The sequence below is a fragment of the Falco biarmicus genome, chromosome 9 (genome assembly GCF_023638135.1).
Source record: "Falco biarmicus isolate bFalBia1 chromosome 9, bFalBia1.pri, whole genome shotgun sequence".
NCBI lineage: Eukaryota > Metazoa > Chordata > Aves > Falconiformes > Falconidae > Falco > Falco biarmicus.
In genome coordinates, this window is record NC_079296.1 from 22357899 (window position 1) to 22423779 (window position 65881).

The 65881-nt window shown below is 42.5% G+C and overlaps 2 protein-coding genes across 4 annotated transcripts in view; both read right to left on the reverse strand.

Annotated features, from left to right (window-relative positions):
• ACSL5 (acyl-CoA synthetase long chain family member 5) overlaps nucleotides 1-14657 on the reverse strand; it is a 21525-nt gene extending 6868 nt beyond the window's left edge. The window contains exons 1-10 of one of the 2 annotated variants that reach the window (XM_056350997.1): nucleotides 14447-14657; nucleotides 5127-5312; nucleotides 4473-4581; nucleotides 3756-3820; nucleotides 3576-3677; nucleotides 3146-3245; nucleotides 1722-1900; nucleotides 979-1011; nucleotides 707-758; nucleotides 62-135 (exon numbers count right to left, since the gene is read on the reverse strand). In XM_056350997.1, the coding sequence (XP_056206972.1) occupies nucleotides 62-135; nucleotides 707-758; nucleotides 979-1011; nucleotides 1722-1900; nucleotides 3146-3245; nucleotides 3576-3677; nucleotides 3756-3820; nucleotides 4473-4581; nucleotides 5127-5282 (870 nt within the window). In that variant the 5' untranslated portion in view covers nucleotides 5283-5312; nucleotides 14447-14657. Of the gene's footprint in view, nucleotides 1-61; nucleotides 136-706; nucleotides 759-978; nucleotides 1012-1721; nucleotides 1901-3145; nucleotides 3246-3575; nucleotides 3678-3755; nucleotides 3821-4472; nucleotides 4582-5126; nucleotides 5313-11101; nucleotides 11317-14446 lie in introns of those variants that run through there. The other variant, XM_056350999.1, reaches the window with a different exon arrangement.
• Nucleotides 14658-42403: 27746 nt separating this feature from the next.
• TECTB (tectorin beta) lies at nucleotides 42404-53051 on the reverse strand. Of its 2 annotated transcripts, none has more exons than XM_056351000.1 (11): nucleotides 52960-53051; nucleotides 51977-52065; nucleotides 49981-50171; nucleotides 49417-49559; nucleotides 49266-49338; nucleotides 46650-46753; nucleotides 46487-46570; nucleotides 46129-46291; nucleotides 44041-44110; nucleotides 43090-43122; nucleotides 42404-42607 (listed from the first exon to the last, which is right to left on the reverse strand). In XM_056351000.1, exons 2-11 carry the CDS (start codon nucleotides 52050-52052, stop codon nucleotides 42555-42557), a joined length of 990 nt encoding a protein of 329 aa, XP_056206975.1. In that variant the 5' UTR covers nucleotides 52053-52065; nucleotides 52960-53051; the 3' UTR covers nucleotides 42404-42554. The 2 variants fall into 2 exon arrangements, with proteins under 2 accessions (XP_056206975.1, XP_056206976.1); XM_056351001.1 differs by having other exon boundaries at nucleotides 51977-52087; nucleotides 52960-53023.
• Nucleotides 53052-65881: the final 12830 nt, after the last annotated feature.

Consider the following 65881-nt stretch of genomic DNA (forward strand, 5'->3'; position numbering starts at 1 on the left):
ATTAAAGGTAGTTTCATGACTGAGCGACGTAGCCTAGAGAACACCATTAGCAGTAGCTTACCTCTGTGCTTCTAAGGAAGGCAGCAGCGTTTGCAACAACATTTTGATGTGTCAGCATGGCTCCTTTAGGGTTACCTTTGGAGAGATCAAGCAAAGTCAGCTGTAGCTCTGACTGCTTCTGCTGTCAGTTTCCCATGTCTTGTTTGGCTCAGTTTGAACCATCTTGGTATTAGGCTCAGTCATAGCATGCATTGTCTTAAGAGATCACAAATACACTTCATCTTGAGCGCTTTCAGCTATGGATATAACATAAAGGAAATGTCTACTGAAACAGCATTAGGAGTAGCATAGAGAATGCTGAAACAAGTTGTTTCTCTAGCCCCTGTGGATCAGAATACAGACACAGTTAAACAACAAATCTCTTTTAACATTAAGACTCTGTATTTTTCATAGGCTAAGACAACATGAATTTGGCTATTCTTCCCCCCAGCTCTAAGAAGCTTTGCCTTAGTGTACTTGACTTATGGTAACAGTGTCCCAAGTAAAACTGCAGTGGTGGCTTGGCACTGTTCTAATTTACTGTATTAATTCTGTGTCATTAGCAGTTTCTTTTTTGGGCTGGAAAGTTGTTTTGGTGCTTTTGGGTTTTTTTTTACAGCACAGGGAGAATGTTTTAATGGGGAAGCATCACTATATATTCTCTTACCTGTGGTTCCACTGGTAAAACACACAATGCAAAGATCTTCAGGTTTAGGAGGCTAGAGGGAAAAAGTCATGTAAGGTCAACAGAGTAAGGATTATATTGCTTGTCAGCATCTACATACACTTCCTAAATTGGGATAAACCAGGAATTCTGTTTGGAAACAGCAAGACAAGATAGAAAAAGAATCCTGCCAGCCTCCTCTACTAGCAGCATGGCAAGAGGTCTTTTCAGAGTGTAGTTTTGCAAAATTATAACTGTTCCACAGAGATACTTACAACTGGTTCTCTGATGTTGTTTCTTCCCAGCTCCTGTGTTAAAGAGAAAATGCAGCTTAACAATTGCAACAGAAAGACATGCAACAATAGTAGATGAATAATTTCATGTCAAATGCAACACTTGTTTTTACTTTGCCTCTTGATAATGTTTCTAATTCAGAGAGAGATGCTGGGCTTCCTGAATTTAATACACACAACTTGGAAAAGCTGATGCCTGGGGTTGTGGAAAGCATAAATCTTGAGTGTGTAGAAAGTGATCAGAACTACTTCAGGAATTTGGAAATCCTGAGTGGAGATACTTCGTTTTGTTTGATGTAAGCCACATGCCTTTACATCTTTTTATACATTTATGCATCATATCTGGAAGATTAAGCCTAGTATTGGGATGTCAAAGCAGCCAGTAATTTGCACTTAGAGTTTTCAATTATACTCAATTGCCAACTTAGAAGCCTGATAAATCCTGTTAAAACTTCACCATGAATTAAGCTAAGGAAGTCTTCAGTTTAATGCATACTGACTGTCCACAATACACGGACCCAACTTTTGTCAATGGCTTGAACTCTGCAAGTCCACTTGGCTAAATATACCAAGTTTCAAAATGACTGCTCATCAAGGTCTCAGTTACAGGATGTGACAACTGGATAATGCTTACATTAAAGTGTCATTGTTGCCAGGGAAGGTCCAGATGTCTAGCTGGCAAGGTATTCCTCTGCAAGATCTAGCAGAAGCCTTTAGCCACCTACCTCAACTTCCTGCAGTGCTAGAATTTCGATTCCCACTTTAGCTCCTCTGTCCTTGAGCTCTTTATCAAATAGATCCATGAGAATGATAGTCTTCAGATATGGGGTCTTTTCTTGCTCACAGTTCTCAAGCAAGATCTGTGCCTTCTCGGGCTTGTCACAGATCACTATGTTTATGTCAGCTGTAGAAACGAAATTACATTTCAGAAGTCTGTTTAGAAGACATGAGGCTAGAGAGTGGCAGCTTAGTAGTGCATACATTTAGAACATAGCATTGGTTTGTTCTAAATCCATTTGCATTTGTTCACGTGGATTCAGTGGCTGGCTTACAGTGCTAAGAAGGTTCCTTCTACCATGGCCAACTGATGGGGCAAACTTGAGATTTCAGCTATACAAAGTGAGGGCAACTGCTGAGGAACTGAAGACAAGTATCTTCAGTCACAGTCAAGATAGGCATTTGAACTTTTGGTATTGCCATAAAAGCTCAGAATTGTTCTCACTGATTGTTTAGGTTTAGCCCTCTTCCTTAAATCTAAAGGAATTTAGACCCTGCTTGAAAGAGGTAGCTAAAATTCTTGAGTTGATGCCTCAGGTTCCCTGGATGTGCAAGAGAGTTTTATGCAATTACAGAAGCATTTCCCATTAAGCTGGCAGATGAATTGGATTTGCCTGAACATGCTGGTTCCCCATTAGCCTAGTAAGTCACAGCTGCATAGTCAAGGCAAGACCTGTTTGCAGTGTTCACCAGCATAACTGTCAAAGTGATTTTGTTGGCAAATCCTGTTTATGGGTTGGATCCCAGATCGTTGTGACAGCAGTGGATATCTCCCTGCCACCCAATTTCTCCTCTAAAACTAGGGGAAGAATGTTTGAAGGTTTATTCAAGCTTCCTCATCAGTTTCTTTCATGATGGCACGCTAGTTGTTGCTTCTGTAGAACAACAGGCCCTAACCAAATGGATAAAACAAATTTAGGCATGTCTTTACCCTCCCCTCCTCCACTCTTTATATCCTACAACTTCAAATAACAGACACACATCTAGTCTTAATTTGCATGCAAGTTTTCTTTGTCTTGTTTTGTCTGCATTGTCTGACTGATTTGGCAGTGTGGGAGTTCAAGATTGCAAAACCTCAACTAGCAAATGGTTGAGCGCTCTGACTGCAGGATGGTCCACAGGATTTAGCAGGTCTTTAGTGGACTTGCACTGAAAATGCCAGGAGACATAGGAAACCCACTGGCTTCTTCTAGGCATTGAACCATGTTCTTCGCAAAGCAGCTTTGTTTACAGAATTAAGTGTCTATAAAAGTAAAAGAGCAGTAAGGTTAAAGCTACTCTGATTTTTGCATCAAATTCCCTTGAACTTCCACCTTCTCCAAACAAAAGTTCTTAGAGAAATCATTATGAAACAGTGGAACTGCATATTTACCTTTGTTAACAATATATACAATGGCCTCTGGCCCCAGAGTGTCATACAGTGGAACAGCAACCATTGAGTAAGTGTAGCAGGCGTACTCTGAAATGATCCACTGAAGAGAGAAAACAATACAGCTAAAGAAAACTAGCAGCTCACAAAACAGGATTACCTACAGATTTCATACAGCTTGACTAGCCCATGCACACATTAGTAGTGGGGTTGTGTAAGGAGCATGTCCATGAGATTCTCTGAGTAGTGAGGGTTCAAGATCGTTGTATTGTATGGCTGGCATGGTATGTGCTCTGCAGTAATAAGGGAACTGGGGAAGCAAAAGCCAGTTGTGATTGTTCCTCATGTGGCCTGAGGTGATTTAAATATAGACCCTTTTCTCTCCCCAAGGTGTCAGAATATTCTGGGAAAGAATATTCAATTTCTTGCTTACCTCTGGCCTGTTCTGAGCAAAAATGCCAATAAACTGGTTTGATGATGGTTTGCATCCTTTTTGCAGAAGCCCTGATCCCAGGTATTGAGCTCTGTCCAAAACCTGTAAGATAGTTTTCCCCCACTTTAGTGTTACAAGACAGCATCCCAAATTAAATCATCTGTCATGTGCAATACTCACCTGTCTATATGTCAGCCACTGATAAGGTTGGTTGGGTTTTCTGTAGCCTAAACAGCTTCCATTTCCTAATAGAAGAGTTCAGGAAAGCAATTGTAAAGCTAAGTACTGAAATTGCATAGCACTGCAGCACAACACTTTATGTGAAGTATTTTTAGTCAGACATCCAGGTAACTGCATGGACCGTGGAAGTGCAGTGTCCTTAGTTAAGCACTCTGCCCAAGCCAAGACAGTAAGACTGTTAGCTTCATCCTTACAAGCAATACTTCCAAGATCTGGTGATAATTTCCATTTCACAGTCCACATGAGATTGAAACGGCTTGTGAGCTATCACATATTCCCATGCATGGGACCCCTGAAGTTGCATATGCAGAAATGCACACCTGTTGTAATTATGCAGTAATTTCACACTGAAACCCGTATCATAAGACAAAGCAGAGGTGTTTCCTCCCAGTTCCTTCTGATGCTGAGTGTCTGCTGACTTCACTGAACTCTAACATCTTAAGCTTCTGATATTTGTTCCTGCCCAGCCTGCCAACTAAGACTACTTTTAAATGGAGGGGAGTGGAATACGGTCAAGTGTCACTCCACCTCACAGAAGGCTAGGAAAGCTTTTGCTAGCCTGTATTATTACAACAGACAAGAGGCAAGGCAAAAGAGCTTGGAATAATTTTATTTACTTGCAATAGGCAAGTACTAACTGGCAGATGCAAAACTTACCAGAAGCATGCAGTCCTCTCTGGAAAACTTCATACAAGGTTTTAGCATCTTCAAAGTAATAAGAAAGCAGGTTATTATCTGTCAAGAGTGCACCTCTTCTGGCTCCCCCCTGGGAACAGAGCATAGTTATGAATCGGTGCAGAACAGATGCAATGTAATTTGTTCCTCAGCCATTCTCCCAGCAATCCCCTTTAAAGCATTTCAGTACCATTGCATTGTTAGGGAAGTCTCGTTTTCCTTCCTGATTTTGATCTACTCGGTCATCAGTCATATGCTGAGGAATTTTCTAGTTGGCCTAGATTAATATTCAATTACAGGTCATTAGAGAGAGCTTAACTAAGACTGGGTGCTACCACTTGCCTAGTTAAATGAAGTCTAGCACCAGCCTCAAAGCCAATGCAAAGCATTTGAAAAAGTCAGTGACAAGGCCATCCGGTAAAAAGCCCACCTAACCCTGCTGGCAAGAGCTGCTGTTTCTTACTCTCACTGTCTTAAGACTTCCCTTCTCCCCACCATACTGTTGAGTTGTACACCTGGGAGGAGAGGCTGTGCGTATCAGACAGGAGAGTTTCCACTGATAACCAGAGGCAGAATGGATCAGTATTCACATTAAGCTCAAAAATAGTCCACGCCCACAAGCAGAGTAAGTATTACCTCAATTCCTATTGACTGCTTGTTCAAATCAACAGGAGGCAAAACAGGTTTTGGCCTGCTTATCACCCACAGGAAGATGACAGCTCCAAATACTATAAGACTAATCAATGCTGGTGTTGGGAGCGGTGAGAACAAGACTTGAAGTATCCAGATCATTGTGCTGGATCAGTGAAGCCAGAGTTGAACCTGAAACAAACAGGAGGTTTAATAGACATGAGTTAGAAACACTCACTACCTATGACCACGGTTACTTAAGTAGTTTGTTAAGCAATACTACAAATCATTTCAGCCGTTTGCCCCTAAAGAGTCCTGGTACAATAATGAAGCATACTTATGTAATGCTTTAAGCCTCTTAAGAGATCTCAGGTCACCTGTCCCCATAATTCTTAATCCATGCTGCATCCACCTCCATAAAAAGCTGAAGCCTGATGAAGTCAGACAAGGAACAGATGTCAATTCTATCTATTTAAGAGTAAAAATATGCCTGGGGGAAAAATAGTATTTAATTTCTCAGATTTTAACTATAACCAAAAAATGCCTACACTTGAGTGGTGTGAGTAATGGAAGTAAGAAAACTCGTCACTATTACAGCTGTCGCGTAGGATGGGGTATTGCTAAATTACATGTTACACCTACATATCTAAGTGTGCAAGACAAGCAGCGTCTTCACTGTCAGCTGCTCTTACTGGAAAGCAGGGTTTATGCTGGACAAGTATTTCAAATAGTGAAAGCATGTTCAGCATGAGATGCAGCACAAGTCAAAGCTCTGAAAGTTAGTTTCCACTAAGGAGTGGTGACCTGGAAGTCGGAGTGTGCAATGGAAGTCTAGCTAGGAAATACAGCAGCAGTTCTGCCGCTTGGATCCTCCAGAGTCTTTTCCTTCAAGGGCATGGAAACAAAAACTGAGCATCCAAGATTTCTTATAAGAAACAAAGAGACATCTAGCTCAGCCTCCTCCCTTAGAAACAAGTACTTTAATCTCTAAAATGTTCTGGTATGTTTAAGATTGAATGGCCAAGACAGATCTAGCACAGGCGACTGCTTTTTTCTGAATCAACTCAGATCTCACCAACTTAACTTTGCTAGTATCTAGCTATGCAGCACATGACACGTCACACTTTGCAAGATGAATAACCACACCCTTCCAAAGTCCTTCATATAGAATCAAGGGAACCCAGTCAGTAGATGGTATAGCAGCTAGCAACTAACTAAATCCCTCTACAAGAAGAATACCAGGCTTTCCAGAGCAATGGGCTCCAGTTACCCTTTAATCATAATTCCAAGAAAGCTGAAGTTATTTGCCAGGCAGTCAGTAAATTCAGTCAAGCCCCTAAGTCAGAATTTGGGTCTCTAAGCTCAGACTAACCAGAGTTAGATCACCCATATCTGGTTTATGGTTTTGTTGTTTCCAGTTTCCAGTGGCTGCATTCACCAGCAACCCTCATGTGTTCTGTGGTGACAGAAGGCATGTTTTGCCCACTCAGCAGCTGGGTAAGGAAAGGTACCTCAGAGGCTTGTCATCAAGTCCAAGCTGCCAAAAGCATGTCACCTGCATATCTGAAAAGAACCAACTCCCTAGACCTCTTTTCTACTCTAAGCCTTAGTTACAATGTGCCCTTCAAGCTCCTGACCTTGGTTTCAGGTATTGAGTAAAAAAAAAAGCCTGTGCTCCAGCAAGAAAGGCAGGCACTGCCCTTGGCACTCTGCACTGCCTGTTCCAGTCACTGGGCATATCAAACAAGCAAGCAGAAACCTGCTCTTTCTGCAGCGCAGGGTATCACCCCTCTCCACACCATTCTTTTGGTCCTTTCTCAATTGAGCCTGGAGAAAAAAAAATCCCCTAAAGCCAGGTCTGCTGATCAAGTTTACATTCAGGGCAAAGCCACTTAACAGTAGCACTGCTCCCTTCGGAAGACTGAAGATTATTAATTAAGTGAATTTGCCAATCGGCTGTTTTTCGTCATTTATACATTTGGCATTGTAACCCATTACTGGAGCAGTTAGTAAACAGCTTTCTGCAGGTGATTAAACCATATCTGGTTTATGGTGCCACTTCCTCTTTTGTTAACATGAACAAGTCACTTTTCTGTAGCATGAACACCAAGGCAGCTCGGTAGAGGCATCTCCACTCCAGTATGAAGAAAAGTTAGATATACAAACTTTATTCCTTTAACTCAGAGCCCACTACTAGATCCAAGTGACAGGGCAAATCACATTTGCACCATTTGTATGTTGAAAGCTTGTTAGAAGTTGGAAAAACTAGACCTTGGCACATCTATTCTCACATCTTTTTAGAGGGATAGCAGAACACTCATAATCAAAATTCAGGGGAACTGAACAACAGCAATCAGCTTGGGCTATTTTCCAGTGTTTTTCCATCCCCAGATGGGCCAGAAGGAGGTTGAACTCAGTGCATTTCAGATGAGACTTCCCAAATGTCAAAAATGGACATGACATTTTTCAATCAGTAAGAGAAAAGAGCTGTATGCAGGCAACTGAAGAGACCACATGCCTGTCCAGCTGTATTAGTTTTAAGGGCTCTCGTACTCATTTTAATAGTAATTTTAAGACAACTTCCTAGAAACCAGGAAGGATTGGTTGCCTTTAGAGTATCATGCTAGAGGTAATAGACAGAACTGGGGATCATGTCTATCACACCAAGTCCTCTACTGTAACTTATTAACACTGCTTAGCATTAACGCTGCCTGATCAGACACATCAGCGCAGTTGTCACAAATAGCTACTGTCTGTTACATGGACTTCTTTGACAGAAAATTAACGGAGTACACTTGTCTGACCTTTTTGTGGTAAGGATCCGAGAATCCACTAACCCCGAATGCTCCATGCAGCAGTAGATGAGTCACCGAAAATCTTACCGCCACAGTATTTTCATCTCCTCACTGACTCACATGCAAGGCAGTTTGTACCAAGACATGTAGGATGACTGAAGATCAGGCCCTGAAGGATAATGATGCTTGGAGTAGAGAACCCAAAGTCCAGAGAGAACACCTGATCAAGTTGAGAAAAGCCTGAGGATGATTAAATGCAGCAAAGCTTTTGCCTTCGGATTCTGAATTGATTCCACAAGCCTCTCACATAGAGAGAAATGGAAACCAGACAGTAGTCTAATCCCAGTGTAACCTAACCAGCATCCCTATAGCCAGTCAAGGATGATTTTTAGTTATAAGCCAAATGGATTTTTATTTTAAAGAAAGATCTGTTGCCAAGTTTATCTCTAAAGCCTGGGAAGTATTAATGCTCATTTGCTTCTACGTTGGTTGGGTTTTTTTTAGTAACTATCTTCATTAGCCCATTTACAGCATTGTATGAGACTATAAGTGCAAGAGTCAATACCTACCATACTTTAAAGCTACAGGAGTTAGTGTTGTGTCAAAAAAAAAGCGCAGATACCTAGATACCTAGCAATACATGAAAAAATGCTTTTCATATCTGAAGGACTATTTTCAATTCCTCTACTGCATGAATAGAATAGTGACAGCATTTTGCTTTTACTTTCCAACCACGTTTCCTCAGCTGGGCTTTAGTCACTCCTGTTGAAGTACGTACCGTGTGTTACGCAGGCTGTGGCAGACACTGTCAGCAGATTTGTCTCGGTTCCCAGCATTAGAACAGCTCTGTGCTTAGAGCTTCAGCTGTAACTACTTGTCAAATCCAAGTCACTGCTAATTAATCACCTCAAGTATCCTCCTGCTGCTTAATCCTGCTGTCCTCAGAGCGGGAGAGCGAGCAGAGAAGACACAAGTCTGTACTTGACAATTCTCTGTCCGTGGGAAGGGAACAGATTTACCCTAGATCTTTCCTGTGCAGCAGCTACAGCCAGTGCTTAACCCAGAAATCCAAATGCCCTGTGCATACATAATACCTGATCTATATCAGCTGAGTGAAAACTCAACTCAGTGCAGCATCAGACAAAGCCAGGGCATTATTTTAGACACCAGCTTCCACTGAGGCGCAAGTCTGAGCACCAGCTGCTTTCTCAAGTGTGTAGGGGGGGCAGGGGTGCAGCACCTGAACCCCTCTGTTCTGCAGGACTCGGCTGCCAGTGACCAGAAAGATACAAAAAGCACAGGAGGCCTCAAACCAGCTGTTAGGGCTCTTGTGCATAAGATGCATTTAGACAAAAAGTGCACTTAGGTTGTCTGCCCTGATCAATGGTCAGGGATAAAATGCACTGGGCTCCAGAGTGCAGAGTTTTTATCTTAGGTTTTATCAGAGGAGATTACAGCAATACCATTTACAGCCTTGAGTCCAGGAGTACATGTTCTTTTTTCTACTGTATGCTCACCCCCAGCACCTCTACAGCAATTCCTTCACTAGCTAGAAGGAACGAGACAGTTATTCTCTCTATTCTTTTCAAGTCAGGAGATTCTCTCCACTGGAAAGCAATATGAAGAAAGAAATCAGTGGCATTTCTATTGCAGTAGTTCTTCACAGACAGCAAAGCAACCTCTGATACTTGCACAATTTCAAAAGCAATGGCCATGCACTGCCTGGGAGAATGTATTCTAGATTTATCTTTGTCTCAAGTTCACCTAAGAAACAGTTTGCGTATGCTCTTGAAGTGATCATGAGAACTTGTTGCTCAGCATTACTAAGATAACATTGACTTTCTGAGCAGGAAGCATAGAGTCCAACCAACTACAGTGGGGCCACTAATCAGTTAGTTAACCACCAGTAGCTCACTCTACATTTGCTTACGCAGTGCAGCTCTTGCCTGGTGTCCTGCAGATGCGAGACACTCTGCCAGTTGTTACTCCTTTGAAGCACTATATCCCATCTTCCTCCAGCCGCAGCAAGAAGTCTTGTGTTCTGCAGGATTTAGGAACATCTAACATTCAGCATGCAGAGAGAAGCTAAAGTGCAAAAAGCTCAGCAATGGCTGCTGAACATAGCCACGTCAAAACCACAAAGCAAAATGCACAGTAACTTGCATGAAGCCCAAGACACACTTTAGTTAGGCTCGGCTTTCAGAGTACCTCTTATGAACGTCAGAGCCAAACAGTTCAAGTGCCCTTTGATCTTGGCTGAGAAGCGCTCTGCTGGGCCCTGGGGAAGAGCGAGGCCTCAGTAACTTACTTTCAGGAAGTTTAGTGCTCTGTGGTTTCAGGCTACGTGTTACAGGCTATTTCTGGACCTTGCTCGTGAAACCTACTGAACTCGGGCTTTCAGTAGGCTTAAATAGAAAGGTCATGTTTATAAAGATTTTTACTACGTCTAATATTACTGTCCCTCCATCAGGAAGGCAATGATACCATGACAGTTCTTAGTACTGAAAGTAGTTTTGTCAGGTAAGTTGAAAAGCTAAGCTTTCATGTTTGTTGTTTTTGGGTTTGGGTTTTTGTTTGGTTTTTTTTTGTATCAGGTTTTCTCCTTGAAAACTACCTACACAGAAAGATAGGGCATATTCAGCTAGCCCTTTGAAGTTTTGAAAAATTTAAAATAGTCAGTATAATGCATATAAAACATGCATGCATCAACATTATATTAATAGGAAATTTTCTCCAGACACACAAGCATGGTTTAAAGAGCTAGAACTAAAGCTCAATTGAATTGAATTGAAAATTCACATAGAACTCCTAAGAAAGCAAGAATATCACCATTAAGCACCTTACGTAGCCACACAGAAAAAAGGTAGCACTAAAACCTTCTAGGCATTAACATCTTTTATCTCTACATGTTAATAAAGAATTTACATTATGAAGAACAAAGAGCAAACATATACCTGAACTGAATTCAGCCTAAGGTTAACATCTAACTGATAGCACGCTACCAGACATTTCCTAGCAGCTCCTGAAAACTCATTATCTTGAACCCTACAGCTAATCACTGCACTTGCACATAGGTCACAGTAAAGCTCATCTAAGTAACAGCAAGCAAGGCAGAGCTCCGTTACTCACACAGAAAATGTTTCAGAGCAAATACGCAGATAAGAACCGGTGATCACAAACACCTACCATTTTGAAGATGGAGTGGGAAGCCAACCTCTTTTCCCTAAGTAAAAGGGAGCCTTAGCAGCAGAGTAGCAAGCCAACACCTATTAGGTAACACTCACATTAAAATCTACAGCTGGTTCCCTCTCCCTGGTTCAAATGAATCAGCGAGCAGAGAGGCACGCTGGGAAGCGGGAGGAACGGGCAAGGGGGAGCTGAAGTGGTTAGAAAAAGAAAACACAGAGGAAGTTGTTGAGCTTTTTGTTTGTTTTAGGAAAACAGCTTGAGGTTTACATGTTTCTGAAGAACTGGGTGAGAGGGAGACCAAACCTTTTTGAAATTGCATTTATAATTTCCTGTGTATAATCTATTTGCTGTTGTTTTCTCTGCGTACAAAGCTGTCTGCTCAACAAAGCACTTCTCTCGCTACAGCTGCACGTGCATTAAGCTGAGCAGACCTATTGTAGCCCAAAATATCAACAAAATATTTTGAGTACAGTATTTCTTATGTGCTGTTGTAACATACTTGCTGGTGAGATGGATCCCTGTTTCTGCCACTGGGTTTGGTTCGTTTGGTTTTGGTGGTCTACTTGTAGGCTTCCTGCCCCCACCCCTCTTCCCCCAAAAGCTACCTGGTTCTTTCTGCTGTTGTATAGACTTACATATATACAACTATTTGCACAAGGCTATGGTGATTCACATTTCAAACCTTAGTTTTGTTTCCTGCTATGACAGGGATTTTGCTTCAGGTTTTATAGTTGCACTTCTTCATTTACAAGTTCAGAGCTGCTGCAGTTCCCCCTTTTTTTTTTCTCCGGTGCTTGTCTATCATAACTGGGATTTGGCAGCTGGTTTGGAGGGGTGGGAAGACAGTAGCTTCACCTCTCTTTAGTGCCTTGACCTCAGGTCTTGGAATTGTTTGCCTGCTTAACTGTTTGTCCATCTGAAAGTTTTTCTGCGCTGCATGATTTCAGAATAATCTGCTTAGCTAGACTAACTGTAGCTGGGGTGGAATAACACAGCATGTACTTGCTTCCAGAGCACAACCTGGCCTGGACCTTGGCATACTAAAACTTATAGCCTCTACTAATTGCAATTATATTTTTATTGCTGCTGTAAACTTTATACTATTCAGGTAAAGCTAACTTATGCTGTAATTGTGGCATTATTTAATAATGCAGATACACTTTTAGGGAAGCTGAGGCTTAATTCACCGATTTTGCTGTACAGTTTACATAAAGATGAAAAAGAAATAGCTTGTCCTGAATAAAACTCCTCTGCCTTTGGCTTTCCCTACCCAGACATGTTCCTGTGGCATTTAAGTGAAGGTGTGACCTTCAGCTGTAATAGTGCCAGTCAGGATGCACTGGTGTGTAGAGAGAGGGAATACCTCTTACAGAGAAGGGGAAGAAGGCCAGGCTTCCAACCCAGCCAGCTCTGTTAGCACCTTCTCCGGGTGCCTCACTAAGGGATTTCCCCCTTCAGGTATCTGGTCTCAGGCTGTTATTTTTCCAGGAGGAAGAGACGAAGCAGTGAATTTACCCTGTCTCTGATCAGCTGTTGGGTAGCAATGCTGTGCATCTTAGATGCATTGACTGGGGGCCACAGGTGCAAGAGAACATGCCCGCAGTGCTGTCCTACCTGGCCTGCCAGAAGCCCAGCATGTGATATCAGTGGTCCCTGGACTGGTGAGGTTACACTGCATTGCCTGCACTTAGCAGGTCCCACAGCTCCGACATAAATGGGATTAAGGGATGCACACAGGAAAGCCCTGGGGAGGATTGCTTCTTGTTAATGATTGGTTCTGTTCAATGCTCATAAATCAGAATACAGCTGATGCTCTTTCCCTTCCCTGGTATGCATAAGAAGTGACATGCAAATTTTGATGCTTTTAATTTTTTATGCTGCCTCAAATGACCTGAATAAACTCCAGATTTTTATGAGGCACAAATCCATTTGTTGCTAGTAATTCTCTGCCAAAAAAAATGAAGCAGACATGAATAACTCAACCTTTGCTTCTTTATGTACATGTATGTAAAATGTACACCTGCATCTTTCATACCCATTAGCAAATTAAGATGTGCAGTAGGTAGAGTATGGGTATAGAGAGTTCAAGTAGTTTCCTTTCTGGTTTTACTGTCACAAAAGGTTTTCTTAGAGGATGGATAAGATGAGCTTTTATAATAAAGATTAAGTTCATAGCACAACACTGGCTTTTGATATCCAAAGATGCCAAAACAGCCCATTTACCTATAGCAAATAGCGGAGGATGTAACTAAATGAAGGGGAAGCATTAGCCCAGTGTTTAGTTTTCTCTGTTGTCACTTCACAACTTGGATCTACATTTTGAGTCTGTGGGAAGTGTGGGCTCACTTTATTTGAAGGGGTTTTGAATTCCAGGTTTTTTTCTTAATGCTATGAATATAATTATTCTTTATTGCTCTGCTACACCTTTCAAGGGCAGCTTCTAGCTTTTGTAAAGCAGTGTAACTGCACAGGGACATAATCTTCTCAGAGCATAGGTGGGCTCCTCTGAGAAGGTAGTATGGACAGGATGATGGGCATAGGTCTTGGAAGAGCAGGATGCTTTTTGCCAGTTTTCTTACTTGTAGCTTCATTTCTGGTTTATCTTTGCCTCCGTTCTCCTGTCCTTTGTTACAGCTGCAGCTCTGTACAGAAGCAAGGGTTTGGAGAAGGCTCCATCTCCATAACTACACCAAGCAGTTGTACCAAGGCAACAGCAGCAGTCTTGCGTACCATACTCCAAGATCTGTGCTTTTAAAATGTTTAAAAAAGGCATTCTAGCCAGCTTCTGTGTTCTTAGTTAGGGATTAAGGTCCTATTGTAGTAAATGTTGCTAATAAGCTTGTGTGTATAAATGATTTAGTCTATAACAAGTTCTTATTGACAAGACTTCAAAAATCTGCCTGTGATACTGCAGAACCAAATGGTTCTTCTATTTCTGGAACTCTGTTTTAAGCATAAATCTGAATTGGAGCTTGGCACTGGTACTCCATGCACTGTATCTTTAAATAGACACAATTTACAAACTGATAAGAAAATGAGTTCAGCCTGGATGGTCATCAGGTTTACCAGTTCCAGCCAGCCTATAGTAGCAGGGAGCGTTCAGGCTGCTGCTCTCACTCAGGCTGTGATTTCTCTGTGCGCCAGCCAAGCCCAGACTTGCTTCTTTAACAACATGCAGCCAGTTATGCAGCCGTTGCCTTTAACAGCACACAGCATGATGAGAAGAGTGCACTGGTCACAAGCATTGCAGCACGTTAAGTAGATTATCCCACTTGCAGTACTTCTCTGCAGGAGCAGGAAGCCTAGTACTTGGGAGGCATGGATCATGCGAGATTTGCTTACCTTCCGTCAGCTGGAGGAGGGTGGAGGGACCGGTACAGCTTGCTTCCTTCGCTGCTTTGCAACTCCAAGTGGGTGTTCAAGGGTTGGTGCTTACCCAGCTCCTGTGGCAGGACTAAGCCCCGAATCATCAGTGTGTCGCTTTAATAAACGGGCAACACTGCACCCAGGTAACCTTTGAACCTGCGTTGCAACAGGTTCAAAGGTAAAAAAAAAAATATTCCTGATCAAATATAAAGAGCAATTTTGGCTGGTTAGAAATGTTAAACACACAACTCTTGCGCAACAGCTTTAGAAGAGAGCAGCACGTTGTGAAAGCTAACCCCAGCCCGGCGGAAGCGGCACACTTGCGTTTTTAATAGGACTCTCATTTACTCTGAGTATGCATGGGGCACTGAGTAAGTCTTGTTCCACTGAGAAAAGGTGCCTCTGAGATTGCACTTTGAGCAAGCAAACATATTCTGGTATTTTTCCCTACTGCTTTGTGTAAGGGCCTCTCCTTAAACACATCCAACTGCTGAGACATGAGCTAAAGCAGCCCATGAAGCAGGACGCTGCTTTTTGGTGGGGACTCTCAGTGCGGTTGGGATGTGCAGGGAGCTGGTTATCCTACCGTGATGCACCTTCTCTTTTGAAGGTGTGCAAAGGGTATTGGGCTTGCTGGACTGGCAAGTAGGCTAATCCTGCTTCATCAGAGATTTCTTGTGTTAAGATTTAAATGACTGATTTTTTTTTCTTTTTTTTTTTTTGGTCTTCCTCCATCTATGAAATGGGAGTAACAGAGCTGTTGTTTTTTAATGCTGCTTGAGAAAGACTCAGCTGTGAGGTGAGGTATGCAGGCTGAGCTGGCAGGTGGACCTTCTTGGCTTCATTTCCAAAAGCTGTGGATGTGATCTTTGGAAGAAGTTTGATCCTCATGATCCAAGAGATAAGGCTAAATAGCAAAGTCCTTTCCGCACTCACTTAATACTATTGGGACTGGTCAAGACCATGAAGCTTTTCTTGATACAGACCTGGTTTAACTGGTGCTGGAATTTGACTACTGTGTGATATTTGGAAAGTAAACCAGTATTTACACTTTTCACTTAAGACCATAAGTATTCTTGATTGGGGTGGCAGAACCTGCCTGTATCAGTGGATGTGAATAAAAGTGGAAGCACCTGTGCCAACACTAATTATCATCCTAGACCTTCTGCTTGCAATCTCCTCTAAATTTTTAGGAAATGTCAGTTTGAGGAAGATGAAAGAAAATGAGTGGGATGGTTCCAAACCTGGTGTGAAAAGACAATGCTAGTGTGCAAGTCTCTTGGCTGCAGTCTGTGGTGCATCTTGCATGTGGGAAACAAAGCAGGCAATTTAATGTGGTTACGAGGTAGGCAATAGATATAATAATTAGTAGCTGAGCAGGTCCTCATTCAGTGTATGTGGATGTTGCCTCACTGCTTCAAAAGAGCTAGAGTGACTGACATAATCTGTCGTTTTGTCTCCTAGATGCATCTTATCTATCCTTGTGGGGGTAAGAGTAGCAGAGTCGCTTGAGGAGGGAGCAAAGCCCGTTACCTGAGCTAGCTCTATATGTAAAGCTGTAACTCCTTTTCCTTCTCCACCCTTTCTCCCTGGTACACAAAGTACATGGCTTTTTACCTCTTTTAAACAGCAAATTGATCCAAGTTCTCATGTTTTATTACCTTTGATCTATATGGTTGCTTCCTGGTGAATGAAGACTATTGATTAGTTCTCCATTAAAAACCAGTCTGGGAGATGTAAGCAAGCCTGAGCAGTGAGTGTGTCATCTCTGAGTCTAGTAGGTTAGGCTCTTGGTCAAATGTCTTGCTGAATTGCTGATGGTGGGTAACCTTTTTTCAGCTTGTTTTGAAAGCAGGTGTGAGAAAACATGTGCACAAGCCCTAGAAGACACATGGGCTTACGATCTGTAGCACAGGCTTGTCTGTGTTCCTTGTTGTTTCTGAATGAGTGATGCCGATGTTTGTGATCTCGGGGACCAAAACACATGACCAATGACAAAAAATAGACTAGGTCAGCTGTGGAAACATCACTCATGTCCCAGTCTGGAAAAAGAGAAGCTCAAGGCAGACCTACTTACATAGGGTTTTTCCATAAGATTGGAAAAAAAATGCTTTTAGTTAATGAAAATGTTGGTAATTTTTCCCCTCAAGACTAAATTATGAAGAAAACAGATGACAATATGAAGAATTCTCTGTAGGCTAGTAGGGGCTGTATGAGTTGTATCAAGCTAGTAATTTTTCAAACCTTTGAGCAGATTATGACTGAAAATATTTGTTAAAAGTATTTACTTCTGAACAGAGGGTCTGCATGCATGTAGTTTTTAAGCATTTGAGAATCCAAATTTTCATTTGCTAGTTTTTATAGCTGATAGAAAGCTCAATAGTTTGCCTTCTCTGTTTAGATCTATTTTCTGTGCTAATGTAAAGTATCAGTAGTCACATTAACACTTCTTTCAAATATCACACAAGCAATTTAATCATATGCCCTTTGTGCAATTCACTTGACACATGAATGATGAAGAATATGCACTAAAAGAGAGCAAAAGAAATTGAAAGGAGTGTTTCTTTTAGCATTCTTGCAGCTCCATTACTGACAGCAGGATTCACGGGCATATTTTAGATACTTACCAGTGAACATGTAACTGTGGGGTATCCCTGAATGCTGATAAAAGCGATTCTTGCTGAGGTTGTGCAACCAGTCTGAGCTGTGAAGAGTGGAGCTAAAGGTCATTACCACATAAAGCTGGAGTTTAATCACTTCTAGGTAACATATAAGAAGTCTTTTTTTATTGGTCTTGTGAAATCTGCTCAAATGCAATAGGCTGTTAAGTGATAAACATGAAAGAAACTCTAACCCTTCAGCCTCAGTAGTTGCCCTGACAGTAGTAAAGTTTGGTGCCAGGATATTGTAAGTCATTCTTCCTGCATTAAAGCATTTGTATAAAAGGAATGGATGTATAGTTAAACTGTTGAGAACAATTAATAAGAATGCACATGTCTGAATATTTGCAGTTGCTCTGTGGTGCCCAAGAGCACTTTGTGGTGCCCACTGCTTTGTGGGCTGGCGCAGATGCTGCTTAAAATTGAAGGATCTGTCTGGATTTGGAGCTTCTATGTTACCAGTGACAGTCTTGTATTCTCCTTTCCTCATGCAGAGTTTAAGTGGTGTGTCCCAATAAGTGTCTATGGTTTTAAAACCAGGTGAAACAGACTTCTAAGATAACTGTAGATGTTAAATACATGCAAGTATAAACTGGCACCAGTCATTTTGCAGGAGCTAAAAGCATCTGATTTATATTTTGACTTGCTGACTCTGACCGTAACAACTGACAGATAATTCTGCTGATTTTGACTGGAAAGTGTGTAATACTATGGATATACATATTCGGGATCAGAATTTGTCCCCAAAAGACTAGTTCTTCTGAACTTTGACACAAAAAAAATTTGGCATTTATCACTTCTGTTCCATCTGCTAAGAATCATAGATGAAAAATTAATGAAGCTATCTCTGTAATCTCCAACAAATTAAAGCCATTCTTATCTCAAAAGCACTGAATGCCTTATCTTGCATGTTAACTCTGGAGACCATCCAGAGCACACATTCTGCCTGGCTGCATGGCTGTTACAGCAAGGCTCTGATGAAAGCCTGTGGACAGATGAAATTATCAGGTCTTTTCCTCCACTTAATGTTAATGACGCGATGGAGACTGCTTAAACTGGACAGACACAATGGATGCAAATGAGCTTAGATCCAGCTTGCAGCATGGTATTTAAGTCCGCCTACCAAAGTTGAGGGTCTGCTGACATTTTGAAACTCAACACAACCTTGTTGTTTTCTCCATGCAGAGCTTGGCTTTTGCATCAACTCAAAACTTTCAAATCCAATCCTGAAACATGATCCAAGAACCGAAGCTTCCGATTCATTTGTTTGTTAGTTTTCATGGTTTGGTTCTGTTATTCTGCCTACACATTTACCTGAACACTTTGCTGTACTTAATCTCCACTACTGCCAGGATAAAATATGGGCAAGAGAAGCAGACATGATGGTTTATGGAAAGAGACTTTGACTATTGACCATTCAAACTGGGAGGAATAAACCAGAGCACCTCTTCCTTAGTGACTTCAGACTTTGGATCTATGGACTAATAAAACAGGAAGAAGCTAATGTTCAAAGTGAGCAATATCTGACGTGTAATATTTAGATGAGGAAAGTTTAAAGACCACCTGGATTGCTTCTAAGTGTTATCACAGTGCTGTAATTTGTTTAGGTGGTTAAACTTTTGTTGAAACAACCAAATCCTATGTATAGTATAGATAGCCACGAAGATTTGATTTGTCAGTGTCAATTCTGAATAATTTAGCTGAACAAAAGAGCCAGCAATATTTTTTTTTTTTTATTTGAGTAATATATACATTGGTTTGCTGTCTGTTACAGTCTTTCATGTGTTTTGTCTTCGACCTCATCTGTTTACCTGTGCTTAACAGAAACTATGAGTCTTGGAGTTCAGATCTTGTTCTGATATTCTGAGGAGTTCTGATCAGATTTGGGCTCCATTTCTAATTTAGATACTCAATAATATAGGGGCTCTCTTTTTTTCTTTCAGAGTAGATTTAATGCCATTGATGTTGATGAGGTGCCATTATAAATCAATACAAAGCTCTCCTGTAACAACCAGCTTTTAAAATACAGCAGATCTTCTGCTTATGTGTTGTTATTGGAACAATGCAGAATGCCTGTAATGTTCTGAAATCTTGTCTTTCTGCTGGTGCCTTGACTGAGTCAGTTTTGTCCCAGTTAAAGACCAGGCTGAGTAGAAGTTCAAGATGTGGCTTGTTCGTAGAATCACAGAATGGTTTGGGTTGGAAGGGACCTTAAAGATCATCTAGCTCCAACCCCCCTGCCATGGGCAGGGACACCTTCCACCAGACCAGGTTGCTCAGAGCCCCATCCAGCCTGGCCTTGAACACTGCCAGGGATGGGGCATCCACAGCTTCTCTGGGCAGCCTGTTCCAGTGTCTGACCACCCTCACAGTAAAGAATTTCTTCCTAATATCTAAATTTACCCTCTTTTGGTTTAAAGCCATCACCCCTTGTCCTATCACTACTGGCCCTACTAAGAAGTGTGTCCCCATCTTTCTTATAGGCTCCCTTTAGCTACTGGAAGGCTGCTATAAGGTTTCCCTGGAGCCTTCTTTTCTCCAGGCTGAGCAACCCCAATTCTGTCATCCTGTCTTCATAGGAGAGGTGCTCTGGTCTTCTGATCATCTTTGTGGCCTCCTTGGACTTGTTCCAACAGGTTCATGCCCTTTTTATGTTGGGGGCTTCAGAGCTGAATGCAGCACTCCAGGTGGGGTCTTACCAGAGCTGAGTAGAGGGGCAGTGTCACCTCCCTCGACCCGCTGGGCATGCTGCTGGTGATGCAGCCTGGGATTTGGTTGGCTTTCTGGGCTGCAAGCACACATTGTCAGCTCATGTCCAGCTTTTCATTCACCACTACCCTTAAGTTCTTCTCCTCAGGGCTGCTATCAATTACTTCATCCCCCAGCCTGTATTGATACTGGCTGTTGCCTCAACCTAATTGCAGGACCTTGCACTTGGCCTTGTTGAACGCCATGCGGTGCGCACAGCCCCACCTCTCGAGCCTGTTGAGGTCCCTCTGGATGGCCTCCCTCCCCTCCAGCGGGTCGACTGCACCACGCGGCTTGGTGTCGGCGGCAAACTTCCTAAAGGTGCGCTCGATCCCACTGCACGTGTTGCCAACAAAGATGTTGCACAGCACTGGTCCCAGTACAGACTCTTGAAGAATGCCATTCGTCACTGGTCTCCACTTGGACATTGAGCCATTGACAACAAGTCTTTTTAGTGTGACCGTCCAGCCAATTCCACCCATCAAATCCATGTCTCTCCAGTTTAGAGACAAGGGTGTCGTGTGTGTCAGTGTCAAAAGCCTTGCGCAAGTCCAGGCAGAGGACATCAGTTGCTCTTCCCTCATCCATCAGTGCTCTAACCCCATCACAGAAGGCCACTGCATTTGTCAGGTGTGATTTTTCCTTAGTGAAGCCATGTTGGCTGTCAGCAATCACCTTATTTTCCACATGCCAAACAAGATACACACTTTCCATGTGTATCTTGTTGTGAGACAAGGTGTCTGATGTCTTTGTGATTTAATTCTATGGACTTCATTAGATGCATAGATATAAAAGAATGAAGTATTATGCTATCTGATGAGTATTGCCATGGTCTTTAATTTCCAAAGTAATTGTATTAATTTTTTTAGAAATATGTTGAAACAGATCACTGAAGCTAAATTTTAGAAGGCTTTTTAGGTCACTGTGGGGTGCAAGATCAGAAACAGAAACATTGCTTTAAACTGTGGATTTAGATTTTAATTAAGCCTTTCTTGTTGAAGTTGCTTATTACTAATGAAGGTACTTGTGTTTTGGTGCCTAAAAGTAGGTTCAGAAATTTAGGGACTGTAATGTTGTTTCGATAGCATGGGTGGCTTTTCAGGGTTGTGCAGGTAAAGAATTGTCAGTTTCAATTTTGTGCCAGCTGAAGCTACCAACCTTGAAAAAAGCCATTTGCTTGACAAAAAATATATAGGTGTATATCGCTGTTCAGGGAAATACATCGAGAAAAGAGGTAGTGATATTCAAATTCAGGCAATCAGTACTACCTGAGGCTAATTTCTAACCCTGGGTCATGTTTAGTAAGGGTTTGGAATGAGGTGAGCAAATTACTTTTTACCTGATTAATCACTGTATGATGTACGGGTGTGTAACACGCTCCGATGCACGTCTATAGCATTTACACTGCTGTCACTGCAATAGGCTTGCAAAAGGGGTAAATTTGATGCCTTTTGGTTTAGCGACAGCAAATCTAGTTCTCAAAAGGTACTTTAGCCTGCAGGAAGTCCTGAAAAATCACTGAACAGAGTTATCATGGTGAGCATTAAGCACAGACATTATACTTGAATTTCCAGTGGTGTTCAGTGGGGCTTGTCCTGTGTTTTGAGCTAGCATGTCTCCCAGATTTCAGTTGCCATGGACAGAGAGGACTCTGCAATAAATGTATTACAAGAACAGGGTTTTTTCTTGGGTTAGGATGGCAGCAGCAGTACATGCCTGTGTAGGGCATAGTTGATTCTGGCTTAAGTAGGCGGTGGATTAGAGGACCTGAACTTGCAGCTCATCTTGCAATAATTCTCATGACAAATTGATTTGAGTTTAAGTGCTTCACATGAAATTCTACACCTTTTATGACCTTGTGGTTTGAATTGCAATCACCTAGTTACCTTTGATCGATAACACTACTAGATCTTATGCAGCAACCCACTGAGGTGGCTATTGATATACTGCTGAGTTACCTCAACACCTGTGTCCCAGCCCCAGACAGTTTGGAGAGCACCTACTCCTTGTGTTGCAAACTTCCCTTAGAAGATTTCAGACCATAGCTGGGGCAGAAAGCAGGATATTTCATGGGAAAAAGATAAAGCGAGATCTGGTCACTGTATCAGTAAACCATGCCGCATTTGTTCCTGATGTCCAGTGAAGAATATGCAGTGCTAAAAACTTTTTTTAAAAGACAAAAAAATGCAGAAAGAGGAACAAATCACAGGTTAAACAGAATCAAAGAGAACAGAAAACATATTTGTACTGGTTATAAACAGACAAGCAGCCTATTCTGCCTTGGTGGTTTCATGACCTTTGTCACCAGTGGTATTGGACTACCTGTGAGGTCTTGATTGTGTAAAAGTTTGAAGGTCAAAGAAAATTATTTGGGCAGAAAAAAAATGCCAGTAGATGTTTGGGGCAGCCATTGGTAGCCCCTTTCCATAGGACACTGCTGGTACCCTAAGCAATGTGGAGGGCACCAAGTGCTGTCTACTGCTTCTCCTGGCTCTTTTGCTGGTAACTGAAGTTGTTTATTTACTTAAGTTGCTGGAGGATTTGGAACTTCTTCAGCTGTTCTGGCTGCATTCAATTTCAAAACAAATTAAGCCACCTATCTTGCATAAAATGGATGTGTCTGATGGCGAGCTGAGCGGAGGAGCATATCCCTTGCTTCACAAGGCTGCCTGTGTTCATTCAGTTCTCACTGGAGAACCAAGGGAAATATTTGAAAAGCAAATAAACAAAAAACCTAAGCAAATAAACCAAAATTAGTCTTGCTTTCATTCTCCCCCATTACCTGTTAGGCTTTTCTGTCCAGGAAGAGAATGTCTACCCTGCCTGTATTATACATGATGCAACTTCTGGCTCAAATGGAGATGAACAAGAGTAACACAGAGGCAACCTCATAGTTCACTGTTAGCAGTATTTGCCTCATCTCTCAATTACTGCTATACTGCATATCATATATTCCTTTGTTTTCTTTCGAACTGAAGTGTGATAAACAATATATGACAAGCTGTAAAATCTGACCTGCCCTGAGTTGCAATGTATATTGAGTCCAAACTCAGGATGCCATTGAAATAGTGAAGCCAAAATGCTCTGATTAGGATTATTTAATTAAAATCTGGTGACAGGCAAAGAAGTTGGAGCCAGCAAGATGAAAAGAGGAGTAAGAGGCAAGTGTATTGTCTGAGGTTCAGGTACACTGCCTCTTGGTGACACTGTGGCCTCAGTGTGCCCTTAGTACGGAGGGAGCACTGCTGTCTGTTACAGTGCGGCAACAGCTTTTGCTGTCCTGAACCTTGCCAATGCCTTGGTTAATGTGCCAGGCACCTTTGAGCTTGTTGTGGCATTTCAGGCACCTTGGAACACTTCTTATGCACATGGAAGCCAGAAGCTGGGCTCGGCTACCCAGATTGCCATCAACAGCCATTTCAGACCAGTCCTCCTTGGGTAACTTTGTCCTGGCTGTTGCTTGTGCCGATTGTCCTTGTGATGCCAAGAAGGCTCTGGACGCCTTCACCTGTCTGGCTCAGTGGGAGAATTTTTCAGCCCTTTTGGACCAGAAAGCAGCTGAGGTGGAGTATGTGTTTCTGTGGTTTCCTTCCCCCCTCCCCCCGGTCCTGTGATTCTGGGGTTCTTCTGTTTGAGAACAGTGCTTGGACCAGTGTCTTCACAGTTTCAGTGGGAAGCGCTGGCATGGGAGAAGTTTTTGCCTAATGCTTGACTCAGACTTGCATCTGTTATCCATGGTAAGGCCTCGTCTGACTGCAAAAATACTGTGTTCCTTTTCCAGGCTTTTCCGCAATAATGCATTGGGGGAAGACTATTACTCTGGGGAGCCGCAGGAGCGTTTTATCAGGGAGCTCTATCCCCTCTGGCATGTTTCTCCTGCCTCTGAGCTCAGAAGTTATTGCAGTGTATGCATCTCAGAGCATGATACATATTTTCTCCCTCAGTAAAAAATACTGCAATTCTAGTGACACCCCTGCACTCCTGCCAGTAGTTGCTAAAATGACGTGAGACTTTCTAACAGCAAGCTGGGAATTTCAGAGTGGGGAGGAGGTTGAAGTTCGGTGACTCTGTGTTAAGGGGTTTTTTGTTAGTTAATAGAGTGTTAACACGGTTCTCCTGTGACTTCTCATCCGCTTGTGGCCAGACCTGCCTTTGATGAGGCTTTGTGCCTCTGCCAGATCCTGAAGCATGTTCCTTGTGCTGTGAAGTTGGTATTTTCTGTTAGGAAGTGGGAGAGAAGGGGGCTTGTTTGTCTGTTAATTATAACAAATGACGGAAGGAAAAGCACTTAAGAGCAAACCCAGGCAAGTAGTGCTCTTCAGCTGTCCTAAGCTCTTGAGCCCTCGCTGACTGCTGAAAAGGCTTTTTGCAGTCAGCTCTACCATTTTCTCTTACAAGGAGCTGATTTCTGTTCAGGGTGTTTCCTGCAAAGTACTTTCTAGAAGATAGGAGTTTTAGAGGTGATTGGGAAGGGATTTTGTCTCTAGCAGTTTCAGAAAGCTCACTGAGCTCTATTTTGCTTTGAGGATCTTTCAAACCTTAAAGAGCAAGAGGACAGTTTCAGCTGAACAGAATTGAATTATTTTTTTCTGAAATGCTGAAGCACTATGTCTTGGCACTTCCCAGCAACACAACACCTGCCATAGTACAGTTTGCCCCAAGACTGTGCTTTGAGCTTCTCTGGAAGTCCGTCCATAGCTTTAAATGAATTTGCTATGACTGAAGTCATAGCATTTTGACCTACTACGGAGCAATCCCAAAAAGATGCTTCCTGGTAGAAGTATGCAATAGGAAGGCAAATGTTTATAATTGGTAACATCCAACATAAAACCTTCCTTGAGGCAATTATGGCATCCAAGCAGGGCCTATGTCTTTATCATATAATGCAACCTGTCCCTGTGCAGGAGTGTGCAATAAATGCTGTAAATTCTATAAATGTCAAATCAGCATCATCAGTGAGAAATGGACCATTAATTACATGAGTATTGGCAGGTAATTCTGAATAAGAGGAACATGTGAACAGCACTGATCTGTTCAGTCACTTTGTAAAGACTAAAAACTGCTTGAACACAGTAAGCAGTATCTGCTCCATATGCTGTGTATACTCCACAAAAAAAGACTTGTTCTGTGGTACCTTTTGTTGTCCTCTTCTGAGTGCTGAGATCCCAAGCTTACTCATGTTTCAGCCCGTGGTGTGGAGCGCAGGTCATTGCAAGACTTCCTTCTGACAGGCAGTCACATACCATACTTCATTTCAAACACCCACGTATTGTTGTAATACCTTTGGTGTAAGTAATATCATTAATTATTTCATATTAGAGTAGTATATCCAGATCCCACCTTGTCAGCCAAATGTAAGGAGAAGGTCCCATATTCAAAGGTAGAGCAGGAACTAATGTAGAACGTGTTTGACTTCAGCCTCCCAACAAAGCTGCAGGAGAACCCAGGGCTCTGGAGATTCTGCCGAGTGCTGGAAACGATGAGTCTTTCTTTACTTTCCTTCTCTTCTATTTCGTTCAAAAGCGGAGCACACTGGTGCTTCTAAATTCATTTATTCAGATTAAGTTTTTACAAGAAGACACATTAGGGAACACTTCTGTAACACCCAGCTAGATTTCATTTCATTTGCATTCTCTTTATCTCCACATTTTGTAATCCATGGCTGATTAAAAAAACCAAACAACAACAAAAACAAGGGGAAAAATCCAAACCCAAACCTACGATGTTTGTCTGGGGAGTTTTGCCCAGGCAGTGTAGCTGATGGCATCACTTAGTTCTGTGTAGTCACTGGTATAGTTGTATTCCTTAGTACTAGTTCATTGCTTAGAACAAAATAGCATCCATACTGTTCCTGGGATCCTCCTTCTTTTCTTGTGGGTTGCAGTGCTGTTTGAGTTCTTCCAGTCTTGCAGTAAGTCCACATGCTCTTCAAAAATACATACCTGTATATATTGATTCATTATCTCACAGGTTTCCATGTGTAAAATAGTTGTCATGAAAGTTAGGAACTTAGAATTTCTTCTTGTCCCTTCTTCACCCTCTTTCTTTTTCCCATCTTCAGCCCCAAAGTGCAAATGCACAAAGCAAGTGATCGTATACCAGCTGTTAGTCAAGACTGATACGTGGAACTAGAATGTCTGGAGAAGATACTACTCATACATAAAAGCATAAAAGTCTCCTACATCTTTTAATGGGCTTACTACGAAAGACCAAAACATGCATTGTGTCACAGGAGAGAGCAGAAGAGATCAACAACATCACTGAAGTCTTAACTCTGTGGCAGCAGGGAGCTGTTAACATCCACTAAGCACCTTTGCCCAAGAAGTGGACAAAGCAAGCAACTTTTTTTGTTGTTTTAGTTCTTTTTGTCTTAAGTTACTCACCTCTCTCAGTAGAATATCAGTTCTTGTTTCTGTAATCTCCTTAGCACTGTTGTTTGCTTCTTGCTCTTTGCTATTCAATCTGCTTACTCAACCATCTTTTATACTGTGACAGCTACACCCTCATGTAATAATAACTTGTTTTTGTGCAGTGTGTTCACCTTAGTTATTTACCCAGCCTACTCACAAGCTTACAAACCTGAAAACACTGTATTAATGGGACACTGCTTACCAACTGGTTTTCTGGTCTGTTAGTGGTATGTTCTATGTGATTACAGGTTCACCTCAAGTATGCCTTCAAAGATCTATAGCAAATATATGGTGAAGTTCAGTCTGAAATTGATTTTTCCCATTAAATTGCAATGATCTGGAAAAGGATTTTCTAAATGAAGTCACTTTTACAGTAGAGAGTTTCCACATGCTCTTCAGACATTGAAACTTTTCAAATGGAGGTTCAGTGCCCAGGGTTTAAATAGTTTAAAACTGAGTAAATAAACAACATTTTTGTCCGGGGAGCCCTTGTGATTGTTAGTTCCAGTCATCCTAAGACAATATATTTAAGTGATTGCCAGTTATGAGGACTTCTTCTGGAGGCTGGAGGAAGTCCCTGTCAATTCTCCCTCAGTTTGCATGGCCTGAGGCTTGAGCGGTTATGAAAATCAGAAGCCAATGGCAATTGTGGTTACTGAAGACTATACAACAATTCAGAGTTGCACTACAGAACAACTTTTGCCTTCTATTTTCTGACACAAAATAAAAGGCCATCTTGTACTTTTTTGGCCTTCTGGCTGAAAGATCCCTATGTTTGGGTATGATTAGACAGCAAAGCTGGGCAATGTCCTTCTCTGACACTTCTGTCAAAATTGTGTCCCCTCTACAGCAATTAGCAGAAGTACTATATAAACATCCTGTGGCTGGACCTCTGCTGTATTACTTGGAAGTTCATCCGAAGTTGCTGTGTAGGATTAAAGCAGATGAATCGTGGACCTCTGTGGAAAAGCAGATCAGTCAACGTCACCATTGCTGCTAAGCTCAGATACAACACAAAAGATGCAACGCTTCACCAGGAAAATGCCAAGTACATATCTGCTGCCGCTAGAAGTAAGTTTCAGTTTAAATACAGTTTTTCTTTGTCAAATCTGCCAGTGGTATTCTTGCAATGCATTGAGAGAGCAAAAATAAGTACAAATCAGCTTGGCTTTATCAGAATTTTACTCTTGACCTTTCTTACCTAGGAAGGTAAGAAAGTGCTGTGCTGAGGTAAGAAAGGAGTGTCATGCACAGCACTTGACTCTTATGCTATGGGATATAGAAATGGAAGTGTGTTGCAAGTGGTGATTATTTCCTTAGTGCATATTTGGCTTTTAACAGTAAATAAATGCTTCCTAGTTTGTATGGCTAATATTCAAGGGTATAATAAACACTTGGTCGAAGGCTGTCAGTTTTTGAGGATGCATGTGTTTCCCAAAGACTGTAGCATTCCCAAAACTGTGTGGACTCCATCCTTACTGTTAGCTGTTTAAAGGATGATTATATTTCTTCTTAGTTCTCACAGAAAGAGTGTAATTCCCTTTACAACCAGTGAATGTTCCTCTTGGTGCTAGAATGCAGCTCAGGTATCGTGCTGTTAGTAAATACTGAAAACTGCTGTTGTGACTAATACTGCAACCATCTTCTTTGCAATTTATTTTATGGACTTCATTACGTCACATACTTTAGTAGCATAGCACAAGCCAGAACACTCAGTAACGATTACTGTATGCCTAACACTGTGACAGAGACAAATGGGATCTCCATCTAGAATAACCAGTAGCTTAAAAACGCAATTCATCCGCACAGAGCAAAACTCTGTATCTAAATTGATATTGGATACAGTTGTTGGAATATCTCTAATTAGGATGTCTATACTCAGGACCATTTCACAGCAGTCTGCATCTGAGCTCTGTAGCAATCTGCTCTGTGTGTCTTGCAAGTGCTTGATTTATAGAAGCTGTGATCACTGAAGGTCTGCCTCTTATGCAGTATCCAAACTCATTGTTATGTCATTTTTAAAATACGTACATATTATCTCCTGTCATGTTAGCTTAGAAGGACATATAATTCTGTCTTGCAGCAATAGACAGCCCAAGGACAGGCCATTGAGTCTAGCTAGGTAAATTATACATAAATAAATTATCTTTTGACAGACTTCTTGCTGGCACTGTACTTGGCCCCAAGACCATGCTGATAGTGTGTGCTGCTTTCCCCTTGGCTTGGTGCATCCTCACTGTGCAGGAGGAGGACTTTGCTCTATTTAATGTAGATTAAGCATTTTCCTCTTACCTGGGAGGAGGGGAGGAGAAGAGTGTTCATGTATGGAACTAGGAATATAATAAACTTTGACCTAAATCACTCCCACGTGTGACATTCTGATCCTTATGGATGCCTTCCAACTTGAGATATTCTATGATTTCATGTGACTGCACATTCAGTACTTCAGCAGGACTGCGTGGATCAGAACAGCAACTTTCTGTTGTTCCTGTCCTGCAGAAAAAGTGACACAAATCAGAAAATATATGTAAAAGCAAAATATCAGAAAGAAGGTAGAAAACTGTCCTCCTCCACCTCTTTAAGGCCACGTCAGAGTGAATCAGTGGAAGAGGAGAAGGCAGAAACTACATCTTATTACTTGCCAGAGCGGTGGGGGTTTGTGGTAAGGCAGGTGGTCAGTTGGGGCTATGAAGAGTGTTGGGTGAGGTTTGCCTACCTGCCAGGCTCATGGTTGTCAGCGTGGAGCAGAACAGAGCCTGCACCCGTCCTCCTGGGCTTGTCCGGGACACACCGTTCTGCTGCCAGCCTGACTCACCTGTTTGTGCAGGGCTCAAACCATCCCTACTTATCAGCAGTAGTTAATGCCCACTGTAATGAGGTGGTCTCCCCACCCACCTGCATTCTTCAGGCACTGGAGCAGTAGAAATAAAGCCTGTACCTGTGCCTCTTCCTTGGGAAAGCTGTGGAGGCAGCAGTTACTCCTGGACTCAGGTGCTGGACCTTGAGAGCTATTGTCACTAGTTCTGGGCATGAAAACTGGGATATTTTCTCTGAGCAGTGGGGGGCAGGGGAACTTTGTTCTTGTTACCGTTGCTTTTCCCCATTGGAAAATTCTAACTTTTTCAGAAATCTGGAAAAAAATGGGGAATTGACTTTTTGTTTTCTGGAAAAGTCCCACAGTTTTGAAAGAGGGAGAAATGCCCTTTCCCATTTTTAAAAATGGGAAAATGTTGTCTTGCATAACTGGAAGCTGCCAAATTCTAAGATATTGATGGAGATCTGAGCTTTTAATGTAACATTGCCAGGAAAAGAAAAGGTGTTTTAATAAATATTTTACAGCTTTTTAGTAATATATTTATTTTGGAAAACGAGTTTTCCTCCACAAACGGAGAGGAGAGAGAAGATGACAGGATGAATGAAGCTGTTTCTTGTTGGTTTTAGTTGTCACTCATGGCTTGTTTGCAGATGTTTCTGTGCATGTTTATGTTGGTACCCACCATCACTCAAGGAAATGCTTTTCACAGAGATTTTTCTATCTCTTGATAGATTTGGTTTGATAATCTCGAAGAAATTATTTCTGTACAGCAAAGAGCTGCCTGCAGCTGGCAGTCATCTTGCATGAAAAGCAGTCCTTTCTTGTATTGTTTCCAGGCAGTGAACTTTCAGGACTATTAACAGATCAAATATTGGTGGCAGTTTCCAGCTGCCACAAAGTGCTTCATTTTCCATGACCACAAGATCTTTAACTGATCATCAGCCAGCTGATTTTCAGCAGGTAATACACATTTATCTAATCAATTACAGCCCGATGGGATTTCCAGGGACATGTGTGTGATTAAATTCTGTGCCAAGGTGTTTGGTATGTGGTGACAAATTCAATTCACATAATATTAGTACTGACCAATAGGTCTGTTTGTTCTGTGACAAATTGGAAGGGATATGACTGTACATGCTTCTTCACTTCCCCCTCACCCTTGCAATCACTAATTTAATCTGCAGCTCTTCAGATGTTAGTTATGCTAGAAGTTAAACAGATCTGATAAATGGGAAACTTGTCTTTGTTGTCTTAACAGTTTAAGGTGAACAGCAATGCAGTAAGTCTAACTTAACTTTTTTATTACGTACTTGTTGGTCAGTAGGAGAAAATCAACAATAAACTAATGCATTAAAGTTCTCACAACCCAGCAGTGAGCTGACCTTATGTCGTGGCTTAATGCCAGCCACACAAAGTCCCACACGGCCGATCGCTCACTCCCCCCACAGTGGGACGGGGGAGAGAACCAGAAGAGTCAAAGTAAGACAACTCGTGGGTTGAGATAAGGACAGTTTAATAGGTAAAGCAAAAACCGCGTGTGCAAGCAAAACAAAACAAGGAATTCCTTCACCACCTCCCGTGGGCAGGCAGGTGCTCAGCCATCACCAGGAAGGCAGGGCTCCATCACACGGAATGGGGCATTGGGAAGACAAACACCATCGCTCCAAGCATCCCCCACTTCCTTCTTCTTCCCACAGCTCTATATACTAGGCATGATGCCATGTGGTCCGGAATATCCCTTTGGCCAGACTGAGTCGACTCTCCTGGCTGTGTCCCCTCCAAATTTCTTGTGCCCCTCCAGCCCTCTCGCTGGCAGGGCCCGAGAGACTCAAAAGTCCTTGACTTAGTGTAAACACCACCTAGTAACAACCAAAACCATCAGTGTGCTATCAACGCTGTTCTCACGCCAAACCCAAAACCCAGCCCTGCACCAGCTGCTCAGAAGAAAATTAACTCTATCCCAGCTGAAACCAGGACACCTTAATTTCTAGCCTTTTCCAGGGAATTGATCGGTTTAAGTGTTGGAGTTATTAATTGCATCATTTCTGGTTTTCAGGATGTCTTCCTGGAAGATGCACTGTGAACAGTAGTCTTCAACCCTGCAAGCACATGTTCCTGGTCACCCTCAGATCTCCTGGGGAACCTACTAAGTACTTAGATTTTTTGGAAGAGGGCTGGGAAAGACTTGAAGGGACAGCCCTAACACAGCTATCTGTCTTCAGAGGAAGAGGTTTGACTTTGTGCTCCCTGCTTACAGCACTTGCCTAATACGACATTCTAATTAAGCCTCCTCCTTTTCCCAGTTTGTGATTTCCCCAGATACGTGTACCTAAATAAGTTTGTCTCCAACCAAAATGCATGTGAGGCAGCTGTGTGTGGTTTTCAGTCCCCAGTAACTAAGGAGTCCCAAACTCCACGTAAGAGTGGATGGCACATTTTTGTTCTTTCCTACTTGAAGAATTACACTAGCTAGTTCTAGATATGGATTGTCAATTATTATGGTCCGGAATCACAGCTGCATCTGAGACAAAGTTGGAATGTATTTATTGAAAGTGAAGTGTACTTTTATATGAAAATGGTTTGGCAAACACTAAACCCAGGCAGCATTTCGAGACTGCTGCATTTTTGTTGCACTTTGGTTTAGGTTTGTTGGTTAATGTATGTTCTTACTTGGCCTACCTGCTGATGCAGTCCTGCTGTATGCCATGCCTGTAAAGGGAATGTTAAATCATGGGGCTATGTATATATATATATATGTATAGAAAAACTTAAATGTTGGGAAGGACATCTCAGGTCAAAGAGCACTTACTGTGAATCTGAAACTGCAATAAAATCTGTTTGCATGGTAAGCATTCAGTGAGGTGATTTTCCTGGTTGTGTACAATTGGAGTTAACCAACAGGCTGCTTCCCGTCATACGTTGTATCTGGAGGGATAGTTGCAGGACTCGTGAGCTACACCAGCTACAGCTGTATTTTGAGGTGGTAACTACATGTACTGATGTAACGGTTGTAAATGGGGCCGAGATCAGTACCTCCAGATTGGGTCCATGCAGTTCTGACAGAATGACCTGGTTACCTTAAACACTTCTCAGAATAACTTTTTGTTTTGCCTTTTGACTCCCGGTCATCACAAGAGTGTCAGGTCAGGGAGAGGTGGTGCTCCAGGGTAGGCAGGCGGCGGAAGCTGAGCAAGGCGCAATGACTTTTATTATCTGACAAGCTGCAGCATCATCGCTGATTGCTGGCTTGGTGCCAGTCCTGTGTGGTTCAGACAGTTCATCAGCCAGTATGCAAGCTGTCCCCTACCTGGCATTCTAGGAAAATGATTTTTGAATGTCTGTTGTCCTTCCCTCCACTAATAAGCAGATGAAATTTGGCAGGGATCTGCCTGTCCTGGGTGTTTTCCATTGAACTACAAACCTTGCTGGAAGACTCTCAGCAGGTCTACAGTAAGTGGTGAAGAGTGCCCTGATGTAGTCCCAAACTGGGAATAGGAGCATGGATGTCATGCCTTGACCAAGGTCTTTAGCCCGGAGAAAGAAAACATATGTAGAAAGGCTGCTGTGCAGGGGGCAGAGATGTGGCATGAAAACAGGAGCTGTACATCCTAGCAGGCTGCTTTTGGTGCTTGCTTCCCTTGGAATTTACTTTCTGTTTCTTTTGAACATGGACAAGCACAATGCACCTTTCAAAAGTGAGGTAGTTACTCTACCATCTGTCCCAGTCCCACTGAAGCCCCCTTTGGTTCCTGAAGACCAGCAAAAGAGCCAGTACAAGGGTCAGAAAAGCGAGCCTTGTCCTGAAAGCTGCTTTAAGGTCTTCTCTGGGCTCTGCTGGGACCTGAAGAGTGTTCAGGGAGCACAGGCATCTTAGCCATATCACCCTCAGTAGATACCATAAGATCTTTCTCACAAGTTAATATCTTCCAGAGCTGGTCACCAAAATAAAGTTGAACCCTGCTTGATTAATTAGCAACCCTGAAAATCAGGGCATGTAGATTTGTGAGCAAGTTTAAAATTAGTCAAGAGATTACACTGATCTTGTCAAAGATGTCCTGTGGTCCAGCTCCACAATCGTCACCAGACGGTCCTTCAGGCTGGTTTCCAGAAGTTTGGGCCCCTCCACCGAAACCTTCTCTAGGAAAGCCAGGGCAAGGATGGCAGCACCGGCAGAGCCCAGGGAACACCGCAGACTCCTGGAGCACTGGTCAAACTAGTTTCATGGTTGCTCTCTGCTGCCGAAATGGTGCAGAGGTGCTGAAGTGCTGCCAAAGATTATGTGACAGCGAAGCAAGCTGATGGTGTGCTGCTGCACTAATTGTGTTGTGCTGCAATAATGCCTTGCTCCACTTCCCTGTACCTAGAAATAATTGCTGAAAGAAAATCTTAATCCTGATGCTTTTATAAACTGTGAGATGTTAAGAAATGCCAACAACTGGGCAGCCTCTTGGTAAATGATGCCCAACCTTGAGGTGACAATTACAAAGGAATGAGGATCTTATTTCACTCTTAGGATGGAAACCTGGGCATGGATATATGCTCAGTGCCTGAGTTACAGTGCTCTGGGGCATAGTGTTGCGTTTAATACCTGACCATAAATAGAGAGATGCAATGGCAGAACTATAGCAAGAGAATTTTCATCTTGTCATTGAACAGCCATAATATCTAGCCTGGTGGTTCCTCTGTGGTTGCTGAACCAGTTGTTGAGGTGTAAAGTTCACTTTTTCTGGAGCTTCTTCTTATGACTGTTCCATTTTGCCTTCTGTTTTTTGTTGGTTTTTTTTTTTTTTTTTTTAAATTTATCTGAGGCTAAAGGACATTTAAAGTTATTCCTCAGACTTCTACAGCAGTCCGTTGGCACTGCTATATCCTTCCTGGCATTTGAGTTTCCTACTTGTTCTTTTTATTCTGTTTGTACAGCTAAATCAGGTCTGGGCCTGTGAGCTGGAGCTCAGTCTGTTCTTGGCACCACTGGGCTGGATTTTGGCATCAGCACCGAGATCAGCCTGTGGCCTGTGTCACTGGCGGACGTCTGAAGGCAGATGGGACAGTGCCATGTAGCTATAGCAGGACCACAACACTGTGTAGGTTGGTGGGAAGCAGGATCCCCTCCAGAGGGGAAGTTTCCTGGATGGAGAAGAGAGGTAGCAAGGACTTCTGAAGCCAGTGTTGCCAGATTGTTATATTGCTTGTTTTGAACTATCTTTTAATACGATCCTTTTTGGAAGTGCGTATTTACATCCTGAAGGAGCTTTGTTTACTGTATTTGCATGGAAACATGGAATGCCTGAGGTGAGTACAGACAGAGTAATGTCTCTGTCTACTTACTAAAGATGTCACCTTTTATGTTGGAAGGCTTGTATGGATTTTGACCTTTTGATAAATATTCTACAAGATTATAGAATTTACCTAAGCTTACTAGTAATTCCTTTCTTGGATTTCTAATGCCAGATGGAGATCCTATCACTGATAGTAAACTGTTACTTTCTGTGTCTTGCAAGGTAGCTGTAGTTTGCAATGATTCTTACAGGGGACCCTGAGATTCACATGTAGATGTTCTGTGGCTTTCGCACTTTCTGTAAACAGCTGCTGGTGGTTACTGTCTGAGGGAGGTTTGAATTAGATGAACATTTATTCTGCTCCAGTGAGGCCAGTGTTAAATTATGCCAGACAGGAAAATTACATTCTTTCAAAATTATTTCTTCCCTCAGCAAGGTACCATTTTAAAATAGTATGAGAAATGACTATGTAATTAGCAGTGTACGTAGATTTTGCAGAGATGTGGTAGCAGGACCCAAGCACGATCAAATTATGGCACCTCATGAAAAGGCATGGAATATGGAACAGACAAATCATTCCCTCCCTTGCCATGAAATCCAGCCACTAGGAGGAAACTATTGGAATCTGAAACTATACACTATATGCTGTGTTGCTTGGCTCCAGATGATAAACAAATGTGACCTCCCTGTATGTGCCCCAATAGGCACATTAGGATCTCGGACAACATGGTGAGCAAACTGGAAAATTATGTTGATCATTTGGAGAGACTGGTGCAGTTGGTGGTAGAGAAAAGGAAGACAGATGATCTCTTGTCATCAAGGTTGCCTGTTGTGGTTTTTTTTGACTGACACTGTACAAATGTGTTGCTAAACAAAGTGTTGCTCTAACATGCTTGAAATTAAGAAAGAAAAGCCAATGGAGGATGCAAAAGGGTATCAGAAGCAGGGGAAGAAATAGGAAGGCAATATCAGCCAGCATGATGGGCAGTGATCTCCATGCAGTGCTTTCATTGATCCTTAGAGAAGTTTTAGAAAATGCTTTCAGTAACTTTTGCCTCTTTCCAAAACAACTCAGAGCAAATGAAGGAAATGGAGAACAAGAAACAGTGGTCATACAAGAAGGTATCCCTTCTGCTCCTTTCCAGCCTCACTTGAGAGAGCGGCGCATTGCTTGGTGGAGCTGCAACTTGCATTATCTCAGCATCCCTCTTCAAGTGGTCAGTCTCCTGGGTCACCTCTTTCCTCTATAGCATCCTTAAAACACATGGTGTTTGGCACTTTCTGGCTATTGAGCAAACAGCCATGGAACAGCAATGCTTTCGTTGATTCTTTTGCTGGCCTTGGGGAGGGACCTCTGCTAGAATAACTTGGTAGGCAGGCTAGCAGCAAATGTGTTTTCTTAATCTGTTAATGGCTGTGAGGAGGAAACCTGTTTCCCTATCTGCCAAAGAAAGTTGTGAAGTGGTTTGAAATCCCTCCTATGAAAAAGGCCTGAATAACATTTCAGTTTAGTCCAGTTAATTGATACAGTAATTTCAAGACATTTTTGGGTTTCTTCTGTGCACTTTTCTTTACATTTTGGCAAATAGTCACTGCAGGATCGAAGGTTCAGATTTATTTGCACCCTGCACCCCACATCTAGGATATGCAAGAAAAATAGTTGTGCTCTTTTTGTTGCTAAAAGTGGAAACCACTGGTGATGCTTATATGGTGGCTAGCAGCCTGCCTGTCCGCAGTGGGATCAACCACACTGAAGCAATAGCTGTTATGTCCATGAAATTCCTGAGTGATGTAATTACTTACAAAAACTGAATTATTGGCCTTCACACAGTTAAAGAGCTGGATCCTGGCTGGTTGTGAGCTGAGGGTGGAGGTCCGGGTACCTTGGAGGGTGAGGACTGCCACCCACCAAGGCACGGTGGCACACCTATCACAAGCGTGAGGTAAAACCTTGTCCTGGTTTCAGCTGGGATAGAGTTAATTTTCTTCTGAGCAGCTGGTGCAGGGCTGGGTTTTGGGTTTGGTGTGAGAACAGCGTTGATAGCACACTGATGGTTTTGGTTGTTACTAGGTGGTGTTTACACTAAGTCAAGGACTTTTGAGTCTCTCGGGCCCTGCCAGCGAGAGGGCTGGAGGGGCACAAGAAATTTGGAGGGGACACAGCCAGGAGAGTCGACTCAGTCTGGCCAAAGGGATATTCCGGACCACATGGCATCATGCCTAGTATATAGAGCTGTGGGAAGAAGAAGGAAGTGGGGGATGCTTGGAGCGATGGTGTTTGTCTTCCCAATGCCCCGTTCCGTGTGATGGAGCCCTGCCTTCCTGGCGATGGCTGAGCACCTGCCTGCCCACGGGAGGTGGTGAAGGAATTCCTTGTTTTGTTTTGCTTGCACACGCGGTTTTTGCTTTACCTATTAAACTGTCCTTATCTCAACCCACGAGTTGTCTTACTTTGACTCTTCTGGTTCTCTCCCCCGTCCCACTGTGGGGGGAGTGAGCGATCGGCCGTGTGGTGCTTAGTCGCCTGCTGGGGTTAAAGCATAACAAACCTGTTGGTGTAAACTTCCAGGTGATTAACTTCTGAGTTTTATCTTATTTTTTCTATGGGTGCTTGTGATTTGTTACTGTGGGTCACCAGGTACATAATAAATTGTGTATCAGAACCCTTAAATTTATTGTCTTTATTTTTTCTATATATGGAATTTCTCTTTCCAATACAGATAAAAGAAATGCAAAATTTGCAAGTTTTCTCAGTTCACAATTCATCCTCGGAAGTATCAGATCAGGCTACATATTTTTCCTTGATGATTATTTCTGTTGTTCCATTAATGTTTGCCTCTACTGGAATGAACACCAATCTGAGATGCCTCCCTGCTGTGACCTGCTCATGTCATTCTTTCTGCCTCAGTTTCTCTCAGTTTGTAAAGGGAAGATTAAGTCTTTCTGATCAATCAGCTACTGTTTTTAAAGTACTCTGAGGTATGCACTGAAGATGCTAGCACAGGAGTGTTGGGCAGGAAGACGAGACGTGCTCAGAATGATCTTATCAGGACATATTAATCACCGTTCAAATTTACAGCGCTGTGCAAACACTTCCCAGTGATAAGGCTTTGCTTTACGCTCAGACCTCAGCTTTAGTGTTCCCCAAGCAACAGGACCTGCCTGTCCTGCTTCCTGTCCTGCGGTACTGCATCGGTTGGACTCCGCTGGATGCACTCATGGAAAAGCAGCGTGCAATTTAAACCTGCAAGGTCTTCTCAAAGCATGCTTCAGGGCCATGTTGCTGACAAACCCGTGCTACCTGTTGTGGTTTAATTGTCTTATTTTTAAAACATCAGTACGATATACATCCTGAGTGTCTGTCTTGGGTGGTTGGCATCCGTTGCTATGTTTGCTCCCAGAAGGAAAACGCTGATGTTATTTTCTGATTAGAGCAGGTGAGTGTAAGCGGAAAAGCAGACTGCCTTGCAACAGGGTGGGATCCCTGCCAGTGATGCTTTGTGTCCGAGTGTGCGAATGCCCAGAGAGACCCAGTCTGTGGGAGGAGGGTGTTAATGTGGATGAAACCATGTGCAGAGAAAATTTAGCAGGAGAGGAGGCACAGGCTGCTCAGTGTGGGAAGCAATCTGGGAAGGATGGAGACCAGTTGTACCACAGAGGAGCTGTTTGCATTGCAGGTGAATTTAACGGCATTTATCTTAGAATTTAGAACTGGAACATGTCTAACAATTGCTTTTAAAGAGCAGGCTAAGACATTAGTGGGTACCAGGTTTTCCTTGTAACAACAAAGTAAAGAAAAATGTATTGGGAAGCAGGCTGATTTCTGTACTTCGGGGTGCAATGCAGCTTCTGACAGAGCTCAGGACACTAGTCTCCCCCTTGTGTGCCTGGCTGCAGGAATTATTACTTATTTCTCTGAAGCCACAGGACTCGACCTTTGCAGCGCCACAAGGATAAGCTATATGAAAGGGCTGTGGGGTCCAATCAGTCAATAGCTATTTTTAGCTCTGCACCTGTGAGTGACAGCTGCCCTTTAGGTAGAGATAACGTGAAAAGATTTGGTCTTCAGAACAGAGTGAGGAGGTTCACTCCTAATACAGCCTATGCACTTGTATGATGGGGTTTGTATTTATCAAATCATGTCTCTTATGATACTATTCTGAGTTAAGTAGGGTCTTTCCTTGCCTCTGACTAGGACATTTAAACACAACGTCATGGATTTACAGAATAAAGAGATGAAGTCGGTGTTTAAATTAGGGTTAAGATGGGGAGTTATCTGGATCTGTGACATTGCCTGTGTTTATATTGTGCAATGTATTGCCAATCCTGGCAGTGTATGCAATGTTTACCTCAGTGTGCCACTAAGCTGAGATCCCCCTACAGGGCGGCTTGCAGCCCTGATGTGGCTTCATTTCTTTCAGGGCAGAGCTAGCAGGGGATGCACTAGGTGGGCATCTCAGGTCAGATCTAGTCTGACATCTTCACATCAAAATCATTTGCGAGTCCTCTGATAAACAGCCACTGAGGATTCATTCTCAAGTTTGGATTTGAAATTATGGGGTCCCAGCACAGGATATAATAAGGCACAATGTTTGACTGTAATTACTTCTGACTTTGACAGTCTCAGAGCCTGCTCCTTCGTTTTCACTGTTGGACCTGGGGTGGCAGGAGTGGAAGGAATCACAGTGCCATGGCACTGCTTGTTTGGGGGCACTAAATATAGAGTGTCAAGGATGGAAAGTACCAGCTTGCATAGGTGGTATGCTTGCTGGCTTGTACTTCTTGAGGGTTTTGTGTTAGATCTGACTCACTCTTTCATTGGCAATTACTGTTGGACCTTCTTAATCCTTATTTACATCTGCAGGGACTGTCAAACAAAGGCCACCCAGGTTAATGTTGTTTACCACTTGCAAGTGAGAAGTGACCTATATTTAATCAACAAAATAGTGTGTAAATGTGTGTCACTGTACTAGCGACAGTTGTGATGCAATTTGTGTTGTTATCATCTGGACACCTGTGTGTGTTCATTTCTTTCCTGCTTCTTGCCATGACCTCAGTGACCTTGTGCTTCAGCATTGCAATGCCAAACCATGAGAAGGAAAGCCTGTAAAAACTCTTGCCTCATTACAGTTCATCCAAATGGGAGGAAGAGTTGGGACAAAACCAAACTGTAATCTTTGGGAAAACAAATGTTGAGTTCTAAACAGATTATCTGCATCCCTTGTAACTAACCTTCCTCTCCCTCTATATTTCCACAATCAGCCTTGAGTTGGACTTTCAGATGCAGAGATCAAAGCAAGCATTTTCATGCCCTGCCAGCTGAAGAAGATCAATCATTGTAATGCACCCGAAATAATGAAGTCTATCAAGCTTCAGGTTGTGCTAAAATCTTTTGCAATCACTGCATTTTCTGATACTGGCAACATAAATAGTATTTAGTAGAATAAATAGTGATGAGCCGTATGCCTGTTAGGAAAAATTAAGGTGAATTGTAGCCCGTATTTTTAATGCAAGCTATTTAGGATGGACTACTTGTGCTTTTTTTGAGAAACAGTACTTCTGGAGCTGAAACTTGTTCATGTGTTGCTGCCTTCTCTGGTACATAGATCTTTTCACAGTCACCTCTGAGAGCTGTTTTTCAGTTGTGTTTGGGGTTTTGGGTTTTTGTTTGTTTTAGCAACAAACCATTTCTGTGACTGTAGGGAGACAGTGATCCAGACCAGGATTGGTAATAGGGCTTTGCCTACCCTACAACCACAGCTTGCTGGCTGCATTACCTGCACTGTGTGTGACAGTAACACATATAGGAGATATGTATGCCCAGAGGCTCCATCCCACAGTGGGCAGGGAGGCGGCCTGGGAATTTGCAGGCAAACTTCACAGCTGCTGCAATTCTGTAAGGTTTGTTCCAAAGCAACACGTTGCATAATCAGGAAGAAAATTAATCAGCCTACCAAGGAAACTCGGTTCAAGGCTTTCTTCACAAAATAGCTGTGGTAGGAGAGCAGTGACTGCTGCAAAGGCAAGGCAAAAGAAACAGGCTTTGGAGAAGAAGCTGGTGTGTTAATCTCATTTGGCAAGGACAAGAATTTGAAGATGTAGAGCCACTTGGCAGGTGTTGAAACTCAGGGTGTTAGTGGGAGGAGGGAAGCAGAAAAGGAGGCAAAGCAGTGAATGGTAGAGAAAACCCTGCAGGATCATTCTCTCTTATCAAAATGTCCTGTGGTGCACAAAATATTTGATAGCTCTGCTCTGCTTTAGAAACTTGTACCCCTGAGAAATACTTTGGAGCACAAGCCCTATGAGGAGCAGCTGAGGGAACTGGGGCTGTTCAGCCTGGCCAGGAGGAGGCTCAGGGGGGACCTTGTTGCTCTCTACAGCTCCCTGACAGGGGGTTGTAGGCAGGTGGGGGTCGGTCTCTTCCATGTAGCAAGCGACAGGGCAAGAGGGAAAGGCCTCAAGTTGCACCAAGGGAGGTTTAGATTGGGTATGAGGAAAAATTTCTTCACTGAAAGGGTGGTCAAGCATTGGAACAGGCTGCCCAGGGAGGTGGTGGAATCACCATCCCTGGAAGAGTTTAAAAGACATGTAGGTGTGGTGGTTAGGGACATAGTTTAGTGGTAACTTGGCAGTGTTGGCTTAACAGTTGGACTCAATGATCTTCAAGGTCTTTTGCAACCTAAATGATTTCATGAGTCTGTTCTCTGATACTATGATCTTTTAACTCCCGTCTGTCTAATCCAGACAATCCTGTCCAGAGAGTGCCCTCTGTTGTGTGCGATGGCTAAATGCCTTTTCAGCAGGCTGTCAGGCAGGATGCTGTCAGCTGTAATTCAGCTTCTAAACAGCTTTATTTTTCTCAGTTACTTATAAATACACATGGACTGAGATTACACCTAGAGGAGCAAATGGAGTCCATAATAAGTGGGATCTGTGTGTATTTGAAAACTGTGGCGGTAATGTATGTGTGTTCTAGCTATGCATTATTGTCATAACAATGAGGTTTCAAAAAGAACAGGAAGCTCAAAATCCTTAATTTAATAGAACTATTCAGGAGATTTCCTGTCTACAAACATCTATAATGTGCTTATGCTGCAGTATGTACAGACACAGGTACACCTGCTGTGTTCATTAATAGGAGGTGTAACAGCTGTAGTCATTCTCCCTTTCACATATAGGATCCTGGAAGTTTCATGGAAAAGGCCTTAGAATGTTCATACACTTTCAAGAGTTTTGTTCAACATTGTTTTAGTAATTACTGGAAGTAAGGAACCTACCATCACTCTTGCTGGGAAATTATTTCATGTCTTGATATTTCTTGCTCTTTAGCAACCATGGTTTCCCTTTCTAGCAATTTCTTCTTGTTGTTTAAGAGCTGATGTTACTCAGGTGCAGAGCTAACACCCAAACCCTCTTGTATCTGACACCAGCTGCGTCTTCAAGGAAGTGTAAAGCTCATTAGCTTGTTTTCTAACCTCAGGTGTGCTTAATTTGCATCCACACCATGCAGCTATACAGCACTGAGCCTGCCCTGTCAGCAAGACCTCTTACTTGTAACAGTGTTGTACCTACTGCAGCATGTGTCATACTCTACATAACCCAACTGATGGGTACTGGCAATGCTGAGGCGCAGGAAAGAAATATCAGGTAATTAATTCTGAGGACCTTCTAACTACTGCTTGATAAAATGCATCCTTTTCTCTGATCCTTGACATGTTAGGTTGGTTTTCATCTCGTTCAAAGGCTTCACAGATCAAGCTAGGATCTTGCAAGACCAGGCCTGGAGGGGAGTTTGGTACCACACTGAGACTGATGGGGAAGGGGGACCCTGAAGGTAAAATTTGTGTTGAAAATTCATATCCCTGTGTTCTCTCTAGAAACAGGTACTCTTGGCATCACACCCCTTTAAAAGGAGGCATGGGTAGAATACATAACCCTTGGGTTTTCACTAGTTTAAAATGCCTGCAGAGGCTAGGGAGAGGTAAATCTATTTTGGGATTCTCCAGTATTTGAGGCACAAAGCTCGCAGAATGTTTTATTTAGCTGGTAAAATGGTGCACAAGGATTTTTTGTAGCTTTCATTTCTTTCCTCTGTAAAATAAACATTTTTAGTAAAGAAGTCCAGGTCCATACAGGATTGGGAAAAGTTAAGAAACGCAGCTGGTTTGCCAATTATAATAAAACAGCACAAAATCCAGTCACAAAGAGTAGGTGGAAGATGATATCTGCAAGAAAAACACAGATTCATTGTGAGTACTTCCCTGCCAGCTGCCTTTCACGTTGTCTTCCCACCCCCCTCAGTGCAACTGCATGCCCCTAATGTGGCTCTGTCACCATTTCAAGTTTTAACAAATAGGCTTTGAAAGGCGTTTTTCAAACCCTTTCCAAATAAAAGTGCTTTCAGTTATCTTTGTTAACGCAGTGAAAAATGCTTGTTCCTTTTGGGGAAGAGGGTGTGAAAATAAGAGAAATTAATGTTCAGTATTGGAAGTTATTGGTATGATTTTATTGTCCAGTGAGGGATGTGCTGAAAGGAGGAAGACAGAGTGTAACATTGAGAAATACAGTTTGATTTTGAAATATTTCCCTTTGTGCCAAATTTACTAATTTTTTCACCTGTTTCTTTGAGCTATGGGTTTTATGTTGGCAGAGCCACTCAAAATCCATATTGGGTTTGATATTTTCATTGTTGTACTTTGCTATTTACCTGAGAGTGTGTAAAATCTGGATAAACCTTTGCCTGTATAAAATAAGAGAAAAAGATAACATTGGGATGGCATGTTTAAAATAGGGCAAAGTGCACCAGCATTCTTTGTAAAAGCAGAACAGATAACATTTGCACATTTTGAAATTCTGGCTATTTCTTCCTATTGGCCATACTGTCTGAATTTATAAAAGGCTCCTCAGTTATCTTCTAAAATTGATGGGGTTTTTACTGGTGGATTGCAGTAATGCTGCTTTACATGTCTTTGTAATTTTATATTAGCTTTCAGGTTGATGTGGATGTAAGTGATAAACTAGCATAAAGGGCTCCAGTGAAAATATGATTTGGGCATACCTTGTTCCAAGGACCTGTTTCCAAAGATGTACTGGATCTGCAGGATTAAACCAGCCCCTGGAGAAATTTCTGTTGCCTCCAGGAGGTAGCAGTTAGAGGAACTACAGGGGCTGTTTTATGATGGGGAAACCTGGTGGCAGTTCAATTTGTATATCAGGATGGATAGGCACAAAGGGTTAACCTACCAGAGTTATGAGTATGCTGAAGTACCAAACCAAAGATTTTCTTTCCCACTGCTCCTAATCCTGACCTCTCTCCCACTCCTGGGCAATCTGTCAGAGCATGTCTGGGCTGTTGCTGAGGTCAGGTGCAGGTGAGTGGGGTTGACATTGCGAACTCGGCATGTCAGTGGCTTGGCCATTTATTGTTAATGCCAAGTGGGTGCCTTGACTCACTCTGTGAATGAGGAGAGTTTCACTGAGCTCTCCTGCCAGAGCCTGGAGGAGACCAACGGCTGTTCAGGACTCCCGCTGCCATGGGGGAAAGGGTCTGGCAGAGACTTTGGGTTCCCTCTGCTTGCTCCTGTGCTGCGAGCCACGGGTGGCTCCCAGCTTCCTTGCTTCCCAAAGGGAGAAACACCCCAGAAACCCAGCCACTTACTGCGTACAGCAATCTCTGCCACTAAAACACCTCCAGTTTGTTCCATGCGTTGTTTTCGTTTGTCACAGATCTGAAGAGATCAGAGAGAAAGCCATGTATACAAGAAAAATTAAAATAAAAAAATCCCAACCAAATTCTCATGTTTCCATCCAAGGAAATGAAAACTGTGTAAGTATTGCTGCCTATTTTCTAGGGATTCTTTTTCCTCTGTAATTACTGGGGGGGGGGGGGGGGGGGGGGAGGGGAGTGGTGGTGGTGGTGCAGGAGAGATTTAAAGTCTTTACAGTGCATTTTCTGGGCATTTTGGTGTGCCACAGCCCTTAGAGTGGCTGTCAGTGTAAGCACTCTTTCCAGTTGTGAGATGGCAGGAGCCCAGACAGGTGGCTACTTGCTAATTACAGGTCCTCCTGGGCTGCCCTTTCTACCCTGCCTTAAACAAAACTCCTGTCAAGAAGGAAGGGGACAGCTGAGCTCCATCTATTTAACCTGTGAGCTCTGTGAAGTCTTCTGTTGTTGTTTATTGTTAATTATAATTGATTCACATTGGGTAGACACAGGAAGCACCGAATCCCTTTCATATAGATCATCTCATGTCCAGCACTAATGATGCCTGTCACAGCTGATAAGGTCTGTATGGGAGGCAGTGCTCTACAGATTAAAGGTCCTTGCATGTCCCCTGACCTTTGCAGATCCCCAGCTGTGAACATATTTTTTTTACAAACACAGCATGTGGTAATTCTGTCATGAGTTGCTTGTAAGCAGAGACCCCCAGCTTGGTTCAGCCTTAATTGCAGCAAATCACCAGCTGCATTTTTGGGTTGGAAGTGGACTCAAGGGATGTTAGCCTGATGGAGCAATTATCCTATGCAGGAGGGTGAGGAGGGAATTCCACTCTGTGCCTGAAAGGATGATGTAGGTGTTTGGCAGCACTGTCAGAGAGGTAGATACAGAGTACTGGTTTTGTGTTTTCTTTTAACCCTGGTCTGTGGTGGGATAAAAAGTTGAAGAAATCTCTAAAAAACAATTTTTTTCTTTTGTCTTTGAAACTTTGGATTTCTAACAATGTGTTTTTGTCAAACCTGCAAATTATGCACAGATATGTGCCCTCTGGTTAGCACTGAGGCTGGGTAATAAACTGCTATCTTAATTTGGGTCCTGCACTGAGAAAGGGTTTAGAAAGAAAAGCTAGTTTCACTAGGAGTGATGCTTTCTCTTCTCCAGCAAGAAATATTTGTTGTTGAAACAACAGTATGTTGGCCCAGGAATATTTTTGGGCTTTCATTTCAGATTAAATAAAGTTTGACTTCGTCTTAAGCAATGATACAGTCAGTGCATGAGAAAAAGAACAGCAAAGCTCTGACTTAGTGAAGGAGGCAGAGAGAAAGAAGTCTTTAAAGAAACACACTTTGGTAACCCTCACCCTTGCATCAGTTGGTGCAAGAGGTGCGCAGCTGCCCATGCTAAATAATTTGCCTGTATAGCCCCCCACCCTGTTCCCACCTAAGGTCACAGGGACCTACTCTTCGACCTCGGTCCCTGCTCCAGTGGTAATTGATGTATTTAATGCAGAACAGGACTGCTGCAGGGGCAGTGAGTTACTGCAGGATAGCAGAGGATGTTCCCTGGGAAGGGGGACTAGGAGGTTTCGTTTGACTAGCAGTGAGCTTTGAGTCAGGTTCTCCTGGTGCCCCCAGGATGCCCTTGGCACCGAGGGATTTGGTAAAATGGAGAAAAAACAAACAAACAAACAAAAAAAAAAACGCTCTACTTTCTTCCCCTTTTCAAGCTTGTGTTTAACTGTAGCTGTTTATCAGACAGGACTGTAGTCTGGGATATCGAAAAGAACTGAGTTTTTCAATGGCTGCCTTATTTCTCAATACATTTGAACAAGTTGCCCAATGTTGTGTGTGATGCCTGTGGCATGACTGGGGTCGGGGTGCACGGCTGACCACTCGGGTTCACGCATTGTGATGGCTCCATCTGCTGAAAGCCCTGGCGCTGGCTCTGCACCTGACGTGCCCTCAGGAAGGTCTCGACATCCACTGAATAAACTTAGCACCATGTGTGTCTCTGGGAGGGAGGCCTTACCACTGGGCAGGAGAACTTCTCACTGTCACAGACATGCGTCTCGCAGTGCAGCCAGACCTTGGACAGCTTGGGGATGTTACGGAAACGGAAGGCATTGAACTGGAACGTTGCCCGGTTTGTTTTCCCATTCTCGTGCACGAGGATGGAGCTGTCCGTGGCACACCTGTGTGGTATATGGAGAAGAAGTGTCAGTCTCCATGGCTTCAGCGAACCATCTCCTGAGGTCACAGTCCGATGAATACATTTGCCCTGCCGTGGGCCGGCTTCTCCTTTGCCCCCTCATCCCCAGCCTGTGGCTTTCTGCCGTCCTCGGGGCTGGGCTGGGCAGAGTCCCACCCCAGGTCCCACCAGCACCTACCCCTTGGTGATCAGAGGCCAGTGGATCTGGTAGAAATACTCTGAGGAGGGAGTTGCCCAGCAGTTGTTGAGAACAACTTTGAATCTGGGGAGATACAAACCCCGGATTAACAAGGAATGTCCCAATTGCCAGTTCATTAATTATTACTCCTTCCCTTGCCTACCTGTCACTTAAGCCCTTAGCTTCCACTCCAGCAAATATGTCAGAACCAATTTCTGATGTTTCAACGATGAAAGGGGCTTCTTTTATACTTGAAAACTTGGCATTCTTTGAAAGACAAAGAGAAAGGCATCATGTGTTACTAGTAACGTGCAAAGCAAAGGCATGTGGCATCTTCAGACAGCTCTGGAGAGATGGACACCAGAAGTCTGGGCTCTTATTAACTGCAAGCTCCAAACTCTACACCTAGTAGTAGAACTATTGCAAGCCCAAGATGGTGTTTAACAATTGTTTTGTTAATATTGGGTGTATAATGATAGTAAGTGGCAGAATTTGATGCTATTTGGGTTGTGGTATGTGTTTTATCACAGCATGGGTAGGAAGCGAGCTGCTTCTGGTATACCAGAAGTGGAGGGTGAAGCTAATGGGAGTGAGAGACTGGAGATGACTGTATGGAATAGGAATGGCGTTTTGGGAGATGGCCACATGTCAGGGAGAAGGCATGAATTCAAGCAGAAATCATGTGCCCACATGCAAAGGTTCAGCACTCTGTGATTTGTGCTTGTGGTCCCAGCATGGTGAGAGCTGAGGGGACACGAGAGTGCAGGAAGAGCTCTGCCAGCTACAGTCATTCATCCACTAAAAAGCCAGCCTGCTCGAAGCAGTGTAGTGTGTGGTACTCGGGTGAAAAGGTCTAGTTACAACTACACTGAAGTATATACCTTAAGTCCTGCTGGTTTTTGTTGTGTAAGAGCATAACAAAGCTACTACCAGAACTATATAAAGAGTAACAGGTTTAATCATAGCATTGGTTTACTTAGTTAAATCTACACAGCAGGATTCAGGTGTATGCATTTCTGAAGCTGTTGGACTATCTTTCCCTGCTGTGCTTGCTCAGTTCCCTGGTACCGACTTTCTTATGTACCTTTCCTTGCCTGCACAGCGAGGTGGCTGTGAGGCACTACAGTATTCCCACTGCAACATCTGATGGACTGGAAGCACTGAAGCTAAGGCTCAAGGCAGTGTTTAGATTAGTGATTCATGGCTGTTAAGTGCCCTGAGAAATTCTCATTTCACCAAGGATTTCACCAAAGGAGAGAACTTGCAGAAGTACTGTCACAAAACTCATATGAGTCCTAGTGCTAAAATGAGTTGAACCTGGTATACTGCTTCTTTTTCCAAACTCTATTGCTCTACCCTGTTTTAGGGTACTATCTTGTTTTTCTTCACAACACATTTCAGTGCTGAAGGTCTGATTTCTGTTCAGGCTCCAGCCCCTCATACTGCATCACGGTCCTGTGATGTTAATGGTGTGTCATGGACTAAAAGGCAGGTGAGATGTTGCCACCGGGTTACCCTACAGCTTGGGCACTGCTTCTGGATGAGGAAATGGGCACATGAAGCACCTGGAAGTATAGCCACCAGAGGCAGAGGGTTGTGTCAGGCAGCAGCAGAGATGCACAGCAAGGCAAAATAAATCTTCTATTTTGCCAGAAAACCAAAAAGAATGTTTCACTGAAATTACCCTTTTCTCCCCAGTGAAAATGTGAACAAAATAACAAAGGACTGGTCTATTAGCTTTCTGAGCTTGTTCTGTACTTTTGCTCAGTGGGAAAATGTATTGGTACAGTTCAGACACTTCTTGACTCCTGGGACCCCACAGCCATTAGAACAAAACAGTAATTTGGCAAAAAATTAAAGTCCCAGAGATCCATGGCTCACTGTCTGTCCTTTGTTTTTTGCAGCCGTTCTTACAGGAGCTGACAGGAGCAGTGTGGTACCTCCTGAGACCTTGCCAGTACGTACTACCAGTGTGCTGTGTATCAGGAAAAAAAGACCACATGGGTTTTTATGTGGCACCCAAAGCTTGACAAAATGTTTAGTGATCAATTGGTGCCCAAAATGCAGAGTGTGGGGGGAGAGATTTCCATCAGTCCACCTTGTGGTACTCCCTCTACCTGACCTATGAATTTAACACTGTATGTTATTAGCTGCACTTTTTTCTAGCTGTTCTAAAATAGAGAGGCTGCTTTGGTGCTCTCAGTTGTGCTTTGGTGGAAAGAAGACTCCAGGATCAGGAGCTGGCAGAGCTGTGGGGAGGAGAGGGATCTTTGAAAAGATCAGCCTGATATCCAGGGACAATATTTTGTAAGAGGCGCAATTCCAGTATGACCTAAAGATCTCTGGGGAACACGAAATAGCTGTCAGATGAGAGGGCCAGGAAGCAAATTGCAAGAGAAATGCATGGAGCTTTGCTGTGTCTGTAGAGACTAGGTGGTAGCAGTGGTGTCTAAAGATGCATGCTGCTCTTTGAGTGGGACTAAAAACAAATTTTGCTTTTTCTTGTAAAACCGATCAACATGCTAGAAACGTGTCTCTCAGCAGAAGAATCTGCCCGATTTGGAGGGATTTAAAAAAACAGTTAGCATGTGTCTGTTCTGTTCTCTGTTACTCAGCAGAAAGAAGAACCCCTGCAAACCCCACTGTAATTATCTGTTCCAGGCTAGTGATGTGCTCTGTGACACTTCACAGTCAGGACCAGAGGCCCTTTTTTCCCAGTTCTTAGGCTGAGGCCTGCGGAACGTGAAGGCGAAAAAGCTGGGTGGCAAAGAGCACTTACAGAGTAGAAGTTGAGGGACAACTGACTTTCAAATGAGCCGGAGCTCCCATTCTTCACATGGATGGTGGCCACCCTGGGGACGTAAAGTTTCCATATGAGTGGGATATGGTACTGAAGACAGGGTGAGATGTACTTGCAGAAGAGGACGTACCTTTGATCAAAGGCAGCCTGGTTCACCAGGTAGTTGGCGTTGTATGTGCAGGAGAATGAGTAATTCACAGGCTGGCTCTTCACAATCACTGAGGAGTCATTGGAGACAATGGAGTTGTAGAAGTGATAAATGGGGTTCTTGAACTGTGGATGGTGAGACAGAAATGTAGGCAGTACTGAGTCTTTGAGGCATCAGCAACAACTTCTTACTTTGCAACACGAGGACTCTATCTGGTGACAAAACACCATCCCTAAGGAAAAATGGTTTTCTAGCTCTTTATATGCTATGCTGCCTATACATATGCCTTACTATATATAGGTTCTGTGTAATACAGGTGCAAATGGGTGACTAACACATAGATTAATATTGATAAGCATGCGAGTACTTTGCCTGTAGATGCGCAAAGCACAACTATTTGATTCTTCCTTACCTGATACTGGGGTTTGCCTCCTCCTTCCATCAGTGCTTAAAGCCGACTCCAGGCTGAAGGAAACCAGACTCTCTCAAGTGAGTCCAGCTGATTTCTGAGTCCAGCTCAGAAATGTTGACCTTAAATAGTCTTACCTCTGACTGTGTCCCACAGTATGATTTGTTTTTAGGTGATAGGTCCGGGATTGTGAATTGGTAATATCCTGAATCGTGGATGCCATTGTAGCAAATGCCTCCGAGTGCCAGTTGATTAACCTCCCATCCATAAGGACACTCCGGAATTCTGGTAATGATGGTTTTAGGATAGCAGTATACCAGAATTACATCTGAAAGGAAAATAATGCACCTAGAGTGATATTCAGTGGTGTTTTTCTTTCAAAGAGCTGGGTCTGCACACCTGCTTTCCATTGGTATTAAATTTCTGTGAGCAGGGGTGGGTGCTGGAAGGTCCCCTAACATAAGCAGCTTTCGCTACACAAAACTGACCTTTGGGTTCTTAAATTCTGCCCTCTTCAGAAGAGTTTGGCCTTTGCCTTCTAATCAATGCAGAACTTCATGTAAATTTTTTATCTTTCTGGAATAGCTGATGGGGGAGCAGAGACACTGCTGAGAAACCCAAAGTCAAAAATAGGTGCACTGAAATCTGTCAGATTAGTTTATGCTGCAGAACTGGCTTCTGTAATGCCACCGAGTTTGTAAAATAATATTAGTGAAGTTCTTTGGTAGACCTGCACCTTTTTGTAGCAGCATTAGATCTAGACCACGATAGATCTTTTGCCCTTTCTTTCCTGGCACTAGCATTGCAGTGCCAGCGCAAATGGAATTTTTACAGTTCTCAAGTTAAAAGCTAAGATCTGAAAATGAACCAAAAAGCCTAGCCCTGTTACTAGCGATAGTGAATGAACTGAAATCCTAGCGCTGTTAACAGCAATGGTAAATAGCAGTGCAATATGTTTCCAAACACTGTGACTGCTAATACAACCATGAATATTGAACATCATAACTTACAGACTTATTGCTTCATGATAGTGAAATTGGACAATTTTCAAAGAGAATCGGGCAGTGTGCATTTGACTGTCTGATGGGAATATAAAGGGCAAATATTGACTAGCCATTAGTGACCTGAAAATTGAGAAAGACTTCCAATTACTACAGTCAGAAAAAAAAGACACTCTGCCTGGAACTACTCAGTTATTTCTTTTAAAGCCCTTGACACTCTTATTTTTATGATAAAAGCCTTGTTTTGCAGCCTTTCCATATCTGTTAGGGAATACTTGGGGAAAGACAACTAGGGACCTTAACAACTTGGTCCTTTCTGGTCAACAAACCTTTAGCTCACGCAGGCTGGTTCAGCTTGTGATGATGGTCACATTTGTAACTCTGGTGACTTTACATCTATAAACATTCCTGCAGTTCAGAGAAACTGCTTCTTTAACTGGAGGTACTGAAATAAAGGGCTAGAGGGTCAAATATGTACGATATACAATGAAATTACTGACAGTAGCCTGACGCCAGTCACGCACACACAAAGAAATCTATATTGAGGCGTATTCCAACACATTTCTAAAGCGGATTTCTTAACTGTAGTGAATTCTATATTACAGGTCTGCCTGGCACCAGATCACATGAATTTCTAGGCAGAAATCAGTATGAAATTAGAGCCTTAGCTTCAACGATTTTGGGGCTTTTCTTGTTTAATATAGCAGTGTGGCTCAGGAGCTCAGCCCAGCACATTCATTCACCACTTGTCATCTGATGGCAGTCAGTGGGACGAAAGCCCAGCTTGGACAGCAAAGATCTGCTGCATCTAACCTGTGCTATTTCAGATATTTTCTAATTGTTGTTGTTTTCTTTGCCATTTTATGCCTGAATTCTCCTTGTGCTTAACTTTATTGAACTATGATTACTGCAAAGAGTTAAGCATGTGCCTAATTCTCTGTGGGGCTAGGACTTTAGTAGTATATGCTTTACTGTGCTAGCTGAAAGCAGATCAATAAAATAAATGTAAGGATTAGCTCTCCAGAATCCACAGTTTAACTTTCTGAAGAAAAACCTTTCCACTTTTAAATAGAAAAAACCCTTCGGCAGCTTAATTACAAAAGAAGATCTTAGGAGACTTAAGTTATTTTACCTGCTTTATTTGGACTGCAAGGCCCTGCAAGAGCTTGAGCCAAGATGACCAGCAAATAAATAGTAAGAGTCACCATTTCTTGCAATGATCTGAGGACACAGGGAATAAAAGCTGAAATGGTCTTTAAAATTGGAAATAAAAACAATGCATTGGCTGCAGACCTGAAAATGTATCTACTGTTAAACACGTTCTTCTTGCAGAGAGAACCAAATAGCATTGCTGATATTCTGTCACCCAACTTAATTGCATCTACAGGATAAACATTTCCAAGACGGTTATTGTTGCTGGGTCACTATTGTGGCAATTTTGCTATTTCATTTTAGTGGTGGCTTTTCATTATTCTAGTTTTTCTTTGTTTTTGTTAAGAGTCTAAATCTAAAGTGTTAGTATAACCAAATGAAACCGAAACAATAGGATCTGAAAAAAGAGGGAATAGAAATTACTAGAATAAATTGATGCAATAACATACATGTTGTGCTTATAAATCTAATGGTAAAACTATTCTTTGTTGTGATGGCTGTCCTGATGTATATCATCTTAACTTCACGTAGCTCATTTTTGGCAAATCACACATTTTCTCCTTTACTACTAAATGTTGAGTTTTTAGGAAAACATACATACAGGAATTTAAATTTCCACTTCAGGCCTCAAACCTTTAAGCTGTTTCCCACAGGGAGAAGCACGTACAGCCCATGGGATTGGGACTGGAGTTCTCCTATTTTCCCTTCATAGACACTCTTCAGTGTCTGCCCTCATATACATATTACTGAACAGACTGTCAGAAGTAACAAATATCCTTTAGGTAAAGAAAAAGAAATCTTCCTAATTAAGTATTTCCAACAAAAACTATAGATTTCAACATTTAAACACAGCCTCTACTTAAAACCTTATATTTGTAAAAAGCTCATACAGTACATTTCAGTGACAATTCCTTCTAATTATAATCCTATGCATGCTACAAGAAATTTAAGTATTATACTTACGAGACAGAAAAGGGCTAATTATTTCAGCTTTTCATTCCAATCTTATTCCAATAGCTGCGGTGTCAGCTCTTCCCAAGATGTCCTCGTTCAAATGAACCCAGCTGGCGTTATCTTTGCTTTATATAAGCAATCTTGTAAAAGGAGCCCATCTCTGGTTAAATCTCAACCTGTCAGTATTGTCCAGTGTGGGAGGAAAAAAAGGAGTTATAGAAAAGCAGTTCTCTTCCCCTATATGGGGCTGTGTTGCTGCTATTTGATTTTTTAAAAGTCCTTCTGTGGTGGCTTTTTACAGATGTTGAAAATAATTGAACAGAAACTTGCTAAGGTATATATATAACTGGCACAAAATCTTTGTTTTACAAGTCAATTAGGAAAATGTAGAATTTCTGCAGAGGTGAAGCCAGCTGCCTTCTAGAATTCAGTGAAAATGTATTTACAGGAATTAGATGTCTGTCTTGAGTGGCTCATTGACAATGTCAATCTTTTGTGCTATATGCAAGTGGACAAAAGTAATTCCAATAGATCATATGCCACCTTTGGGGTTGGTTTTTTTTACTCATCTTTTCTAAAAGCTCCCCAGGCATGTAATCTGAGTTTAGGTAGGATCTTCCATAAGCCTAAGTATTATACTACATAATTATAGTACATGTATATAAGGCTACGTAATGTACATTAAATATTACACTACAAAATGTGTAAAATTGACCGTTGCACAGAAAGCTGAAACAAATTTGCTTTTCATATGGCCATCAGTCATGTGGTTGCTGTATGACAGTCTTAGTCAACTGGTAAGATTTTTCTGGTGATCTATCACATCCTCTTTGTGTTAGCTTCTAGTGACAGGCCCAGCAAAAGGACTTGGGTATGCTGCTGCTGTTTCACATGCCTGCATAAAAATGTGGTTGTAAATGGTCTTGCTATGTAAACTGTCACTGGACATCGGTATCCACCCAGATCTGGATGTTGTTGAGCTACTTATGCTCCGATACCTGTGTCGAGTCACAAAACACAGAGGATGTCACTGACCTTGCCTGTGGGACCCAGTCCTGTGAGTTTCCGTGGAGATTATTTTGGTGTCTCCTTCTGTGGAGTGCCCCATTTTGCCCCATCTGTGGCAGGAGTTTGATGTGGCTCTGCCTTCTCTGAAGCAACCTTTTGGTATACAGTTGTGCAGTACGAAAACTATATCGGTTGTTATTAGTCTGGAGTTTTTGGGGGAGGAGGGAGTGGGATGGAAGAGCACGCTGGCCCTGACCTTAACCTGAAATGCTAGACCGTGAGTTTTCAGCTCTCCTGTGGGTGAGATTTATGGGCTCACCTTCAGGAGAGCATTCACGATGAGGAGTCTCTCAAGCCAGGTGGCATTAGCGAAACATGGCCATCAAAATATGTCCATCATTGCAAGAGATGCTAGCTGTCCCCCAGCGATGGTGGTGGGCAGGTGAATCTACAATGACATGAAAATATTTATAAGTGGTTAGGGTGGCTTCTGCTTCTTGCAAACTGGTCCAAAGCCCTAATGGAAGGATGAAAAGCTTATAAATGTCTCTATTTATTTTCAAATAATAAGCCTGAATGTAGACCTGAAGCTTCATGAGGATTGCAATACAGAGCACGTTGTAGGCTGCTCTCACTGTTCTTGTGAGCCAGTTCCTGCAAGCCATCCCATTCTGATTGAAATGGGATTACTTAAAAATGTACACATGGATAAAATCCTTCGGCCAGGGTTTGTTGTTATTTTAATTGAATTTAGGAATAATCCATTGAACAAGAACCAAAGCTCATAAAATGATTTGTGTGACCTAACTAGGGATTATCCTCATCAGAAATCCTAAAATAAGGAAGATTTAAGTCCAGGTTTCTGTTTTATAGCCTCACCCCAAATCCTGCAGTTAATAAGGCCAAAATTTGGTTTCCTAAGCCCAACTCGGAATCTTCACTGTGTAAATAGTCACTTATTTTTGTCTTTCTGTGTGTGTGTGTATTTGGATTGTGGTGAGATACTATGACCCACCCTGTTATCAAGCATATATAGCTCAGGAAAAAGGGAAATCCTGCAGGAGAACGCTTGTGACTTTGGGCATGAGAAAGTCCTCGTGACCTTGTACATAATGATCCTTCTAGCTCAAGGGATCAGATTCAGCCCTGGGGTTGGACTTGGTCTCAGGTTTGCCCACACAGGGCTGGTTTGAAGCACAAGGTCTTTGGCTAGCCTTGATTAGGCGTAGTGTAAAAGCCTTGCTAAAAATGATGTCAGTGGTCAATCTCATCGTAACATTAACAGAGCACTTGAAACACGGATTAGCTTGGTTCTGATGATTTTTAGCAAATACTGTGATTAAATTATCGTTGGTGTAATGCTACAGGTTTCAGTGGAATTACTCCAAGATGGATCAAGTCCCATAATTTGTGAAAGAGAATAAATCTCTCGCTGTCTTCTCACAGAAAAGTAATCTCCATGTACATAATACCCCTTTTAGGTGAAAGGCAAAAAACAGAACGAAATCCATGAAGCATATTTGGCAGAAAGTGCCAGCTGGTGTATAGTAGTTTGCATTTGCATCAGAAACAAGCACAAAATGTACCTAAGCCAACCAGCATCTGATACCTGCTCTGATCAAAGGTGAAGACTTGGGGAAGGGTTAGGTTTCTCTCTGTAATTGCCACACAGAAAAAGGAAAGTCATTAAATTGCAAAGTAGACCGTTGAGGATTGTTGTATTTCCCTGACTCTTTCCAAGCCCATTGACTAATCTCAGCAATCTGTACCTGTAAAGATCTTGACAGAGTAAATGAAAGCCTTATTGTGAATTTCACCTACAAGGGCAGCTTGTCTCTCCAACTTTGTTCCTTCCATTGTGATGGAAAGCTGTGCAAGTATCTCCTGTCTAGTTCTTACACGAGGAAAACTGGGTTCTGCTGTTCGAGTCTGCAAGGGATATTGTGACATCCAGTTTTCATTGTTTGCTATAAAACAATAAACCTGAAGAGCCCCTTAGCTATGTGGAAGGACTTTATGAGTTAATGAGGATCAATGGAGACAGCTAGCTGATTCCAGGAGGAATGAGATCTGGTGACACTTACCTAAAGTCTGCAATGTATGGCTGATGGTGTTTCCAACCACGCACTGAAACCTGGCATATTGGGGTTTGTCTGAGATAAGGAGTGTATTTATCCCACAGGCGTGGAGGTTTCCATGCTGGGACTGGAAGAATGGTAACTGCGTTTCTAGTGGGCCTGATCTGAGTTAACGGGTCCTCTTGGAAATGCAGCACAGTGTTGGTACAGTCAAACTTGTCCTGGATCCTAAGTCTACAGTGATCTGTGCTGTGTAGACTCGATGCCTCAAGTCGTAAATATCTTATGGATTTCATCATTTTTTGCCTTTTATAGAATAAATACTTTTCCAATAGTTAGTTACTCATGGCACGTGGTTGGTCACTCACTTCAGCACGCGGTTGAGTCGCCACCCCTGGAGATATTTAAAACACGTGTAGATGTGGAGCTTAGGGACATGGTTTGGTTGTGGACTTAGCAGTGTTAGGTTTGTGATTGGACTTGATCTTAAAGGTATTTTCCAACCTAAATGGTTCCATTATTTTATTCTATGATGTTTCAGCCTTGTGAGAAGATGATAGACCTGTGCAGGTGCATAACAGCACCTGGAACCCACAGACACCCTGCACCCTAAGTCCTCAGGTAGCTGACATTCTTCACTAACTTCACAAAAAAATCAGAAGCAGGGGAAATAGAGGAAATCATGTTTGTGGAAGAGAGATTCACATAAAAATCAGAGGTGGAGGTCTGGGCCTCTGGAAGAGACAGTCTTCTGCTCTAAACTTTCTCATGCATCACCTGCCTGTCTCTGGAACTACACAACGCTGAATCACAGTCTTCCAGCAACTGCCTGCAGCCATATGCTTGGCGAGACATGCCGCTGTTGGGACATGCCCTCCTGCAGTGTGGGTGAGCACAGGCTCTCTGCTGAGGAACCATTCCCTTGCCATTCCTGCTGTCCAAGGCATTCACACAGGCATCTACAACAGCAAATCTTGCCGAGCACAGAGTTGTGGCTGAAGTAAATAATCGTATTTCATGTTTGTTTGAATGCCTGATCCTGTGGCTGTTTAGCTTTACCAGTATATTCAGAGTAATCTTCTTTGGAAGTTTCTCTAGCAAAATTCTGCCTGGTGTTTGCTACTGTTGTAACAAAGCATTGGTTTCCAGCTGAGTGAGTTTCCTTGAAGCCTCTGTGTGAGTAAGTGTTATATTTGGTGTATTTTTTTATGGTTTGTCTTGGAGCTAGCTAGTTATGCAGAATAAGGATTTGAGGCTTGATTTAATAAAGGCATGAGACATGTAAAACAGGTCATGTGAGACCAAAACTGATGACTTACACTGGCCATGTGAGACCACAGTCATCCTTGGGCTGACACTGTTTGGAGATGCCCAAACTTGCCAGGCACTTGATTCGTTTGCCTAAAGGCATGTATTGCATGAACAGGTACTGTAACGTGGCCAAGATATTTGCATCTGTAACACAGGATCTCTAGGAGACTCATGTGCTTTTGCAGTGGGATCTGGAGGCCAGGCAGGATACTCAAGGACATCTGAAATGGCGCTGGATGTCTGTGTGTGGGCATACAAATTGAGGCCAACCAGGCACTCTGCCCTGGTTGGCATGACGTTCATTTTTTGTTTGCCTTGGAAGCCTGTGCACCCCCGCACACTGGGGCATGCATCCTGAGCCTGCCCCAGCCAGCACAGTGCCCTCCAGTCATTCCCCGAGTGCCCCAGGCTAGCTCCTGGGTAGCAGTTGGAGTGCTTCTGGGGAAAGATAGCTTTGAACTCTACAGGCAAGGAGAATTACCTCTGGGTCTCCCATCCGGCTCTGACCACCAGGTCTGCCTCCTTGAGCTGTCCTTTGAAGAGTGCGGCTGTGGCTGCAGGACTCAGCTGTGATCGGCGCTGCCATCCCACTTGGTACATGCCATAGCAGAACTGTAGGTGTTCTCTGTGCCAAATCCATGGATGAAGTGTTTTGTAGAGGAATTGTGTTGCTCTGGAGTCACCTGAATGTGGCCTAAATGGCTTCTGAGATGCTTAAGTGCTTTTTTGGATCTCAACCATGCTGTCCTGTATAACACCTTGTAAGCCTTTTAGTTCTTGTTATCTCAACAACAGGTCTTGATCTCTTGGCAGTGTGGTGTGGGAGGTGGGGGGAGGATTTTAAGGGGAAGGTGAGAAAGAAAGCAGAATGGTCTCTTTGTGTCATTCGTTAGTTTAATCTTCTCAGGTTGGCAGCTGGCTCTGACTAGCAATCACGGCTCTTCTTGCCCCAGTAATGCTCTCTTTTCTGGATGTTATCCCACTAGTGCTGGGAAGGCTGCAGCAATATGATGTTTCGCAGCTTGGGTTGGGGTATGTCACTATAACTTTGAAAGAGGGTGTAGCCGCTCTCTGATCTTCTGCCTGATTCCTGGCCGTGATGCGTTGGCCATAAATAATGCTGTTCACCCAGCTTACACGCTTTGCTACAGAAAAGCTGACAAAAAAAAGACTGCAGTGCAGTGAGGCATTGAAAATAGATTAAAGACAAATTTTTCTCAGGTGTCCCTCAGTGGCAGTTCCATGGACCACTGATGTATGCCACTTACTTTAAAAATATGGTTAAGTAAGAAAGAACAAAGGAAATTAAAATGCAGAGGCAAACTGACAAGGGAATTTCAGAAGCAGTGGGAATACAGAATTACAATAAAGGACTTGATTGCCACCTAGCTTGGAAGTGCCTCCGTCCATTCACATTCCCAAGTCTAGAAACCTTTCCTCAGATTTGCCATCTGTATTGCCATGGGAGCCTGGAGTATCCCTGCTCCCTCTGCAACACCTCTACCCTAAACTGAGCTACAGAGCCTGTCTGCAGCTTCTCGAGGACTCGATGGTCTGAGCCAGCTGAATTATAAACCTGCTTTGTGGGATCCAGATAGGATTGCACACATGCAGGACTGGTAAAAATCAGCTTCTAGAAATGGTCACCATAATTCCTATCCTTTGAAGAGTTAAGATCCATTCATTTTCCATATGAAATAATCTTTCAGTATCTGTAGTGCTGCTCTCTCAAATCAAACACAAACCTCTGCACTTCTATCAATAGCAGCTGCTGATTAAAATCACAGTTCTTGTTTCCCAAGCTACATAATCCTGGTAGTTTGTTCTTAGACCTACTTTTTTTTAACACACTGAATCCTTTATACTAGCGTTGTCCCCATTTTTAAGTTTGTGATTTTTTCAGCAGTCTGATAGCATCATGCTTGGAGACAGTCTCTTGCTGTGAAAGGGATCTGTTTGTTATAAAGAATTACGTGGCTCTGAGAACTACGTGTATCAAACTTAACTGTATTAATTAGCTTGTGCTGTGCTTGTAAAGTGATCAATAATAATGCTTATCACAGTCTTAGTACCATTCTCTCTGTTTTGCAGATAATGGAACTGAGTCACGGAAAGGCAAAGCCAGTGTAGGGCTCTTGAGCTGGCCATGGTGCGCTTATCTCCCCGGTGTCACTGAAACATTAAGCAGCTTGGAGGAGAAGCTATCCAAGCAAACTTTGGATGTGTCTGTCCTTTGAATAAGAAAAGCTTTCTGGGAAGTTTCAGGACAATTGCCTGGACTGTCTGGCCATGTCTTCTGGAACAGAGGACTCCCATTTATCTCGGAGGCTATTTTACCACCTAAAGTAGTAAACTGCCCCTGCATGTCAGTTTGCCATTCACACTGGGCCTTAGGGCTGATTAACAATGACCTGATGATTCACAATCCATCATCAGTTGAGCGTCTCCGTGGATTTTCCTCTTCTTCCCACTTTGTCAAGTGCCTTTAGTGCATTCAACCTCCAAAAAGATCGCTTTCTGAGGCTTCCTATAGAGAACAGACCAAATTTCAGATCAGTGAAAGCATATAGTTTTCTTCAAATTGCACCAACACACTAATGATGATATACACTGAGATGGTTCTTTCCAGTCACGGTGTTTTATTGTAGCAGACACGTGTTACAGGTTACAGGCTCCATGTAGTGGGGTGAAGCAGAGCAATTGAGTCTAGAGGCTTCAGGCTCTCAGTTAGGTATTCGTATACTTGTTGCTTTATGACTCAACCAATTGCAAATAAAAACCAGATCTTCTTTTTTTAATTGGCTGTTTCAAGATAGGATTTCTTGGAGAATCACAGAAACACCAAATGCAAGAGATGGCTCTGTTACTGTCCATATACAGCTCTTCAGAGAGTTTCACAGGCTTCCTTTGATAGCTGAGTTTCAGAAAATTGCCACCTTTGCTTTTTCTTATGCTGGATGGTAGCTGGTGTTGCATTGATTCGCTCAAAATCGATTTGACATCTTGTATGATGAGCATAAGTAATATTTGCTAGCTTTTAAAATGACACTTTCTTCTAGTGCAGCTCACAGGAATATAATTGAATGAAGTATACGCTCTGCAGAAAGCAGTCATTTCAATCTAGGCTAGCTGAACAGATCGTTGTGGTCGTCTGCAAAATGATTGCAATTATAATATACCAACGTCATTGATACAATATTTCCTACAACCTTTTCCAGAAAGTATGACACTGCAGTTCTCTTCTTTGAAAATCCCCCAGGAGTACAATAATCTGATTACTTTCCAAGTGATCCGTAGACTTGCTGTCTTCAGAAACCCTCTATAGCTCCAAGTACTCACTTCTCTAGGACAGACTGTGCCGAAGACTCTAGATTCATTATGCTGTTAATGATGCAGGAGGCTCTGCTGCTGTTTGTTTATTCCTAGATTAGCTAAAATTAGAATTTGGCCCTATGTTCCTGAATTAATTTAAAGGCAAAAATATAAGTTACTGATTCTGATGATTTTTCTGGAAATATGGTCTCTAAAGCCAAAGCTCAGAAGGTATCTTCCTTGAGCTGTGAGTCAGTTCTTAAATGATTTTGAAGAGAAAGGTCTCTGTGCTAACGATATATATGAGCAATAATCCCTAAGCAATTTCCAAGGTAACTCCTTAATATGCTAGGTTGCACATCTGCAGATATTTAAGATTTTGAAAGATCAAGATGTCAAAGCCTTGTTTCAAGTGGCTGAAAGCAGTTGGATAAATTCAGTGTGTTAACTGGACAGACCTTGATCTATTGACTGCTTGGTTGTGCCAAAAGCACATAAACTTGAAGTTATTTTTTGCGTATCTGTATGGTCTTGAGATCTAAAAAAGAGTAAAAAGAACATGAATCTTTGATAGCAGGTAGGTGGTGAAGATACATTGGTGGTGTTTCAGGAAAGTGCATAAGGTTTGAAGTGCCCAGCTTGAAACACTGGGAAAGGATCTGTTTTCACAGGCCTTTCCTTAACATCTTGTTTTGCTATTTCTCAGTGTACTCCAAAACAAGGTCTACCCAAATCAATAGATCTGAAAATGTAAGTTGATTTTAGAGTATTCTGATGGGCTCTGCTGGAAACCCTTTGGAAATAAAAAAGTGCAGTTGAAATGCCCACACCCTACATCTAAATCTGGGGGGGTGAGGTGGCATTATTTTGACATACATTCATATTCACTGAATATATCTACATTAGATATGGCAAAGATAATATTTTCTATGTTTACAATACCTTTCATTCTAGGCTCTGAGACCTTTAAAGACTGTACTGCAGACACCGACTGGCCAGGAGATGGTGTTAGTGGTATACTATCAACAGACAACACATGACAGAAAATCAGTGACTCATTCATATGAAACCTGGTGAAGATGTCCTACCCTCCTCTGAGTACTGCCCCATCTCTTGGACTTTTCATTGGCCCATTCTGATTATTGCATTATCCATAACAATTCTGAATTAGTATTGCTGTTTCAATATGGCAAGCCTGGAACAATATGAAGGCAAACGTAATTTCCTTGAACCTTTAGAAATAAATCCATTAACTAATAAGGTAGATAATTTATTATCTGGCAATTTTAAATGGAATAGATCAAAGCCTACATCGCTCAGGAATAGAAGATGTGAGTGAAACAAGTTCAGTCATCCAGACATTTTTGACTTCTGTTCCAAGCCTTAATCTTGTGGCTAGTAACAAGCAGTTTGAAAAATGTTCCTCTCTAGGACAACAAAGGCCAGCTCAGCCAAGATCCCTGGTTGTGGAGTGACCTCCAATCTTTAAGTCTTCTTTTCTATCAGCATTGTTTATCCCTGTTCCAGCTCGTTTCTCCATTTTCTCATCTTCATTTCATCCTGTAGTCGCAACCTTTACAGTCTGGTCTGTCCGATATGCCACTAAAACCACATTGTCTGCAGTTGTTACTATGTAATGCCACCTTCTGGTATTGTGAGCTGGCTGCTCATCTTCATACCACCTCATCTTCACACCAAAACACAGTAACCTTTCCTCTCCCACTACGCTTCTGTTCCGTTACCACTTTAATTGAGCTCAACAAACACTGATACTTGTACAGTCTCCTTCATGACTTTGCCAATGCTATTTAAGTATGCTTGGGTGTGAATTCTGTTTGTAAATCTTCGTTTCCGACACTCCCTCACTTTGTGCAGGGTTTCAGTGGTGGTTTCCTGCTTGGTCTTCTGCCTCTGCTCCTCTTGCCATCAGGCAGGAAAGGCTCTGCGGGCAGGGGGACAGTAGGTGGTGTTGGGCAATCAATGGTGGTTCCTTGGCACCAGGCTGTTGCGATGATCCCAGGTCATTCATGCATGGTTTTGCACTTTATCAGCTCTTTTAATCATTACTATCCAAAGAGAAGGAAATGAATTTGCTGCACAGCTATAGCCAGCCCAGACCCTTTAGTCTCGGTCTAACTATGTTCTCTTGAAATGAAGTAAGGAGGCTGGGGGCAGCCTGAGGTTTGCTGCTCAGAGGCCCCAGAAGCTCAAAGGAGACAGAGGGAAACTGTACCCTGATATTTCATTGCCCTGCCTTCTTCTGAGAGGTTTCCATGGCTCAGTGTGCAAGGGGACCTGCCCCAGCCTTCCCCCATGGGACTGCCCTTGCCTCTCATTTTGCACAGATCACACAAGAAGGGGCAGCTTCTCGTGTCCTCTTATCTCTTATTTGTCTGTTTGTGCCAAAGTTGGGGGCATCCTGACTAGTGGACAATGCAGTTTTTGTGCAAGGACATGCCCCAGTATTTGTATCTCAATGCTGCATATCGCTGTGTTATCTACAATAGTTATTATCTTTTAGATTTAACATGCTGGACAATGTGTCCTAGATGGCCTGGGAAAAGAGCCATTGGGATTAAAGGCCACTGAGAGCAATCGTGCTGGTGATTTATTTGTGTGGATGACCTTTATGATGGTAATAGTTTTTTTCTGCTTGGCAAGTATGCTTTAATTTTGAAAATTATTTTCTTAAAAATTGCCTAGCTATTCTATTCAAAACTTCCTGTTTATGGTCAAATATCTTAACTCTAGGGGGACTTGGACCTTAGTCTGTTTAAAAAAATTGATCTAAGTGATTCAGATGGCTAATTAATCTTTTCAAAAGAAGTTATTTAGGGGTCTAAATCTAGTGATTTTCAGGACTGTGAAACTGATGCTCCTTTTTTCCATTGTTATTCAGCACTGGAAGCTTCTCCATCTATATTTTCCAAAGAAATCTATTGCACTTTGAGTTTCACGCCAAACAGCTTTTTTTAAAAAAAATGTCTGTCATTCACCAAGTGCCTTTTCCAGTGAAGCTATTTGCCTGCAGTGAGACTTCTTTACAACACGGTTGTTGAGCTAACCACATATTCTTCAGATTAGTCTTCATCCTGCAAGTACAGGGAGCCTCCATCGTTTCTGAGGGCAATTTAAGTTCAGTGCCCTGAGAACACTGGCACAGGGGGCCCTTTGGAAAAACAGCGTTCACTCCGAAGGTGATCTCTTGCCCTTAAGTTATTTAAAAGTGATCTGGTAACAAGATAATGCTCCATTCTCTCAGGAGACTATCACTATAGGGTATATCTATATCTATCTATAGGATATATCAGTATTTCTGTAGAGTTCATTATTTCAACTTCTCACCCGAATTCTGCAGAAATATTGCAGTGTTCTTCAGGATGGAAATTCTGAAATTTGGTCAGTTGTGCTTACAAAGCTAGAAGCACTGCTTGTTTGGGAAAGTGTTCTGTCCCCCAGAATTCTCTGAAGAATTATATAGATTGAAATTTTTGCTTGGGAAGGGCAGAGGGAAACATCTACTTTTTCACTATATTTCTTTTTAAAGACTGGTCTTTAAGAAATTGAAAATGCCTGAGTGTGCGAGTGAAATTGTGTTTCAATACAAAAGACAGTTAATACAGAACTGGAAATTTGTGTATGAGAATGTGAGAAAGCAGAAAATAGGCCAGTGTGGTTTGGGTACACATGTATATGGAATCCTAAGAAAAACAGTGGTAGAATTCAGGAAATATTTAATCAGTGGTTTGACCACACCTGCAGCTCAGGCTTGGTAAATAAGTGACTACTCAAGGCAAGGATGGCAGAGCAGGCACATTTTTAACATGCTACTGACTGTTATTTTAAATGGGCCTTGTAGCCTCATGTCTCTCAGATATCATGGCATCTTGGGTGTCATGGCATCGTGGATTTTTAAAATATTTTATTATTTTCACCAGGCCGTCTTTGAGCTGAGAAATCTGTTGATTACAATTTCATTTAATTGCTACAGGTAGGATACTCTTCAGGAGGTTACTATCCTCACTCCTGTTGGGATTTCTGTTGTTGTAGTGATGAAGTTTGTCAAACATTGTTTTGGAAAAAAAATATCTAGGGTTGTTATTATTAATATATAATTATGATAATGAATTATTATGGCTTCAGTTTGCCTTCCTGTAATGCCAAAGGAAGATCTATGTGCATGTCCACAATAAGATAAGAGTCTTTAGGTGTCATTTACAGTAATTATATTAATTAGAGAGGTGTTAGGGGAATATTACTACTTTATAGCCCTTGGACTGACTATTTTGATAGTACATGTGCAAGGACAACACTTCCCCTTGTTTTGGTGAATAAGGACTATCACAGTTACCTGTGAAGAGGATGGTTTCAGCTGGACTATGAGTGTACCTGTGGCTGTGCAGCAGGGGAACCCATGTCCAGTCATCCAAAAAGACCAGTTTCAGGGCATAGCAGCCTTTATTTTCTTGTATAGACATGCTGAATTTGAAAGATATTTCTAAGAAATTTTCTCTACAGTTTATCTTTCAGTTTAGGTACTTATTGACCTTAATATTCTTAACTGCATCCATTTAGATAGAAATTAAAGTGAGGAGTCTTCTTGGTTTTCTATTAAATTGTTAAGTTCTTTTTGTCACCATTATGGAGCGTATGGGTACATCTCTACATACTAAATACATTATAATTTTGGAAGAAAGAATTATTCCATTTTTTTGTTCATTTCCCTCTCTGTGATGGTGTTAAAAAGACTGCAGGATTGGCATCAACGTTACAGTTGGCTGAATGGTGCTGGTGACACTTCAATTGCAGTTAAAACACATTCTGTTGTACGGAAGGCAAAGGAAAGGGAACTACAGAGCCTGATTTAAAGAAGGATTTAAATGATACATGTACACAGAAGAATTAAGATGTCAAAGCAAGCTGGAGAATTCTGGAGTGGTTCAGTAAGCTCTGAGGCAGAACCGAATTCAACAGTTTTGTGCAGATCCTGATGGCTCAAGTAAGTCCGTGTTTAAAATCGTACAAAAGGCACGTGGTTTCCTCTAATCATTGGGGTAGACTCCAAGGGGCAGAGGTGAAGGAGAAAGGGGCAGGTTGGTCAGTCCAGGCACTTATTAGGGCCAAGGTCTTTTGAGGAAGTTAATGAGTTTCTAAATAGCCAACTAGCAGCTGGTAGGGAGCAGAACAGTCAGCTTCTGCACCCTGCTCTTATTTCTGCCCTG

Coding starts and splice junctions, on each gene's coding strand:
- TECTB (XM_056351000.1), bottom strand. CDS start 52,052: ATGGTGACTCTTACTATTTATTTGCTGGTCATCTTGGCTCAAGCTCTT. Junction 49,339..49,416: donor CAGGCTGCCTTTGATCAAAG/GTACGTCCTCTT, acceptor TTACGTCCCCAG/GGTGGCCACCATCCATGTGA. Junction 43,123..44,040: donor GGCAGAGATTGCTGTACGCA/GTAAGTGGCTGG, acceptor TATTTTATACAG/GCAAAGGTTTATCCAGATTT.